The sequence below is a fragment of the Balaenoptera ricei genome, chromosome 12 (genome assembly GCF_028023285.1).
Source record: "Balaenoptera ricei isolate mBalRic1 chromosome 12, mBalRic1.hap2, whole genome shotgun sequence".
Taxonomy (NCBI): Eukaryota; Metazoa; Chordata; class Mammalia; order Artiodactyla; family Balaenopteridae; genus Balaenoptera; species Balaenoptera ricei.
Window position 1 is genome coordinate 19,200,232 of NC_082650.1, and position 72,089 is coordinate 19,272,320.

At 38.1% G+C, this 72,089-nt stretch overlaps 1 protein-coding gene and 1 pseudogene across 1 annotated transcript; both read right to left on the minus strand.

Annotated features, from left to right (window-relative positions):
• Positions 1-657: 657 nt before the first annotated feature.
• RAB32 (RAB32, member RAS oncogene family) lies at positions 658-19,950 on the minus strand. The gene is made up of 3 exons (XM_059941896.1): positions 19,332-19,950; positions 5,479-5,756; positions 658-1,349 (listed from the first exon to the last, which is right to left on the minus strand). The coding sequence occupies exons 1-3, from the start codon at positions 19,579-19,581 to the stop codon at positions 1,203-1,205; spliced, it is 675 nt and encodes a 224-aa protein (XP_059797879.1). The 5' UTR covers positions 19,582-19,950; the 3' UTR covers positions 658-1,202.
• A 44,399-nt stretch (positions 19,951-64,349) lies between these two features.
• On the minus strand, positions 64,350-65,623 carry LOC132376233 (elongation factor 1-alpha 1-like; annotated as a pseudogene).
• Positions 65,624-72,089: the final 6,466 nt, after the last annotated feature.

A 72,089-nucleotide genomic window follows, 5' to 3' on the forward strand; every position in this document is an offset into this window, starting at 1 on the left:
ACAAGACCTCATTTTGCATTGTCTTTGGTATGTCACAAATACTTTTAAATTTCCTTTGAAAGGGATAAGTTGGACCTTTCACATGATATCATTAACCCCCTCAAAAATAAAAGGCAAAAGTGAACAGACACAGACTTTTCTAAGGCAGAAAAGTATGCCCATATTACCTTTCTAGAACTACATGAATTCAAAACAAAAGTTGCAGTCAAAATATTTATTCTTTTCCTTAATTGGGTTAAATGACAATACAAATATTGTGAGCCTGCTTTGTTTCTCATGTACTATACTTTAAATGTTCAAAACTTTGTATAAAACCACACACGACCTAATTTCTTTCACAATGCCTACTATAGAAATCTCGATTTAATTGTATATGTTTTGAAATAAATTCACTCCTTAATGATTATTATTACAGATTTGAAAAGACTAGTTAAAACTGCAACAGTAATATCTATCAGGCTCTTAGTTATAAACAAACACACAGGAAGAAGAAAGGAGAGAATGGACTAGGGAGAGAAAAGAAAAGATGTTCATTTATATTGTTTCCAACTGGTACCAACCAGATCAGAGTACCAGTGTGGTGTGAGTGCTTCCTGAGTCATTAGGAAGGGGATTTTAATGTATTTAAGGGGAATAACCACATGTCACACTAGCCAGGACTAGTTAAATTACAATATTTAAGGATAACAATTTTACATGAAGTACCAAAGTTTTGACTAGAAAAATAAATTGCTAAACAGAAACTTCCAGCTTTCTGTGGCTAAAAGGGTCTAAAAGCCTCCCTTGAACTTGAGGATAGGATATGGGAGACAAAAATACAGACTCATGAAACTACAGTGAGACTGCAGGGAAAGTTTATTACCAGCCCAGTGTTCACACTGAAAGCCACAACTTCCAAGTCTTAACAAATCCTGAAGAACTGTCATTTTAAAAGATGTTAAAAAGGACATAAACATTATCCTGAATATGATGGCAACAACAACAGAAGCCTAAGTGTTCACAGGTGAAGGGACACAGCCACCGGCAGGACTCCTTCACCCGCGTCCCCTTTCGTCACAGGCTCCCAGGGGTGCCATCCTTGTTATTTTAAGGCACAGCCCTGAAGATTCACAGAGCAGCATATCCACCATCCATGATCCACTCTCAGGAATCTGCTTCCAACCGAATCAGGCTGCATCCGCAGGAGAGAAGCAGACGCTGAGTCAGCAACACTGGGATTTGTTCTCTTTCTTCACCGTCTCCTCATCCAGTTTAATTCTGCCGTCGTTTTCTTCATTAGGGAAGCTTTGGTGGTTGGCAAGAATGTTCTCCACTAGGAACCGGGATGCTTCATCTATGTTTATGTTATCCTGTAGTGCAGAAACAACCAGGATCAATTCTCAGGATCAATATTCTTAGAGGAAAGCATTAGAGTATTACCAGGAGCTAGGAAAGTTTGTCAGAGGGGGCATTATAAGTACGCCAGCTCCATCTCCTGCTCCAATACTAAAGTGTTTGCTAAGAGTTCAATGCTGCTGAGTAATGTGACTGAGACACTCTTCTTTTTACAAAGGATCACTCTTTCTGATGTTCTGTTTTTGAGTGTTTTAAACTTCTGCCACTGAGGTTCAGTGAACTGTCTCCTTGGTAAATGAGTCTTCATCCTGCTGTAGGTGGCCAGCCACGTAAGTGAAAGCACAGAGATAAAAACAAAAACAAAAATCTGCCCTTGAACATCTACTTCAAGTATTCAGGATACATTGTGAAAAAAAAATGCTGAAGGGCTCAAACCACATTAAAATATGATAAATGCAACATGTCGCTTCCCCATCTCTGAGTACAAATTATGACTTTTAGTTGACATGTATAAACTGAGCTGAAACAATGTTGTGGGTGTGATGCCCGTTAAGGATGCTCTAAGGAATCACCAGCTATCACAACATTTGTGTGACTGATTCATAAGCTGTCATTAAATACATAATATGTAACATATAGCAAAAACTGTGCTTCTTTTTAAAAGTATTTAACTTTTCATTTTAAAATAATTTCAGATTTACAGAAACATTGTAAAAGTAGTAAAAATTCCTATATATTCTTCACCCATATTCCTCAGACATTAACATCTTAGGTAACCAGAGTATAACTATCAAAATCAAGAAATTAGATGACAGTACTGTGCCAGCATTACTCTATCAACCTTGTTCGCATTTCATCAACTATCTCACTGTCCTGTTTCTGATGCAGGTGAGCAGCTGTGTTTTGCGATCTGTCCCCTTGGCCTCCTTGAATCTGGAACAGGTCCTCAGTCTCCTTGCCTTTCATGACCTTGACACTCTTGGAGAGTACTGGCCAGAGACTATCCCTCAGTTTGGATCTGTCTGATGTTTCCGTATCATTAAATTCAAGTCACGCATTGTTGGCAGGAATAAGACATACAGGATGTGCCCTTTTCAGTGTATGAGGAGGCACACTTGCTTGAAGTCATGTCTGCCAGGCTTCTCCACTGAAAAGTTACTCTTTTTCACTTTGTACTCAGTTAGTACAAATATGTAAATATCCTGTTTTTCACCATACCTTTCCCTATTCATTTTGGCATCAGTTAATTTTTCCCTAGAACAATTATTACTGTTGTGTTTAATGGTGACTTTCTATTTCCATCATTCCTTCTCCATTTATGATTTGGAATTCTCCTGTTAGGAAGAGCTTTCTCTTCTCTCCCATTTATTCATTTGTTTATTCATATCATGGATCATTATTTTATTCTATGTATTAAGTCCATTACAATAATTACTTATTTTGTTGCTCAAACTGTCTTAGGTTTTGGAGCTCCTATAAGCAGGCTCCTGTGTCTTTCTGACGCATCTCCGTCACTTTGTGAGCGTTTCCTTAGCTTCCGGCACCACAAAATATCTCAGGCACATCTTTACTTTCCTTGTCCTACATGAAACAATGACTGAAATGAATCAGTCATTTCTCCAGGGAGACTTGGTTCGTTTTATTGGATAACAGTATTTAAAAACCAAATTCTAAGGACTTGCAAAGCTCATTGGTTCTGTGCTGTCATTGCTTCTAATCCTTTTCAGCAGACACACCTAGTAAACATGTATGTATCCATACACATATTGGTATCTGCTTCTATGTTTATCTGTTTACACATATATGTATGTGTACATGTATGTGCATGTGTGTGTATATGCACACACATATACACATTAATACAGAATTTATATATGTGTGTGTGTATATATATATACATATATATTGACTTTTCCAATTCCAATCCAATACCACGAGGTTCATTCTAGCCTTCTCCCTTAATTGTTATACCTTTCTCAGACAGTGAGAGCTCTGCAAGACCTCTGCTATTTATTCAGGTATCTTTTCTAGCACCAACACAAGCTTTTTTTAACTCCATTCCCAAGATAAGCATTAACTTTAATTAAAGTATTGATCGTTAAATGCCCAAATGTCCCTCAGTCCCCACCATCCCCATTATACCAAATAATTATAATGTTCTCTTACTGTATTTAATTGTAATTGATTAGGAACAGAAAGTCCCATATTGTAGTGTAATTAGTCATACATTCTCATATTGGAAATCCATTATTTTCCATAAAGGTGAAAAGATGAAGTTTGTGAATTCAAACTTGCCTTTTGGCTGTGTTTGTATCAGAATTCAGATCACTGGAATTCTAGCAGAAATCAGATTTGAAGTTAGCTGCTGGCCAGCTCAGAAGCATAGGTATTAGTGACACTTGGGCAGTACTTTAAGCCTTGACTAAAATTTTTAACAAAAATTTTATATTACTGTTACTCTCTTGAAATACTCCTGGTTTACCACTAAGGAAATTTTGCAGAAGGTGTTTCTAATATATTCGTAGGAAGGCACAGAACATATGAATGTTTTTCTTTTCACCTCTGCATGTAACCCTGTCCATAGATATCATGAAGCTGATGACTTATACAGTCTCAGGCGACAGGCCACATGATACTATTGTTTATGAATCTTCCTTCTAGACTCTGGGGAGAAATTTGGATTTATTACCTGAATGATTAATTCAAATAAAACCAGAAGAGGAAATTTTATCTGTAATATATTCATCTTCTCCACCAAATCTCATGCTCTAATAAACACTTACACATACCACTAATTTTTTTCTAACAAAGCTGGGAAGTAAAGCAAATCCCCACAGATGCAGAGAGCAGACAGAGGGCATGGCTTCCAAAACAAGTGCCTCTATAAAAAGCCTTGCCTTCTGCAACCTCTTCCTTCCTGTTTGGCTAAGTGCTCATGCAGCAACTCTGGTCTTCATCTCTCTTCCACTACTACTTTTTATTTATGAAACTAAATTTTAAGATACTAGAATATATTTATTTAAACAAATAGCCTTTAGCTTAGGAGTAAACACTTCTGTCTTCAGCAGACACTATTTTTTCCAATGACCCCACCATCACAATATTTTCAGAGCACTTTTTGTGTAGTCTCCCATAGCTTTGCTTTCATTATTCTGATCATCAGTGGCAGCAAATAATCTTCCACTTTTAGGATGAGTTTCTGGTAAAGCTAAAAGTAACTCGGTAATAAGTAAGTAGGTCATTTGGAGAAACAATGCATTTTTTTTTTGTGATATATACAAGAAATTCACAGAAGGCATACTAAAAGCTGAAACTGTGTTAAGATTATATCAAATTCATGGTTTTGAGTTTGCCATCACAGAATTTTGCTAATAATTCATCATCCTCTCATGTCTGATTGTTATTGGACCTCTAAAGTGAAACTTCCAATGTACATAAACCCCCTCCAGCACAATATTTTGTGCTTGGTATTGTCACCTTTACTTTCGTGTATATTTAGACTGTTAAGATTTTCAACAGCCAACGTGTTTTTTTTCTTCAAAAAACATTTTATCCAGCTTCCCAGAATGGCTGAAAGAAAAAATTCTCACTCTACTATTCATGAAGAAGTATGTCACAAATGTTGATAATTACCTCTTGTTCAAATTTCCCTACACATTTGATCTAAAACTCTTCAAACATCATCTGAATACATCTCCTCTCTGACCTTTTCAATGTCTGTTAGTCTGCACATGACTTACAACTTCACTAGGGACAACTACGTCCCTTAGTTTTATTAAGCGTTCTATAAAAATCAAAAATAGTTGTGCTTGACAATATACCTCATACCCCACAAATTCCAGGTACATGAAAAGTACTTCATTTAAGGACTCAAACTCATAGAAAATGTCATTTGTTCTTTGCTCTAATAATAGTCATTTTTATTTTAATGTAAAATCTGCCCTTCTATTCACCTCTCCACTAGCCAATTCTGAAAGCATTCCTGCTGCTGAGTGAAAGAAGCTATAACATATCCATGCTAAGCTTCACCTTTTACTAGGTTTCCAAAAACCACTCAGGTAAATCCATCTAAATACTTTAAAGTTACAGGTCAGATTTACGAATTAACAGCAGAGCAGATAACAAACGCACAGCAGACCTCACCTTTGCAGAGGTTTCAAACCATCCAGTGAAACCATGTTCTTTGCAAAACTGGTCCATCTGGGGAGTATTCTGGCCACTGTCTTTTTTCTGGTCACATTTGTTAGCTAAGAGGACAGCAGGAATAGGGTTGCCGTTTGGAAGATGGACTTTACTATCCAGATCACTTTTCCATTTTAAAACGGCTTCAAACGTGGAACCTCTCGATATATCAAAGACAACGAAAGCACCAACAGCTTCTTTGTAATATACTCGGGTCATGTTGCCAAACCGTTCCTGTCCTAGAAATAAGTATAATAAGAGATTAAAAACTTATACTTCGGACAGAAGCGATATTTAGTCATAATCCTTTTGACCCTAAGAATAATGTTATAAACACATATCTGTCATTCCATAGCACTGTAAACTGGTAGGACTGAGGACATACACACAGAACCACGAACCACAAAGCAGAAGCGGCTGATCATGTGGTCCGAGTACACAGTTACCCAGTTTTATGTTCTGTGCACGTACCCCACATTCTCCATAAACACCGAGATGACAGTTCGTAAAGCTACAGAGTCCATCATTTCCCCCTCCACTCTTCTTGGTCTAAGAGAAGAGAGGTACTAAAGGAAAAAAGAAAGTTGGGAGTGGAGGGAAGAGACAAGAATAGAAGAAAATAAGACTTGCAGGAAGGAGATAAGTGTGGTGGGTAAAATGCTAGTCAAAAAGATTAGGACTGAACATGAGATAAAGGAACTCATGTTCTTAACTCCTTTTTCCTTCACATCTCCAGCCAAACCCGCTTTCGATTCAAAATGCAAGACTGCTCTCCTGTAAGAAGGCAGACATGCAAACCCACTATTTTATGGTTTTCCCCTTTAATTTAGAATAGAGGGTGGGGTGCCAAACTAGTAAACGTACAGAAATCCAGAAGTTATAAAGAGCTATTAAGCTCTAGTGGCTTTTGTTTTTGTTTTGTTCATAGAATCATCTATAAATCCCTTCAAATATTTCTTTTTACCAACCACGCTAAAGCATATTCAAGTCTGTATTCATATTAACTTTCTTGTTAACGCATAAGAAAACCAGAAATGTATGTGGCAAGGCATTTTTGAGGAGGACCTTGTGGCTTAGAATATCCATTTCCTTAGGTTTCAGAGCCAGGATTCGAAGCTCCCTGACAGTCTCATGCAGCAGAGGGTGTGCTTTCTAACATCACCGTATGTGACAAATCAAAACAGTGCCAATTACACTGTTAAGCAAATGAAAAGTAAAGGCACAAACTGGGAGAAAAAAAAATACAGATCCTGTACCTGATTAAAAAAATTTGTTCTCAGAATATAAAGAGCTCTTAAAACTCCAAAGTAAGAAGATTAAAAAAATTTAATAAAGTAAGCAAAAGATTGGAACAGTTTACCAAAGAATTTATATGATGATAAATAAGCATAAGAAATGATGCTCAAAATTATTAACCATTGGGGAAATGCAAATTTAAACCACAATGAGCTGATCCTTTATACCCACAACAATGGCTATAATTAAAAAGTCTGACTATACCAAGTGTTGGTGAAGATGTGGAACAACTGGAGCTCTCATATACTGCTGGTAAGAATAATACTTTAAAATAGTACAACCATGTTGGGAAACAATTTGATACTTTCTTAAAAATGTAAACATATACCTACCTACCATACAACAAACCCATTCCATTCCTAGGTATTTGCAAACAAAATGAAAACACACATCTATAAAAAGGCATGTTCATGAATGCTCATAGCAGCTTTATTTTTAATAGTCCCAAACTGGAAGCAACTCAAATGTCTATTTACATACCAATGAATAGACTATGGTATATCCATACAATGGAATACAACTTAACAATAGAAAGGAAAGGAACTATGGATACAAGTAACAACATGGATGAATCTCAAAATAATTATGCTGAGTCAAAAAAGCCAGACCAAGGAGAGAACAGGTAATACTATGAGTCCCTTTATATCAAATTCTAAAAAATCAGAAACTATAGTGATACAGTAAGAGAAAGCAGATCAATGATTGCCTTGGGCAAGGCAGGAGGATGGATTACAAAAGAGCTGGAGCAAATGGCTTTCAGGTGATGAAAATATTTGCAATCTTGATTATAGTAATGTTTCACAAGGGTATACTTATGTCAAAACTTATAAAATTGTACAGTGTATTGTATGTTAACTACACAACAATAAAGTTATAAAAAATAATACCTACCTCATATGGTCACTGGAAGGGTTAAATGTAAAATGCCTGCCTGGGATTTTTTTAGGGCTGAGTTTGGCAAACTATAGCTCATGGCCAAATCCAGCTAAATAAAATTCTAGAGAATAGCCATCCTCATCCGTTCATGTATTATATGCCTGTTTTTACTCTATAATGGCAGAGTTGAGTAGTTGCAACAGAGAGTAAGTGGCTCACAAAACCTAGAATAATTGCTATCAGGAAGTTTACAGAAAGAAGTGAATGATTTCTGTTCTAGGGGGTTAGGAACAGTCTATACCTTGAACTGGAAGTGGTATATAAAAATTCATGAAGGTATACACTTAAGGTCTCTGCATGTAGGTTATACTTCAAGTTCAAAGAGTGTAAAAAGCCAGGTCACAGTAAACACTGAATAACTATTAGCTAAGCATTATCATTAAGTGCTCAATAAATGTATTGCACGATGAAAGCCTGAGTATCCTTTTGTAAATGGTGCCAATTACACATGGCAAAGACTTAAACTATTAGCTAGTTATGTGTTGTACCTTGTAGTGGTGAAAACAGCTTGCAGAGGAAAATGAACTTGAGGAAAGCACAACTGTACTAGAGAATCAAATAGCAAGCACCCAACAGTCAAGTTACCCCAGGAAATAACTTTCTCTGCCTAAATCAGCTAATTGTCTTTAGAGATCTTTAGGGGTCATCAAAGTTCCACCCAGCTCTCACTTCTGATGTTTTAGGTTTCTGTATTATAAATTTAATCCTAAAATGATTTTCTAAAGATTCTGCAATCACCAAATCTAGACAGCAATGGGGATCAAATGTAAATGACCCAGCATCACAAGGCCAAGTCCATGCATTTAGCTTATTCTACAAAAGAATAATAAAATATATTTCCTATTCTACTGAGTTCATGATCTCTTTTTTAAAATTCAAAAGTAATCCATTAATGCTTCAGAGATATTCTCGAACTGGTAAAAACAAGTAAAAAACAAAAGTTTCTAAAACATATGAAGTTTAATTAGGGAGTGGAGAAGATAAGACGAATTCATTTAAAATAATCATCTCAACATAAAATTAAAGGTTTTTCTCCAAAAACCTAACAAGGTGAAACCTAGATTTAACTATGCTGTTTTAAAGGTTTAAATGCACCGATTTGCTAAGCTCTTCCAGTTGTTAAACTGGGAAGTAAAGTAAACTTTGCTACTAGAGTATGAGTTGCATCCTGTATCTTTGGGTAATTTTAGCTATTCCTTTATTATTGTCTAAAACAAAGGATTCCAGTGGAAAACAAAACCAATGTTCATGGATATTCCATCCTCCTCCACTTCTAAACACAGGGAGGGGCACAGTGTTCTGCCCCCACTAAATCAGTCGTGTCCGTCGACGAGTCCTGGCCAATGAAATGTGAACGGAAGCGTTGCTTCCCAGCAGAGTCACTTGTCCTGCAGCAGCAAGGCGGAACCCCAATTTGGAGATGATAGTATCAGATGGTAGGGCCTCTGTTAGCCTGGGTCTTCAAGTGGCTCCAATGAAAAATCATCCTCACATTCCTCACCATCCCTCCCACCTCTGTTCCCCACTGTGGACAAGTAAAAAGCACAAGAAATAATCATCTTAATGTTGTTGACCCCCCAACATAACCTAGTCTATCTTGGCTGGTACAACTCCCAAATATCTTTTTATCTCTTCTATCTAGATCTGATCTCAACTAAAAAATATGTATTAGGTTCCTCCTATGTACCAGGCACTGTGCTAGACACTGATGAAAATAACGAAACAGTGAATATGATCTTAAGGATCTCACAGTCTATTTGAGGAAAGAGACAAAATGATACCATGATGTGTCAGGTATAATCAGGGATACAAAGAGCATATTATGGTATCAAACAAGGGGATGTTTTTTATTCATTGAGGTGAGCTAATCTTACCAGTCTTTTTGAAAGATACATTATCAAGAAATGCCATTCAAATGCTAACTCATCATGAAAATATAGTATCTTCATAAACTTTATTTCCATGCTGTGACTTTCAGGTTGCACGCCCATGGGGGTGGCCAGCCAAGTCAAAGCCATGTTAACTGCTCGAGGCAGTTTCCCAGTAGCTCTGAGTCATCCCCAGGAGAAACACAAATTTTCCTACTTCCCCTTTCACAGCACATCAGAAGTCAGCCCTTCCTAGGTTCAAAGAAGGGCTAAGGATCAAACAAATGGGAAAGACTTTCACATCCAAACTACAATTGCATTAGAATTCCATCGACTCTTAGATTTTTTTTGTTTTTTAATTTTAGAAAAGAAAATAAAAAATACTCTGAGGGGGCAGCCAATCAACCATTTTAAGTTTAGCCTAAGAACTCTTTATTATTCTAGGATTCTACTTTCTGCAAATACATATATAAAAGCAGGAGATTTCTGCCATGCTGAGTGCTCCTGGATTTGTGTCCTGTGATGGGAGTGGACTGGGTAGAAGGGAAAGTCTAGAGTTATTAAATGTAAAGACAGCTGCGCGTGTTTTGTTTCATGCCGTGTGTGTATAGAGTTAAAGCGTGTAGCAGTATGGAAACTCAGCAGAACCTGGGAGACCTCCCTCTTACTAGGTCTGTAGAAGTAGTTCAGACAGGGTGGGGAGAATGCTAAGCAACACCACCTTCTGTGACCAGAGCTGTAAGCTTCTCTTACAGGAAGGGGAGGGACCACTTTATGCTTTCCTGACAAAACACTGTAACGGACAATATTGTAACTGGAAGGTGACACTCCAGATCATCTAGGCCAACCTCTCTTATTTTATAGATGAGAAAATAAAATCCCAGGGAGATGACATTACTCAAATTTCTTAGGTTGACTTGTCATCAAATGTACTGTCTGATCTGTTAGCCAAGTATTTTCTGGAGTATATATTGCTCCACATGGCCCTGTGTTTCCAAATAGATCCAAGGTACGATGAGCCTGGGAGTGACCTTCCTTCAGGACAGCACAGCCCTGCTACAAAAGTTACAGCCTTGCTCTATGTCCCCTCGTGCTTTACCACAGCAGCTAAGGAAGTGCCCCACTGCTGACTGCGTTAGTTATGCTGATTCTAGGGACAGGGTTTTTCATCCATATTGCTGTGGACACATTGCCTGAATATTCCAAATGGCTCTGAAATGCGTTATCCTTTAAAAAGATGTGTTACTTCCTTCTCTGGAAGAAGGAGCCCTGATTATAGCTAGATATCTTGGCAATGAGAAAGGGAAAAAAAGAGCACAGTGTTAGTCATCTAGACTCGAAGACATTTAAAAATGCACGACTTTTACATACAGAAATGGATGACCTGTAAGGTACATATGCTGGCAAAAGGATTAAAATGCTTATCTAATATTTGGAGTATCCAACACTAATGGCTTTGAAAAGGAGTTGAGATAATTTAGTATATTTCCAGGAATACATATTCCAATCAAGGAAAAAAACCCCACAAAACAGTGTGCCTTATCTCTTTATAGCGCATGCAAATTTTGAAAAGGGAAGTATTTCCTCTCTGATTTGAAAAGGAAAGCACTGCATTTTGAACTGTTATCAGAAACACATGCCAGAGATGTTTTCTCTTATGATTTTTAATCACTGGTTTTATTTTTTAAACGTTTGTCTCAGTATTTTATGTTCATGCCCCCATTTGATAAATATTCTAAATGTCTCTTAATGTTATTTGAAACTCAAAATATAAATTACACAATGAAAAATAAATCTGAGCAATAGGACAATTAGTGCTTAGCTTTCCAAGTATAAATGCTTATCTTTTCCCACCAAGAATTATTGAGCTACATATTCTTGCTCAAGGTGATTGGGAGAAAATGTATAGTTTCTAGTCAGTGCATATAAAGTCCTTTAAAAACAAATCCTTAAAATTCAGTGTGCATTTCAGAGATGAAGCGCTTCTAACAAGCTTGTGTGGGTGGTGGGTAACAGATCAAGACCCAGTCAAAATTTAATTTAAGTCCAGTCATTGGTTCTAGAAGGATAATTATCTATCCACTAAAAATTTTTATAGCTTGATACAGGTAATAATGTAATGTCATAATGGGTCTTGGGTTTTATATGTAAGAGGTTACAATTTGTAGTCACATAGGTTTTTGTTATTTTTAGGGCATCTAGTTAACGACTCATTATACTACTACTTTATAAAGCCCTTATAAACGTGCCCCAGCATTACACTTAAATATTTAACATGCTAAAACTATAGGTATTGTTAGAAGAAAAAAACACTTTCTTACATTAAAGAACTACCATAATACTGACCAATAAAACAATGTAACTAAAAACAGACCGTATTGCTAGTTGCCCATTTTCCCCCCACTGGCTTATGCAATTTTCCATAAAACAAGTGGCTGTATTCTCCACAGATACAACAAGTCTAAAAGCTAATGCATCAAATTAGCACCATATGAGTTTGGATTTGATATGTACTGTATTTCATATTTTAATATTGTACCATGAAGAAGGTAAAAGGAGTCACATGATTTTACACAATACCATTCATTTGTCTGGTTTTCCTTTTTATCATGTGTAGATGAGAGGGAGATAATATAACATGACAATGAAACCTTTGGAATGAAAAATATCTGGATCCATGCCCTAACTCTGCAAGTTACAGGTGTACAGACCTTAGGAAAATCCCTTAATCTTCCTGAGTCTCAGTTTACTCAACTGTAAACTGAGAATCATTCTCATTTCTCCAGATTATCATAAGTATAAATGAGAATAAAAGTAAATTGAATGACAATGACTATTAAACAGCTTTTAATAAATGTTAACTGTTATTATGTAAGAGGGTCAAATACCAAAATTTCCTAACTCTGGGATTCTATGCTTACATTTGGAAATGTATTTCCACTTGGAAAAATAAGCTTTATAGGGGAAGAGGCAAAGCTGCCATTTAAATCATGTACAAAGCACCATTTTTGCTCATACCACCTTCTGTCAAGCAAAAGAGTAACAAAACTGAATAAAGAAAAATTTTTTAAATACCTAAACTAAAAGGAAAACAAACTCCTTTTGAGATGGTAGCAGTATCACTAAGTAGTCTTCAAAATTACCTATTCCCAAATACATGCCAGTTCAGAGTCTGGATTTTTCTTTTTGCTAATTTGAAATGAGCAGTCTTCTGTGGTATTTAGGTCACAGTGTAAGGTCTGTTTTTATTCAATTATTTACATCTTCTGTGGTGACTATAAAAATAACACCTGACTTTAATCAATTTAAAGGAAGGAAAAAAATCAAAATATCTTTTTGGTTTGTGTTCAAAGTCATAATAGTTTGACTGGACCACAAAGACAAAGAATATGGCCAGGGAATAGGTGAGTGGTGAAATGTCAGCTTTGGTCCAGGAAGAATGAACAGTTCTGCTCACCAGCCGTGGACTGCTCAACTACAGACTTAGTAGGTGAGAGACTTAACTTCTCTCTTGTTAAACCATGATGTTTGGGGATGTTTGACAGATGAAGCCAATTCTGCTTATAGCTGACGTTAAAGAATCTGCCTTTTAAGCACCTCAGATGAGTCTGACGGAGGAGGTCCCATATAATCACACTAAAAACCCCAATATATTTAGCTTAACTTCAAAGCAATCAAAAATCACTACGGAAGATGCTTGAGGAAAATATCTGGGTAGAAGTGAGTGAAAAGAATGGGGAAGAAGAGAATGTAAGATCATCTGTCAATTAGAAAGACCAACAGAGAGCCTTAAACTAAAGCCCTGTTATCCATTTATTTTTATGCGGTTTGTCTCTCAAAATAAGAGTGAAGAAATCACGTTTCTAGCATCGATTGCAAAAAGTGCAAAAAGCTCTTTTGAAAATATAATTGAGTAGAATTCTAAAGCAACTTTTTCTTGATCTTTTGTCTCACCCTTCAGAAATCTCCCCACACGTCAGCACTTTTTTCACCATCCAAGAGAAGATCTCTACAACCATAATACAACTTAAACTTGTCAACTTAGCCCACTCTCTATTACTTAAGTGTTGATTAAATGTGAAATCCTCACTATTTTGAGGATACGCTATTCTTGGCCTCCAAATCAAAGGTCTTCAAAGTTTTCTTGTTTGGAAGAGTACTTTCTCTCAATGTATTTTAATAAGTGCTTAGAAATATGTATTAATCAGGTTTTTTATTTTCTATATTTTATGATGCTTTGACATCTTGGGGCCTTGTGGACCAGGGGAGGGACTGCCCCTTCTAGGGTTAGCTAGTTCTTAGAGAGAGCAAACAACTTGCTGAGAGCATGTCTTCGATATGCAAACCAACCAATCCTGAGTCCTTATCCTCTACCCGCTTTCTTCTTCCAGGCTCCTGCAGCCCAGGACATTATCCTCCTGCCCTGAATCGCCCCATGGCCAGGTACTAGACAACTAGGGACCATCCCTATAGCCCAGAGCAAACTGCAATCCCTCAAACTATCCAATCCTAAACTTGCTCAGCCTGCCTACACTGCCTTGTCCTTTGCTTCCTGCAAAAACCACAGTAAAGGCTCTAGCCCTCGCTTTGCTTTCTCCGAGCTCCTTCTGCCTCCTGAATGACCCTGGTGCTTCCCTACACGGTCCTGCATGGTATGGCATGGTCCCTCCTCTTGGGAACTATGAGTAACAAACTATTTCTTTCAATGGCAATTGTCTCCTGATGCGTTGGTCTCATCACACTTGAATAAAAACAAAATCTTGAGTACAATTTAAAAGGGAAAAAGAATCATTAAAATTTATATATCAAAAGCTTAAGAAAGTTGGAAGGTCAGGATAACATATACATGACGGATCAAATTTCTCCTAAAATATATCTGAAAATAACATTGCAGCCCTGGAATAACGCATGGCATTCAGGCTCAATCCATGAGATCAGAGTAGACCAGACAAATATCTGTAATTGTTACCTTGCTTTTCCAGGGTGTGCTCTGCAACCATATACCAACAAAACAGCTTTGTTAACTTCAGAGAAGTCCACAGTTTGGAAACAGTCTTTCAAAATGTACAAAAAAAGTGATGCAGCCAATCAAAAAGTGTCTGCTTTGGAAGCAGTATGCTTCATAATTAAGTGTAAGAACTGGAAGTTCTGGATTGATGACATAAAGAGATGGTAATTATTTAAATATGAGTCATATGCTCTAAAATAGGGATGACCAGAACAGTTGCAAATTTAGAGAAAAGTTAATGCTACTGTTTTGAATCCAGTGAACCAAAAATACACTGTGCTATTTGACAGAGACACGAGTCCTGTCTCTGTACGGTGCCGTGGATTACCTGTGTTTTCTTGGTCAATTTACCAAACCTCCCTGTATTTACACCATGGGGTCTCTGAAAGGCTATAATCCAGTTCAAACAATAGAATGATTAGGCAAATGGCTGGGAGCCAAGTCAAATTTCAGTACTTGTTATCAGCACTTGGCTGTCTCTACCTTAACCTGAGCACCTTTTAGCTTACTTGGACTCACTGAGGCAACTAAGAATGGTAACATATTCAAAAGGAGGAAAGGCAACAGGCATATCATTATCAGGGGAATTTTCATGTGCGATAACACAAATATGTTGCTAAGCTGAAACTCCTGCTGCCTGGGCAATTGTGAAAGCACAGTCCATACTGGGGCACCCAAAGGTGTGTCAGGACTCACGAACTGAGGAAGATTTGAAGATGTAAAATGGGACAGGCTTTGCTTGTAATTCAGCACAGAAATTGAGCCAGAATAAGGCTGAAGATGGCAAGATTGTATGGGTCAGATGTAATAAAGATTTTCTTTAATTCCTTTAAATGAGTTATTAAGCAATTGGCCCCCAATAAGCCCTAAGACAGTCACTGTAGTGCTAAGACAGAGACTACAAATAACAGAGACTAATTTCTCAAAGCACCGCTTCTTCATATTTAGAAAAAAAAAAACTTGAATATTAATACTCCCTGACTGACAGATATTCTGAAGGTCAAGAAAGCATCAGAGATAATATTCCAGACTCTTGCTCATAAAGAGTTGGAGGGTTATCAAAGAAGACAAGAAGAGATCACTAGATATAGTAATTGGCAATATGCAAGAGAGAACAAGAAAGACAGATCAACATTCTATTTTCAGATGTGAATCAAAAAACAAAAGTGAATCTAACTATGGTTTATATAATTTATAACGTCTTCCAAGCATGCATTTTATGCTTTGGTAAACAGTATTTACATGAATTCAGAATACATTGTTCCTGATTTGTTCTTTGGCCCAAAGGTGTATTACTCAGATTTTTATAAAGAAATTTTGATCCTTAAAAGTGAAGGGTGGCAGAATAGCCCACCCCCCAAAATGCCACTTTGGCATAAGAATTATTTGAACTAAAGGCACTTGAAAAACAGCAAGTGCACGAAGGGTGCTCTAATCTCCCCTTCTTCTTCCTTAAATGGGGAGATAAAACTCCTATGTGAAAGATGTCCTCCCTGTACCAGAAGGAAGGACACATTCTCATCACCAGAGATGGGGAGTCAAGCTGAGAGAATTCTATAGAAACAGATCTTGTTAAAATAACTTTTGTCTTCCTTTAGCCTCCCATAGAGTTTGGTTATTTTTCTACAATTGCCTCTCTTTGTTCAACCTAGTATAAAAGCATTTATACTAGGTTGAACTTTTTGGGGTCTTCCTTTCCTTATTAAGGCTCCTGTGTCACATAAAGCTTATATTAAATAAATTTCTGCTATTAATCTGTCTTACATTAATTCTGAGGCCCAGCTGAAAGCTTTAGGAGGGCAGAGATAAAATTCTGCCTCCTCTACAAAAACAATGAATACATGAAGACTGAATTATATTATATTAGATCTAAATGGACAAACTTAAGAAAAAAAGAGAGATTTAGCCTAGACCAGCCATTCAACCTACCTGGAAAATTCTACAGTTGCTAATAGGCTTATAATAAATAGTGGGCCAAATACTAATTCATCTATAATACACGTTAAAAGGAAGATCAGATGCTGCATCCTAATTCAGTATGCATTAGGTAAACTCTCTTTAAAATCTTATCAAAGACTTCACTATTTTAGTATATTTCAGTATGTATTGAGCAGCAGTCTTAAAGCAGATATTCAGTAAAAGACAGCAATTGCCTAACACAAAAATTATATTAAATTGCATCTATATTTTAAAGCTACATTCATTTGATGTAATAAGGATTTGTAAGGCCTGTAACCAAGAGTCACTATGGTTCTCAATTTGAAGTGTTTAGCTTAAACTGACTGGTCACATTTACAGAAAACATGTGGATAACTCCTGCCTGTCACACTTGCCAAAGCTTTCAAGTATAATTTCTTTAGCACCTTTCCCATCTCTAAAGCAACAACAAAAAAGCTACATAGTAATAACACCACACCTTAAGTTAGTCTTATCAAGTGGCCAGCTCCACCTACTATTTTGCCATCAAGGACTATTTCCCTCCTTTGAGAATTAAATATGATTCAACTTTGTTACTACATAAGGCAAATATGTTTAGCCATGGGGAACTTTTTGGAGTGACCTTCAATTTGCCTTCATTACACCATTACTACTTAATTCAAATGGTATGAGCTAGGATTCACTAGTAGCTCAAATATTCAAACCAAACCTAGTTAATGATGTAGCTCCCTAAACCTTAAGTTAAAGCCACAATATTTTTGCTCTTAGTTTCCTTATATATTAACACTGAAAGCCTTATTTAAAAGATGAGCCTAATAATTTCCAGTTATTGTATAAGTTTACCTCTAATCTTGATAATTGCTGGTGTGTACTTGCTGGATGGAATCCCTTTTGGAGATCTTAAAGGTCTGCTTTCCTTCCTGGAAAAGCTCAAGCTTTGGATTTAGGCAAAAGTGCAAGGATATTCCATCTAGGCCGCTATATACCAGAGTCTGGTAAAGACTATGTCCCCTTTCTGGCAAAATAGATCTCTTCAAGAAAGATGAAAAAAGAGGTGATACCCAGGAAGAAAACTCTTACTCATGCTTTTGCTTTCCCAAGTCTCCAAATATAAGCTTTTTTCCTTGAAGCTTAAAAACACAACTGTGCCATAAAAATCTTTTATTTACCTGCAGAAGGACCCAATCATAATTTAATCGCTAAATACCACATTATTTTACATGAAGAATAAGGCAAAGTCAACAATCCTCCTAGGCAGGGATTTAAAATCATCTTCATGGAAATTCACGGCTACACTGAAGATTCCTGCAGAATGATTATCACATGGTAAGGCAACCTTTAGAATCCATGACTTTGTTGAGAAGCAATACTATTATTCATAAGTGCTCTATGAAAAAGCAGGAAGTGTTTCGAAAGAAGCCTCTGGCTTCAAAAGATGACTTTTCAAACGAACTTTTGGTTTTCTGTAACCAACAAAAAGAACAACAAAAAGCTGAGCCCAAGGCTGATTATCCCCCTTTCTCTGAGGTGACATACATCAATTTATTCTCATATCCGAAGTAGAGAAGCCTGTTCTGAAATAAATGAGTATGTAAGTTATAATTCGTCAATACCTTCTCATATGTAATAAGCTGTTGATGACAAGAGCACTACCCAGCAGACAGACCTGTGTCCCTGACTCTGCTACCAGGTGGGTGGCCACACCTACAGGCTTCTGTTATGCAACTGGAGGATGAAGGACGGTCTCTCCAACCCTGAACATGCATGCTCCCATCCAAACGCTCTAATGCAGACTGACCTTAACATGGATGAGGACTGAACAGGGTAACTCTTGGTACCACTTCCATATTTAAATTTTCCCAAAGCTAACGTCTTTTTCCATGTGCACATCCCACCCATGACACCAGCCAGAGTTCAAGTTTTCATACATTAGAGCAAGGAGAATAGGTACCCCTCAACCAGGGATATTATGCTCCCAAATGACAACTGAAAGCAAATGCCAGGGAAATAATATATTGCGGTTGGGGAGGCAGGAGTGGGGCTAGGTGCCTGTTTCAAGAGAAACTTTCCCAAATCTTCGCCTGGGTGGCCTGCCCCGGGAATGAGAGCACGGTCTATGAAGAATGGGGTTTCGCTCACAAGGAAGTGTCTCAGACCCAAGGTGGGCGATGAGAAACCTTCCGAGAAGGAACCTGCTTTCTAGTCTTGGTTGTGTCACTAACCAGGAGCGTCGCTTTGGGTAAGTCGTGTTCAACCACTCTTAACCTCAGTTCTCACCTGTGAAACGTTAAGGCGAATGAGAGGAGCCAGCCCCCGCCCTTCGCTCTTCCTTGCCAAGATTCAGAGTTAAAACTTCGGGGAAAAGCCCCCATGGCTTTCTCACCTCTGGTCAGGTGAGAGCGCCGGAGCACAGGGCCTCCCCTCCATCTCTTAAAAACAAGACAGCTCTCCACACACTGGGCTGAGGCATCTAACCAGGATTATTCATTTATGCATTTATTTACCTTGTCCTGCTTTTAAATTCTCCGACTACTACTGCCTGTTCCACTGTCCTGATTCCCCTGGAGCCCACGCGACCACATCCCTTTCCATCTTTCTAAGTGGTTTAGTCCCTTTCTTCTAAACTGACACGGGCAGGCGAGTTCGGGCAGAGGACAGAGAAAGAAGAAAGGAGACCGAAAGCAGCCGAGCGGCCCCTGGCTCCCGACGGGGCGCCTCCTGCCCGCCGTGGGGTCCCCGCGCGTCCGCGGCTCGGGCCACCCGCTTACCCGCGATGTCCCACAGCTGCAGGCGCACCAGCGTCCTGCTGTCCCAGTTGAGGACCTTGAGAGCGAAGTCCACCCCAATGGTGGCCCGGTAGTGCTGGGAGAAGAGCTGGTGGACGTAGCGCTTGATGATGCTGGTCTTGCCCACGCCAAGTTCGCCGATGACCAGCACCTTGAAGAGGTGCTCGCGGGTCTCGGGCACCGTGGCGGCGGCCGCCCCCCGGCCCGGGTCCCCGGCTCCGCCGCCCGCCATGAGCGCCCCGGCCGCTCTCGGCAAGCTCGGGCTCCGCGCCGGGGTCCCCGCCCGGACGCGCCCTCCCCGCGGCGCCCTGGGAGCCCCCGCCGGCCGTCGAAACTTCCCCGAGGCCGGCCGCCCTCCCCGCCGCGCTGCCGCAGCGCCTGACCGGTCACAGGACCCGGAACCCGCCGCCGCTCGCAGCCCGCGCGGGGCGGGGAAAGGGCCGGGGGCTGGCCTGGCTAGGGAGGCCGGGGTGAGGAGGCCGGGCTGAGGAGGCCGGGCTGAGGAGGCCTCTGCCCGCCGCCGTCTGCGCTCCCGGCGGGCCGAGCCAGAACGCGGGGCACTTCCTCTCCCCGGGCGTCCCCTCCTCGGGGCGGCGCTGAGCTCGGCCGCCCCCTGGTGGCCGCGGGGGAGCCGAGAACCCGGGGCCGACGGCGAGCGTTCCCAGAGCCGCTGAGCCCAGGCGGTTCAAGGTCAGGCCTCCGAGGCCTGCGGTGAACGCCCCCGGGGCAGAGCGCGGAGGGGCGTGAGGTGGTTGTCCAGGGGGCCGACGCCAGCCTGGAAGGCGCGGGCCTGGGAATCAGCCTCCTTCCCTGGCTCGGCTCTGAGGGAGTTTAACACCTGGAGATCATTGTCGTTGATCTCCAGCGGCCCACTTTAGAAGTAAAAAGAGTGGACGGATGACTCAGAACTCGACAAAGGAGTGAAAACGCTTTTGTATAAACGAAGGAGTGAGTCTGAGGAAGAAGACACAAGGTCTCCAAAACGATCTTGTTTTACTTCCTCAACAAACCACAAAAGCCTTTTTAAGTGTTCCGGTGGTAGAGACTCTGAAACAGATCCTAGGAATGGACTGAAATACAGTATTGAGGACTTTTATTTAAAAGAAGAAAGATAGGAAGCCTTACGTTGCCTGCAGTGTTTATAAAACTGAGGGCTGCCCTGCATAAGGTTTAGAAACACCTGGAGCTGATAGCCTCTGGTAGCTTCCTTAAATAAAGCTGCTGCTCACCCTATCCTCACTCTGACAATCATTGAAAAATGTTTTTCAGAAGTGGAGGCGTTTTAAAATTTAGAAGTCAAAGTGGGAGTAAAACCTTCAATAGAATAGCTACTGAAAAATCGTGGTTATGTCTCTAAGGACGTTTTATGGCCAAATAGCTTATGGCTTTTATGCTCACTCAGCTAGAGCCCGTCCAGTACATCTCCAGCTTGGGGAAAGAGGAAATCTTCCAATTACTGCCATAAGTGCAGCATATGGTTCCATACATACGTATTACCATAAATTTTTATGGCTTTTATTTTTTTTCTTTAACCCTCCTAGGTTTCCACTGGCATTAAAAATAGAATTGTGGTGCTAAAAATCACATGTGGTAAATGATTTAAAATTAGAAATTGTCCCAGCTAAAGGAAGGATAATGGCTTGGATCTGGTGGTTCTCAAACTTGAGTGTTAAGGGTTTGTTACAACAGATTGCACAGTAGGCCCATATCCAGAGAGGTTCTGATTCAGTAGATCTGGGGTGGAGCCAGATAATTTGCATTTCAAACAAGTTCCTAGGTGATGCTAATGCTGCAGGTTAAGGTGCACAGTGGTTTGGACCAGTGCTTACTTCTCAAACTTAAAAGTTCATATGAATCATCTAGGATCTTGTAAAAGTGCAGATTAAGTGTATGAGGGGTGGAGCCTGAGATTTAGAATTTCAGATAAATTCCCAGGTGATGTGAATGCTGTGAGTGGACCACACTTTGATCAGTAAGGGTTTAGATTAGAATTCAGTAGTTCCCACATTTGCTTTGTATCTGACTCACTTGATGTTATGGACTGAATGTTTCTGTCTCCCAAATTTGAATGTTTAAGTCCCAGCCCCCAATATGACGGGATTAAGAAGTGGGCCTTTCAGAGGTCATGAAGGTAGAGCTCTCATGAATGAGATTAGTGCCCTTGGAAAAGAGGACACAACAAGAAGACAGTGGCCTATGGACCAGGAAGTGGGTCTCACCAGACACTGAAGCTGTCTCCTTGATCCTGGACTTCTCCAATTTCAGAACTGTGAGAAATAAATTGTTGTTTAAGCCGCTCAGTTGATGGTACTTTGTTATATCAGCTGGAGCTAAGACACCTGGGGAGCTAGCTAGCTAACTTACCCAGACATTCTCTTTTAATCTTTTATCAAAAGGAGAGCCCAGAAAGCTGTATTAGACAACAACAACCAAAAACAAAAACAAACAAACAAACAAACAAAAAACCTAGGTGAGCATGGCACACACACTTGACGTCAAGAACTACTGATTTAAATAACGCCAAGTAATGTAAGTAAGCAGAACAGCGTCTGCTTGTGCAGCCCTAAATTGGAAAAAGTTGAGAGTTGGGTGGGTAGAATGAATAAGTCTTAGGATCCTGAGCTATTTTCGTGGCGAAACAAGTTTTTTTTCATACATAAAATGAAGAGAAAATAATACAAGTAATCTGAGACTTGTGACTGAATAAATAAAACTGTTTTAAACAAACATTTCCATTTACTGCCTGTAGGGATGGCCCATTTAGAAAGTCACCCTGTGATACCCTCTCACATTTATTCACATTCTGTGCATGCTATACTCTCCATCTGGAATATATTCCAACCCTTTACCCCACCCCAGGGTCTCCCAGCTAAACTCCTCCTCTTCATTCAAGTGCCAGATCAAGGGATTACCTGCTCTTTTCACTCTGAATTACCCTGGCAGATTTACACATTCATTTATTTATTAAAAAGCTTCTAATGGTGCCAGGAAATGTTCTAGATACTCCAAGTACAATGATAGGAGCAGAATAGAGAAGATTCTTCCTCTCAAGGGCCTTATACTACACTGGAAACAAGATAGGTAATTAAAGAGCAATTAAATAAATAAAATAATTTAGGATAGTTATAAATTTTATGAGAAAAATAGGAAAATGCCATTTAATGAGTAATCATTGAATGAAGAATAAAAGCTACACTAATCGGCAGGCCTACCCTAAAGGAAATATTGAAAGTAGGTGCCAAGTTGCATTTGTTTACCACGTGGATAACCAATGGTCCCAGGACTGTTTATTGAAAAGACCACCTTTTCTCATTCCTCTGCAGTGCCACCTTAGTCTTAATTTGAGTGCTTATATAAGATTGGGTTTGTTTCTACACTCTCTTCTCTTCCATTAATCTATGTGTCTGTCTGTGCTTGCACCAATTCTTAACTGCCTTAATTACTGTAGCTTTATTATAAGCCTTCTTTTCTGGCAAATCAAACCTCTCATTCTGTAATTCTTTTTCAAGTTTGTTATAGCCATTCTTGTTTCTTTGCATTTCCATATACATCTTAGAATCAGCATCTCAATGTTCACAAACGCACCTGCTGGTACTTGTGTTGGGGTTGCATTGAGTCTGTAGATCAAGTCGAGGAAAATTGAAAACATCGAGCCTTCAAAAACATTGACATGGTATATCTAACATTTATGTAAGTCTTAACACCTTTCCGTCATATGAAGAGGTCTTGAATTGTGCGTAGTTGGTTTAAAAATAAAAATAAAAATAAAATTGATTTGTGTAGAATGAGTTTAGATTCAATGACCCTGATAATTCTAAAATTTTATAGAATTGCATTTTCTATGTGTAGAAACATACTGTTTTTTTTACTTGTCAATCCTTATACATCTTGTTTTTCGTATTTTATTTCACTGGCTAGGACTGCCAATAAAATTTTGAATAAAACTGGAGAGAGTAGGCAACCCAGCTTTTGAGAGGAAGTTTTCAAGATATCCCCATTAAGTTTTGTGTGTGTGTGTGTGTGTGTGTGTGTGTGTGTTTGCTGCGTTGGGTCTTCGTTGCGGTGCGCGGGCTTCTCATTGCAGTGGCTTCTCTTGTGGAGCATGGGCTCTAGGTGCGTGGGCTTCAGTATTTGCAGCACATGGGCTGAGCAGTTGTGGCGCATGCGCTTAGTTGCTCCGCAGCATGTGGGATCTTCCCAGACCAGGGATGGAACCCTTATCCCCTGCATTGGCAGGAGGATTCTTAACCACTGCGCCACCAGGGAAGTCCCCCCATTAAGTTTTTTTAATAAACTTTTCATTTCAGGATAGTATTAGATTTATAGAAAAGTTCAAAGACAGTACAGAGAGTTCCTATGTACCTCACCTGCTTTCCCCTGTTGCTAATATCTTACATTATTATGGTACATTTGTCACAATTAATGAACTGATATTGATACAATTAACTAAAGTCTATATTTTATTCAGATCCCCTTCGTTTTGACTTAATGCCCTTTTTCTGTTCCAGGATCTCATTCAGGATACCACATTACCTTCAGTGAACATGTCTCCGTAGGCTCCTTTTGGCTGTGACAGCTTCTTAGACTTTCCGTGTTTCTGATGGCCTTAACGATTTTGAGGAGTACTGGCTGGGTACAGCTGACCTTCGAACAACAGGGCTTTGAACTGTGCAGGTCCACTTATACGCAGATTTCTTTTCAGTGGTAAATACTGCAGCACTACATGATTTGCAGTTAATTGGAATGGTGGATACAGAAGGCCGACCATAAGTTATACTTGGACTTTCCACTGTGAGGAGGGTTGGCGGCCCAGCCCCACTGATGTTTAAGTGTCAGCTCTATTTTGTAGAATGTGCCTTAACTGGGATTGTCTGATGTGTTCTTCATGACTAAATTTTGAGTTATGCGTTTTGGGGAGAGGAAGACCACAAAGGTCCAGTGCCACTCTCATAGGTCAAGGGTACATACTATCATGACTTACCACTCTTGATGTTAATCTTGATACTTGGCTGAGGTAATGTTTTTCAGATTTCTTCCCTGCAAAGGCTTGCCCCCAACCTCTCACCTCCCTTTCCATATTGTTCTCTTTGGAATGAAATTGCTGTGAATAACCAACACTTAAGGAGTGGGGAGATGTGCTTCACCTCCCTGAGGGCAGAATCACTACATAAATTATTTGGAATTCTTCTGCATGGTAGATTTGTCTTTTCTCCCATTTATTTACCTGTTCAGTTATTTATATCAGTTTATCAGGAATTGATATTAGGATAATTCTAGACTTATAGAATGGGATAGAAACTATCCCTCTGCTTCTATTTTCTGTAAGAGATTATGGAGATTTGGTATTATTTCTTCCTTAAATATTTAGTAGAATTTACCAGTGAAACTATGGATCTTGTGCTTTACCTTTTGGAAGTTTATTAACTATCGATTCATTTCCTTAATAGATACGTGGATAGTCAGGTTATCTAATTCACCTTATGTGAGTTTTGCTAGTTTGAGTCTTTTAAGGAACATTTCACCTAAATTATCAAGTCCGTGGCCATAGAATTGTTCATAGTGTTCCTTTATTATTCTTTTTATGGGTTCTGTAGCAATGATTCCTCTTTCATTTACTGTGTCAGTCATTTGTTTATTTTTCCCTTGGTAGTGAGGATAGGTGTATGGATTTTATTGATTTTTTTCCCCAAGGAACTAGCTTTTGGTTTTATTCATTTTTCTCTATTGACTTCCTATTTTTAATTTCATTGATTTCTGCTCTAGTTTTTATTATTTTTCTTCTAGCTTTAGGCTTAATTTACTGTATCTAGTTTGCTAAGGTAGATTAGGTTTTAGATCTTCCTTCTATTCAAACATATGAATTTAATCCTGTACATTTACCTCTAAGCACTGCTTTCACTGCATCCTACAGTTTGATAAATTGTGTTTTCTTTTATTTAGTTCAAAATATTTAAAAATGTATCTTGATATTTCTACCTTGACCCACGTATTATTTAGAAGTATATTAACTTCCAAATATTTTGGGATTTCCCAACTATTTTTCTGTTACTGAGTTCTAGTTTAATCCTATTATAGTCTGAGAACATAACTGAATGATTTCTATCCAGTATGGCAGCCACTGGTCACATGCAAATTTCAATTTAAATTAATTAAAATTAAATAAAAAATTAAAAGTATTTCCTTAGTCTCACCAGCTATGTTTTAAGTGCTTAATAGCCACATGTGGCCTAGTGGCTACTGTATTGGTTAACACACATAAAGAACTTTTCTATCATTGCAGAAATTTCTTTATTTTCTCCCAGCTCTACTGAGATAAAATTGACATATAACATTGTGTAAGTTTAAGGTGTATACTGCGCTGATTTGATACCCTTATATACCCTGCATAATGATTACCACCATTGCTTTAACTAACACCTCCATCACATCCCTTTATTACCATTTCTTTTTTGTAGTGAGAACATCTGATTTACTCTTTCAGCAACTTTCAAATATATAATACTGTATTGTTAATTATAGTCACCATGCTGTACATTAGATCCCCAGAACTTGTCCATCTTGACATCTCCCCATTTCCTCCACCCTCAGCCCCTGGTAACCATCATTATATTCTGTTTTTATGAGTTTGGCCTTTTTAGATTCCACATATAGGTAACACCATGCAGTCTTTCTCTGTCTCTGACTCATTTCACTTAGCATAATGCCCTCAATGTCCATCCATGTTGTCACAAATGATAGGATTTCCTTCTTTCTCATGGCTGAATAATGTTCTGTTGTATATATATGCCACATCTTCTTTATCCATTCAGCCACTGATGGACACTTAGGTTGTTTTCACATTGTGGCTATTGTGAATAACACTGCACTAAATATGGGAATGCAGGTATCTCTGAGATATCCTGTTTTCATTTCCTTTGGAAATATACCCAGAAGTGGGATTGCTGGATCATATGGAAGTTCTATTTCAGACAGCACTGTTATAGAACATGACATAGGAAAATATCTTTATGATTTTAGAATAAGTTAAGATTTTTAAGCAGTCACAAAAACTGTCATGACAAAGGAAAATATGTTAAAACTACATAAAACTTAAAAAATTTTCCTTAAAAAAGCCAATAGGAGGGCTTCCCTGGTGGCACAGTGGTTAAGAATCTGCCTGCCAATGCAGGGGACAAGGGTTCAAGCTCTGGTCTGGGAAGATCCCACACGCCGCGGAGCAACTAAGCCCGTGGGCCACAATTGCTGAGCCCGAGTGCCACAGCTACTGAAGCCTGCGTGCATAGAGCCCATGCTCTGCAACAAGAGAAGCCACCCAATGAGAAGCCCACGCACCACAACAAAGAGTAGCCCCTGCTCGCTGCAACTAGAGAAAAGCCTGCATGCAGCAACAAAGACCCAACGCAGCCAAAAATAAAAATAAATAAATAAATTTATTAAAAAAAAAAAGCCAATAGGAGAGTACAAGGTAAGTTAACAGAATAGGGAAATATATGTGCTATAAAATTTTTTAAAGCTCAATTTTGAAACATGTAATTTATAAAACTTATTATGAAAACACATATGACAAAACAGAAGAAAGAGAGAAAAAGACTTGAAAAGATATTTCACAAAAGAGGATTCAAATAGCCAACAAACATATGCAAATATGACCAGCCTCATTAGTCACCAGGGAAATGATAATTTAAACCATAAATCAATGTGAAATCTTTTCACACTTTCTAGATTGACTAAAATTAAAACGTGCTTACAATACCAATTGTTGGCAAAGATGTGGAGCAATTATGGCTCATATACACTATAAATATAAAGAGAGAGAGAGAAGGATTCTTTAATTTTAAGAAATTGCCTTACTTCGTGTTTATAGAGGTTGGCAAGTCCAAAATGTGTAAGGAAGGCTGGCGGGATGGAGACCTAGGGAAGAGTTGACGTTGCAGCTTAAATCTGAAGGCAGTCTGCTGATGGAATTCCCTCTTCCTCAGGGGAGGTAAGTCTTTTTCTTAAGGCTTTTAACTGTTTAAATGAGACCCAACTACATTATGGAGGGTAATACGCTTTACTCAAAGTCTACTGATTTAAATGCTTATCTCATCTAAAAAATACCTTCAAAGCAGCATCCAGACATGTTTGACGAATATCTGGGTACTGTAGCCTAGGCAAGTTGACTCATAAAATTAACCATCACACCTAATAATCCAATATCTATGCTAAAAACAAAAACGGAAAACAAAACAAAACTCCACCTTTTATAAATGTTCACAAGAAGTCATGTACAATGCATCATTGACTATAATATGGAAAAAATAGAAACAACAAAAGGAATAAATAAATAAGCTGTGATTCATATATTTATACAGTGGGATAACTCACAAGAGATAAAATAAATGAAACATGAATACATGGAGAAATCTTCAAAAGTATAATGTTGAGTGAAAAAAGTAGGTTTTAAAGTTATTTTGATGGTATGAAGCCTTATGGGGTGCAGAAGACAGTTTGCAGTTACTTTTTGGTTTCCCTTGTTTTGTGAGCTTCTTTCCTTTCCTCTCACCTCCCCTTTCCCTTGCCAGTGTCTCCTTTACTTTCCAAATAAACTACTCACACTTGAAACATTATCTTTAAGTTAGCTTTGAAGAAATTCAAACTAATTCATGTGTTATGCATAATTCAAATATGAAGTAAAAAATATTATGTATGCAAATATACTCAAGGAAACCCCAGTCCTTTCAAAAGGATCTTGTTTTCTTTCTGTGACTTATTATGTCTCATTTTATTTTTTTTCTTTATGTTCTATGTCCTTATTTTGATATCTCCTCCAAACTCTCAAAAAGACCTGTAAAATCTCTCATACAATAGTATCAGGTAAACTATTAGCTCCATGATTTTCCATGAAGATATTCATCCTGGAGCTTTTCTCTAATTTGGACTGAGAGTTTTTAGACTGGCTGCACAGCTGTTCTGGAACTTTCCTTTGCTGTTATTCTGGATTTTTTCTTCATTTCTCCTATATGTTGGAGCTCTGACGTCTTGGATCTCAAGTCTACCTCATCTTAACTGGAGCATATTCTTTAATAACTTTCTGAGAAAAGGTGCTTTGAAAGTAAATATTTAAGTCCTTACATGCCTAAAAATACTATTACTCTACCCTTACATTTGATTTAATGTTTGAATAGTTATATGATTCTATATTAGAATTTTTACCCTCTCAATTTTAATTTCAAAGGCATTTGTTTATTGAATTCTTAATTTCGGCATTGCTTTATCAAGTCCAATGCCATTCTGATCAACATTTTGTCATATGTAACCTATTTATTTTGTATGGCAGCTTTTATTCTCCTCTTTATTCTTGATATTCTGAAATTTCATAAGATTTACCTCAGTGTAGATCTTTTTGTGATCATTGGACCCTTTCAATATGCAAATTTTTGTCACTCAGTTCTGGGAAATTTTCTTGTATTATTTCTTTTCTAAATTCTCCCTCTTAATGTTCTTTTTTCTCTCATTGTGAAACTTCTATTATCTGGTCATTTAAACTCTGGGATGGAATGTTTTTTGTTTCTTTTTATTTTTTATTTTTATTTTACATTAGTTATTACTACAATAATGCTGCATAACAAACTTCTCTAGAGCTCAGTGTTATGCAAAAACAAGTATTCATTTTCTTGCTCATTAGTCCGTAGTTGGCTGGGGCTCCATAAATTTTGACCAGAGTCAGCTGGACTTGGCAGATCAGGGTCATCTGCTCCATGTACTTCTTATCTTCCTTAGACCAGTGACTTCTCAAATGGCAGATGTTCAATAAAGCAAATAGAAACTCATGTGCCTCTTAAGACTGTGGTTTGGAAACAACACACTCACTTCTATACACACTCTTTTGGTCTTGTAGTCCTAGCCCAACATCAATGGAGTGGGAAAATATGCTCTACTCTATGGGGGAAAAGGAAGAAATATTTTCTGAAAACATAATCTAATTTATCACACTTACGCTATATTTCATTTTTGGGGAAGTTTCTTCTTTCTGAATGATTTTCTCTTGATTTCTCTATTTTTTGCAATCATATATTTTATTTCCAAGAACTCTTCTTTGTTTTTTGTTCCATTTTATAAAAGTATTGTTTTCTTTTTAAACAAACAGAAAAAATTCTCATAACTACCTGAAAAATTGATTGGCTTTTAAAAAAATTTTTATTGGAGTATAGTCGTTTTACAGTATTGTGTTAGTTTCTACTGTACAGCAAAGTGAATCAGCAATATGTATACATATATCCCCTTTTTGACTGGCTTTTTTTCTTTCTCTTTCTCTCTCTCTCTTTTAAAAATTTTTGTTCTGCTTTCTAAATTTCTCTTGGAGTTCTTTTTCTTCTTTATTATGTCTCTGTCTTACATATTGGAGGCAATATTTAAATGTCTAATAACACTTTATTGATTTAAGAGTGAGACACTGTCATTAAATGGAATTCTGTGAATGTGGGTAGGGATTATTGACTCGTGGGGTTCACTGTAGGATTATTGGATGGGAGGCCCAGCTATTTTATTGCCTCTTTCCATGTCAGTATCTGTAGAGCCTGTCTCTTTGTCTGCTCAAGCTTTCCAGAGGTTAATTTTCCAGTCTCCTTTCTGGGAAATATAAGCCTGGTTGCTAGTTAGAGAGAATGGAAGTCTCCATGTTCAGCCTGGAGATATGCACCCACTCTCCCTCTTTTCAGGATGACATCCCTCATTTATTACATCATGCATGGTATCCTTTCCAGTATAATTTCTCCTGATTATAAGCCTTATGCATTCTATAGGCATGGGGATGGGTAATAACCTGCTGTACAGGATTGCAGAGATCATCCCATTAAAGATGCTATTAGAGAAATAGCATCCTGTACTAAAGAACTGAACTTAAGTGACATTAAACTAACTTTAAACTGTTCAGAGTCTACCTTAGAGTTCTACCATTGTCCTCAAGGGAATCTTTTTCTCCAGTTCCTGAGTTTTTCCAGGTTTGCACTATGAATTATGTTGTTTCTTATAGGCTCTTCCCTTGCAAGTGCCTAGATTTCTGCATTCTCATCTGTGTTATGTCAGTTACCACTCTTTGTATGCTTTCCACCTCCAAAATATTTGTAGTCATTTCATTTCCTGTTGTCTCCTTTCTCCATCTATTTGATCTTTTGGGTTTTTAAACTTTTAAAATTCATCTGTTGTCATGTTACTGGAATTTTAGGATCAAATAGAGAGAAACACATGTGTTTAATTTGCCATGTTTAATCAGAACAGAATGATACTTCTAAAATTCAAATCAAGTCAGTCATATCTCAACCCTGTTTAAAAACCATCAATGGCTCCACATAAAACTCAATTTGAAGTCTAAACTTTGTAAGATGGCACTTCTTGCTTGTCAACAACCCTACTCCCACTCATACTATCACTATCACTCATTACTGAAATTCATTGTTTCCTACGATGCCATGCTTTCTTTTATCTTGGGGCATTTGCTCTGAATTTCCTCTTTCCCCTCTATTCCTTTTCTAGAACCTAAAAGTCTTCAGTTCTCAGCTTATCATCTGCTCTTTCCACTTCTTAGGATGGATGCTCATTTTTTCCTTGCTATAGCACCCTGTACTATGCTAGTCTGCATTATATGTACATTAAGAACTCTGTGTCCCACTCTGCATTATGAAGGCTAAGCAGGGTCTCGTTCTTCTTCACTATAAGAGCATCAACACTCAGTATCTATGTAGCAGGTACTCATTAAAAAATTGATGAGTGATATGGGTCAATGGAACAGAATAGAGTGCCCAGAAATAAACCCACACACCTATGGTCAATTAATCTTCAATAAAGGAGGCAGGAATATACAATAGAGAAAAGACAGTCTCTTCTGCAAGTGTTGTTGGGAAAGCTGAACAGCCACATGTAAATCAATGAAGTTAAACACTCCCTCACATCATACACAAAAATAAACTCAAAACAGACTTAAAGAGTTAAATATAAGACATAAGGTAAAACTCCTAGAAGAAAATGTAAGCAAACATTCTCTGACATAAATCATAGAAATGTTTTCTTTGGGTCCATCTCCCAAGGCAATAGAAATAAAGGCAAAAATAAACAAATAGGACCTAATCCGACTTACAAGATTTTGCACAGCAAAGGAAACCACAAGCAAAACGAAAAGACAACCTACGGAATAGGAGAAAATATTTGCAAATGATGTGACCCACAAGGGCTTAATTTCCAATATATACAAACAGCTCATACAACTCAATAATAACAACAACAAAAACAATCCAATCAAGAAATGGGCAGAAAACCTAAATGGACATTTCTCCAAAGAAGACATACAGATGGCCAATAGGCATGTGAAAAGATGTTCAATATTGATAATTATGAGAGAAATGCAGATCAAAACTACAATGAGGTATCACCTCACACCAGTCAGAATGGCCATCATCAAAAAGTCTACAAATAATAAACACTGGAGAGGGTGTGGAGAAAAGGGAACCCTCCTGCACTGTTGGTGGGAATGTAAATTGGTCCAACCACTATGGAAAACAGTTCCTTAAAAAACTAAACATAGAATTGCCATATGATTCAGCAATCCCTGTCCTGGGCATATATCTGGAGGAAACTCTAATTTGAAAAGATACATGCAACCCAATGTTCATAGCATCACAATTTACAATAGCCAAGACAAGGAAGCAACCTAAGTGTCCATTGACAGATGAATGGATAAACAAGATGTGGTATATATATATATATATATATATATATATATATATATATATATATATATATATATATATATATATACAATGGAATACTACTCAGCCATAAAAAAGAATGAAATAATGCCATTTGCAGCAACATGAATGGACCTTGAGATTATCATACAAAGTAAAGTAAGTCAGAAAGAGAAAGACAAGCACCATATGATATCAGTTATATGTGGAATCTAAAATATGGTACAAATGAACTTATTTACAAAGCAGAAACAGACTCATAAACATAGAGAACAAAGTTATGGTTTCCAAAGGGGAAAGAGGGTAGAGGAGGGATAAATTAAGAGTTTGGAATAAACAGAATCAAACTACTATATATAAAATAGGTAAACAACAAGGTCCCACTGTACAGCACAGGGAACTATATTCAATATCCTGTGACAAACCATAATGGAAAAGAATATGAAAAGGAATATATTTATATAACTGAATATATTTGTTGTACACAAGAAACAGAACATTGTAAATCAACTATACTTCAATAAAAAAAATTTGATGAGTGAATATTGAGTGACCACTAGACCCTATTCCAAGACCTGAGTTCACATTCTAGCTTTATCCATTGACAAAATTTGTGATCTTTTAATAAATAAAGAGCATAGGATTTAGAGGAATTTCTGGCTCCACTATTTCTTATGTGATCTCAAAAGATCACAACCTCTCAGTCTCCATTTTCTCAGCTTTAAATGGAGTTAAAAATATACGTCCTGCTTTCTGCACAAAGTGAAATATAGATAATATTCATAAATATGCAGTGCATTTTATAAATGTACAAAATATGCTAAAAATAGATCTTACTTTAAGAAGCTATTGAATACCTAGTACTGTGTTCCCTGCTTGCCAAGTTCTTTGCTGTGCATGTGTAAGTGTGTTTTTCGTGTGCACTTCTGTTTAAATTAGCAACCTCTCATTTTTCTTAAATGTCTATAGTAATATAATATGATTAAGAACAAAAGCACAAAGTGCCTTTATTATTAATATAGTTTTAAGTAATTATAAATGTGTTAAATACTTTAGGTATATCAGGCAATAAAATTTTGCAATATTTTTCCATAGGTTATGTATTACTATGTAACAATTATAATTTTAATTCCATGTTCATTTCATATAATTTTCAATGGCTAATGTAGAACAGCTTGGCAAAATATAAATGAAATTCTAGCCAGTTTGGACAATTCTCTTTATTGCCTTCTGTTTCTACATTGTGCAGGATAATCTAATATTCATGAGATCATAGAGCCAAATGCAATTATAATCTCTTCTCAGTTTGTAGGAGATGGTATTTTATATTCCAGACTCTTTGGGAGCCCTACAGTTGTTTGGGGGCAGGATGCACTTTTAACTATTTCTTCAGAAAGTTAGTTGACATGATCTGCCAGGAAATGCACAGTCATCAACTTTATGACTGATTCTTATATTGAATTGAATATCCTCTTGGAATCCACCAAAGGCCATTTTGAACCAATTTATCTGCTTTTTTAAATCTGCAATATGATTTTCATGTCCAAATTAGTCATTCCAATGTTTATTCAATTGCCTGGAAATTTTAAAAGGAAATGGAAAAGATAGGAGAAAAAATATTTAACAAATGCCTCTTTTCTCTGAACAATTCATTTGAGAAGATGTGAATATACAAATCTTGCATTCTCATGTCTTCATGGGAATGTCTTCATGGTTTGATAGAGAATTTTATAACAAAGATATGGCTTGAAAGGCACATTTCAACACAGATTATGTCATGTTTGTAAACTATTTTATCTGTTTCGAATACATTTTGAAATATTCAGTTGGTAAAGCATGGTGCCCCTTTGCAATTGCACTAGATAGCAATTGCTTGTCTAGTTAATGTACGTAGCACTTTGAGGAAACTGCATATACTAGTTCAAAGTCACTGTAGATAACGTAAGTTCACTTTACTTGAACATTTGCTCTCTGGCAAATATTATTTTAAAACCTGTAACACCTGTTTAGCTGGATAGCTCTGTAATATTCGTACTTTTACTGTCCACGTTTTACAGATGAGAGTATGGGTCCTAAACGACACAGGTAAGAGGTGGTAGGTCCCAGACATCTGATTCCAGAGTCCCTTCTCCTCACTATGCAGTACTGCAGACTCCTGCCCTCATCAGTTAGCAGCTTAAAGGGGCAAGTAAACAATCCTCTGTCATCCATAACAATTGGAACTGCTTGGCCGCAAGAGGGCAAGCTTTGCAAATTCAGTCCTGCTGAACAGTGACAGAAAAACGTCCTGGCGCTCATAACTAATTAAACTAAGAGTTTCCTTGTAGCAAAAGACCATGAAGTCTCAGCAGTGTGTTGTCCAGTGTCTGCATTTATGGCATTTTGAGTCAGTGAGGATATCAAGGGGATTTCAAGATTTGCTACACATTATTCAAATATGTGTTAGTGGTTGAAGGATTACATATCACAAAGTACCTTAGCCAAAATTTCTGGACTCTGACCTTTGAAAACAAAACCATGAGTCCAGAACCAGCGTAGTTGTCATAATTGGACAAAGGTACTCTGAAAAGCAAGATACTGGGTCAATGATTTTCTTTTCCTTTCTTCCAACAATTATGCATTAAAATATTTATTGAGGTCAAGTTCTCTTCCAGTAATTGTTCAAGTTGAGTATAAAGTGCTCGATGCAACCAATATTGTTCTCATTTTCATTAGTGTAGTGGTCAGGTGACTCTAAGTTAAATTTCTTTAACAAACAAGCCTCACATGGTGGTGGCTTAACATAGAAAAGGTTTATTTTTGCTCATATAAAATCTGATATGGATCTGGGTGAGTTTCTAGGCAGCTGTCTACCATGTGAGGCTCTGGAATCCAGACTGCTTCCATCTTCATCAAATCAGAGCAGAAGAGAACAGGGCAGTCTTGCATCAGCTATTAAATGCTTCGGCTCTGAAGGGACACATGTAACTTCTATTCACAAGGCTTTGTTTAAAACTAGTCAGGAAGGCCTGTGTACATATAAGGGGGTTAGGAAAGTATAAGCCCATTGTGTGCCTAAAAAAGAGGAAATCAGAAGTTTCTCCCATGTGTAGATTACTGTTTCTAGAAGACTAAACAGAGAGTAAGCAAACACATTTATATTATAAAAGATAGGGAGTTATACCAATAGTTATAAATGCATTAATATGATGAGCCCTATTTATGTATACAAAAGCTAAAACTCAGACAATTGTCTAGCGACCGATATATTAAGAAAAGTGTTTTACCTATGATATGTTTTCAAGTTTGAACCAGGGTTTCTCAAATTTGGCCCTATTGACAATTTGTACCTGATAATTCTTTATTGTGAGGCTTTTCAGTGCATTATATGATATTTAGCAGCAACCCTGGTCTCTAATCACTAGATGCCAGTAGGCAATACCCCTCCCTCACCCAGATGTGAGAACCAAATATCCCTCCAGACGTTGCCAGTGTCCCCGTGAAGGCAAATTCACCCTGGGTTGAGAACCACTGGTTTGCACTATTCCCTGTACTTTTTCAATACCAAACCTAGAGTTAACACAGTAACATGCATGCATACATACTTTACAGTTATGTAAAGCACTTTACATGGCTTCATCTCAATTAAAATAACTACAAGACACTGTGAGGAAACAAGTTGAAAAAGGCAAAATGATTCGTCCATATCACAAGGGGAGTAAATGTCAGGGAGACAACTCAATCGAAGTCCTTTCACTCCAGATTCATAAATATTAATTAGTGTTTATTGAACACCTCTTATATGACAGCTATCATTCTAGTTATAGAGTATATAAAAATAAAAGATCGGTTCCTGCTCTCAGGAGACTCACAGTCTAGTGAATCAAAGAGACAATTCAATATAAAATTACATAGGAGGTAATTAAACCAAGTACTCTGATAGAAGGGCTTGTAGTTCTTCAGAGGGAGGTACTTCACCCACAGAACTCTCAGAAAAGTGATAGAAATCCTGCAATAGAAAGGAAGGAATGATAGGAACCCATGGAACAGAGAGTGTCGAATATTATTTCTGAGTCACCACGGGAAAAAAATGAACTAAAATATAGAGAACTACAGAGCAGATCAAGAGGAAAGAAAAGATAATATTCTTTGTGTGAGGGAAAACTTGTGAAAAATGCTGCTAAGCCTTCAACATGCAGGCAAATGTTGTCTGAATGGCTGCAAGATACAGAAACACCCTCACTCTATGGGTTTTCTGCAATGTTGATTCAAGTGAATCCTATCGAACTCAAAGAAGAAATCCTACTACAGAAAAATCATTAAAAATTAAAAAAGAAATAAGCACAAACTGTTTCTGAAGCAGAAACAAAGTGAATGATAAAGAATAGGTTTAAAGAAGGGCATCTTTCATATAAATGACAAGCAATAGGATTTCTGAAAATGTAGCCGGCTGGAAGGTCACTGGGCAGCTCATTTATTCAAGGTTTGAGCTGTGGTCTCTTGGAATGAACTTGTTCTACACTTCTGATTTGACTGTGTCTTAATATTTACTTTACTTGCTTTTATTTCCCTTTTAGAATTTCATCCCTAGTTTTTGTACCTCTCTTGGTAATATCTGGATATTGAAGAAACTTTAAATTTCAAAACAGTGATCATTAATTGTTCCTCGAATGTCTTAGAAGTATCTCTCCCTTCTCTTTTTTTCCAAATAGTGTGTGTTTCTTTTCCTTTTTTCCTTTTTTTTTTTCAACAATGACCGGATTTGGCTTTGTATTATTATTATTATTATTACTAGCTTTTCAACTCTTACATGTGTACCTGGCCTCATTTTTAGACGTTTATGACTGTCATCCCAGCAGAGAGTGCTTTAAGGACAAAGACTGTCGTTCATTTTTTGTAAACCTCTAATCCTAGAAGGTGCTTCACTCTTGTAAGCTGCCTGTGTGAGACGTTCTTAGGTTCTTTAGGATCTCGGATCTCAATGAGACAGGAATGGCAGGACATTAAAAGAAAAACCAAAGGCCTGTACATTCTCTTTATTCCCCACTAACTACGATGCTAAATACTCCACAGCAGGCCCTGGCAATGCCGTCAGCCCCCTGCCACGGGGGAGATTCTTCAAAGCTCACATGTGCTTCCACACCTCAGGGTGGGTGGAGCTGCCTTGGATAAAGCTGTTGCTATGTTCCCAGTCTGTAGCCAAACCCCACAGGGAAGCCCACTAGTAGTTCCAGCAGGGAGAAGGTGTTCTCATCACTTCTATTTATAGCCCCCGCGGTAGGATCTGGGCTTCCATGGTAGCATGCAAGTATAATTTCCGATTGCCTTATTTGAGCTACAAAGGGACAAGCTTTTCCCTCATATCTGTAGAAGTATAAAACACCAGCAAGCATGATTTCTCAACAAAAAAATCTTTCTACAGCTTTGCAGACACTCCTTTTTCTTCCCTCACTGCAGATAGGAAGGACACAAGGACAGGACCTGTTAACCTCCTGTGTTCCTATGAGAAGGGAAATCATTTCATACCCAGGGGGCTCAGGTCACAAGTAGAGTATTTATCCCAGCATCTCCCTAAGAAGGCACTTGATATATATTGATAGAATTAAATTATTATTTCATGCCCTCTCTCCCTCTGCTTCTCTGACTAACTGTAGAATTGATTTTACCACAGTACACAAGTCAGGTGCTTAAAGATGTTTGTTAAGTAAAATAAATTTGTTAGCCACTTCTAAAGAGCTGCTGAAATTAGAGACTGGAATTTCCATTTCTCTCCACCTGATTTTTTTTTTTTTTTTTGGCCTGATCCATTTTGGCACAATGGATCATAGATTCTGACTTCATTGTGATTTGCAAAAAATAACCTATTCTTTCCCCTGCAGATCCAATTCTCTAAGAAGCCAATGGCATGTCTCAGGGCTCCTACTCCCTGAGATCTCCCCTGGAGATCCACATTTTCTTGCCAGAATATCTGGATATATTTTGATAAACTCTTGACCTTTTAACTTTGTCCTTGTCTCCCACCACAGATCTAACTCTGCTTGGAACCAGTCTCTAAATCTCAATGTGGTCTGGAGATTGGGTGAAACAAGACAACTTTTATCTCATGGGCTATAATCTAGGGAAAGCTGGTTTATTTTGGGGGGGGAAATTCTCACTGATTCACCATTAAACAGGATTTAATATCATTGCTTTGGACAAGTGTACTAGATAGGGTCAGAGTTAACCCCTTCCCTCTCTATTTACCAGAATTCCTGAGAAGGTCAATGTGGGCTGGGTAGAAAATAGTCATTTCCCCAAACTTATCTTTTTACATAATGCTTCCTGAACCTATTTGTGACCCTAATTCTACTGTTGAAATGAGGCTGTAAAGGTGACTAGACTTGGATGAGGTTATCAAATTCTGTCAGTGACGTATTATTCTGTGATGTTCTTTGAAACCCTCACTTGATGTTTTGAGAAAAGAGCATCCCATCCATCCCTTACCAGTAGATCATTGATTTAAAAATCAATCTTTAGTGTTTGGGTAAATCTGCGTCTTTCCCTGTCTATAAATAGTAATAACAACAATGTTGGACAGGTTTTTCATGTAGTATCATTTGAAGTGGAGGGCAGAGAAAAGTTCCTACAATTTTATCAAATTTAAATCTTAATACAATTTAAAGATAAATAATAAATCCTTGCAGGATGTTCTGGGATGGCTGCCACAATCATTGGAGTAGATTTTTTGTTGGACGGCGTTAAGGATAGATCTCAATGGATTTATGGAGTGAGGGCTGGAGGTATTTTTCTGTTTTAAAATCCAAAGACAACTGCCCTCAAGGTAAACGTTATTCACTTTGATGAAAATGGCTGTTTTTTTTTTCTGAACTATCAAAATTAAATTAGCTTTATGAGAATTAACTTTATGAGTTTAATTTGCAAAATCATCTGATGTACATTAACTCCAAAAATCATTTGACACAGTATCATCTGAATTAGTTCCCCTAGAAGATTTTACTAGTTGACACCAAAGCACCGCCAGCTTCAGCATCTTAATAAATCATGCCAACTGCCAAAATAATCCCATCTATTTTAATTGATTTGGGTTATGCCTGATTAGTGATGGTTAGCGTTCTTTATTTAGAGCTTAATTTAGAATTACCCACAATGAATATAAGGGAGATACGATAGTTTTTCAACTGTCCCAATGTGATGAAAAGCTGAGGGTTTTGTTTCATGGCTTTGTGCTCAGAAGAACCTAGGCTGGGGAATATTTAGACTGTTCCTGCTTCTCAGAAGGTGTGAAACGAAGTTCCAGGGCAAACTTTTTTCTTTGTTTGTTACGGTACTGACATCATCAAACTGTTCAAATGGGAACTAAACCTTTTTCAATTAACATGTTTTTCCTGTTTACAAGATCAGCTGTGGTTTAATCTATGTGGTCTTGTACAATTCCCCTGGATATTATTCTTCTATTTTAAGAATCATTTCATATGACTCTTTCTTAATTTTAAGCCATCCAAGGGCAACTCTCAGAGAATCTCTTCAATATCTTCAAATGTTTCTGAAGCTTGTTCATTTTGTCGGTGGGAATAGACAAAATGGGAGACAGTTGGACAGCAGAGTGTCTCTTACATCGGCTCTGAAGTCGTTTGTGTTCTCTAACCCTCACGGATTCTTCTTCAGATCTCAGCTGCAAACATTCTTCTCCCTCTCCCATAGCTCTGTGCAGAGTATTACTCATTATTTGTCTTAGGAGTCATGTTATTTTTAGTAGCTTAGTCAGGGGTTTAGGGATACAGTTTGAACAAATGCTACAATTCAAATAACGAAAACCCCAAGTATTTCAGGCTCCCTGGCTTCTGACAGCAGAGAGGCAGGTAAGAAGGAAGACAATTTAAATCTCACCATCATTTGTGACAAATGGCACAGGGGACTCCAGTACCTTCTATCTTACTGGCCTCTGAATGTCTCTCCTCATGAGTGTTCTGGCGTGGGCCCTCATTTTTGTCTTACAGGAGAGTGACCACTCTTCACATGAGGTATCTCTAGAAGAGAAAAAGCTTCAGTACAGAGGATTTTCTTCCACAACAGTCTCCCAGAAATGCTTGGAGGTGGCAATAGATTTGTCTTCTAAACAGCAGCTTGGCGGAAGGCATATAATGGAGCCAGCAGAATCTTCCTTTTCTTGCTTTTTCTTTCAAAATAGAAGCATTATTTCCTCTGGCAACGTATTTTAACCTACTCCAGGGATTCCCTTCAAATCTGCTATTTAGGAAAATGGATAGCAAGTGGAGAAGAGGTGATGTGAGGGTGATGGAGAGGGGAAGACCACTGCTTACTTCCTTAGGGAAGATAAACACGTGATCTGCAGTTAGAACACAGGGAATCCCAACATTCTGACACACAGTGGCTGTCATGGTGTTTGTTGGGGAAAAAACTGTTATGAGCTGAATATTTGTGCCCCTCACCACAATTCATATGTTGAAATCCTTGCCCCCCAATGTGATATATTGGAAGGAGAGGGCTTTGGGAAGCGATTAGGTAATGAGGGCAGAACCTCCATGGATGGAGTAAGTGCCCTCATAAAAGAGACCCCAGAGAACTCTCTCATCCATGTCTACTGCGTGAGGACACATGGAAAAGACGGACATCTCAGAACCAGGAAGAAGGCTCTCACCAGACACTGAATCTGCCAAACCCTTGGTCTTGGACTTCCCAGCCTCCAGAACTAAACTGTGAGAAATCGATTTCTGTTGTTTATAAGCCACCCAGTCTATGGCACTTTGTTATAGCAGCCTGGACAGACAAAAACAAAAACAATTTTATGTACTGCAGAATCTCAGTATTACTCTGAGCTATCATGTGGGTTGAAACCAACATGGTAGCTTATACAACCTCCCTCTCCTTCTCTCTTTCTGTATAAATACACACACACACACGCATACACACACATGTATATATACTTTCTAAAACAAGACCCAGAAGCTCTTGTTTTTAATGGAGAACCCCTTGATTAAGGACAAGATGCAACCAACTTTCTTCAGCACTTTTCCCTGTTTTAATGTTTAAGACACACCTCCTTTAGGGAATGTTGCTGAGAGGAATCCCCTTTATTTCCCATCCATTTAATTACGTGCAGTCTTTCCGCAGCAACTAATCTAGCCATGATTTGGAAGTGTGGCCACGTGCAAATTTTAATGTAGAATAAGATTCTTCCAACTCCTACCCCACTCATAGTGCTTAGACCATAGAGATGACAGGCTATTACACAACCTAAGTCAAATGTAAATAGAGAAAGTAGAGTCAAAATGCCATCTTAGAAACTAGCACAGGGTCTAAATAAAAAGCAGGTTAAGTTGCACGTATTTGTGCACAAGTTGCAATAGTTCTGATTTTAAAAATACAGTTTAATAATAAAAAAAATCTTAGTTTTTCTCCTTGCTTAAAATGATCAAATGTAGCTTTCAGTTTAGTAGGCAACTGAAGGAAGATATGCATTTTGAAGAAACGTTGAAAATTACGCCCCTTTTAATAACATAATTAAGGTGGAACTAGTACCTAGATATGGCCCTTACCATTTTCTACTATGATTTTTCTTCTAGATTGAATCATTGGTTTCTCCTCCTTTATTTTGTTTTCTATAGATCTCTTTGCAATGGATGGAACAATCATTCCCTTTGCTAATTATTGCAATAAAAATGGAAAAATGTGTTTCATTGAAAAAATACTGGATTACTCTAGCCTATAACATATTAAAAGTTGATGCCAATTATATCTAGACAATTTATGTAAGCATAGGAATTGACAAGTAATAAGATTGGAGAATTGTTGAGGGGTTTTACAAAATATAGTACAAAAACTAGAGTACTGTATTTCAAAATTTAAAAATCTCAAATTATGGGCATACTTGGCCATATGTACACACACATACATTTTCAAAAGATCTAGGCAATATATATTCTGTTAAGTCCCCTTTTCACTGAAAGGTTGGCATAGTATTACTTTTTAGGGGATACAATGATCACTTTGACCATAATTTTTTTTAATGTAAACCCAATAGTATTGTTTATGTCATGTAAAGCTATATCTAACATTAAATTCTCATATCATCAGTATCTGCCCTTGTAAATTAAATATGGATAAATTCTTAACAAACAAACATTCACCATGTGCTTTTTCTATGCCAGGTACACTGCTTCTCAAATGAAAAATGATTTAAGAAACTGAGATTGCCTAGTCTATAACAGACAAGATTGATGTAGACCTCTATAACACTGTTCACATATTTGAAAAACTGACTGTAGATAAGAGATTCACTTTACACAATGTAGCTCCAAAAGCAATAATATTCATTTTTATTCAGCAGACATTTATGAGACACTTCTATGTGCCAGTCACTGTCATAGATGCTGGAGATACCAAAGTGAATAAGACATTTTCTACACTCAAGAAGCAAACTTCTACTGAAACTCAAATAGGTGAAAGCTTCAAGGAAGACAGTTTCAGTTCAACACAAAGACTGATTCCCTAACAATTAGAACTATCCACAAATGTAACAAGGAGTCTTGTGAGCTCTCATCTCTAAGTTTAGCCGTAATTCTCCAGGATGGGTATAGTAGAAGCAGAGTCTAGGGCAATGGACTTAATAACTGTTTAATACTAGACACAAGTGAATGACCAAACATCATGAGGGTGCAGACATCAGGCCATGGCCAGTAGTGGAAAAGCAAGTGAGCCCTGTGAGCTAAGAGGAAACCCAGAAGTTGGGTCAGTAATAAAGGTAAAGATGAGTCAGGGGAAGAACCTCAGCAGTACAGGAAGTTCATGATGAAGTTTATTGACAGACACAGGTACCTTTGAAGCCTGTAAGAAATGCCTTATTAGTATGAAATAAAAAGACCTTCAAAGCCCCTAACAAAGGACCAAACAGATGTCAAAGTTAATGGGGTAGCCATATTTAGCAAATATAAGTACTGGTCACCCAGTTAACTTTGAATTTCAAATAAAAAACCAAATATTTTTTAGTATAAGCATGTCCCAAATATTGCATAGGACACATTTATACTAAAGTTTTTTATTGTTTACCTGAAATTCAATGTTAACTGGGTAAACTGTATTTTATCTGGCAACCCTAACCAGATGAGCATCCGTCAGGATGGTGTAAAGGGGATCCATTCACAGGGTCAGGTTAGATTTATTCATTCAACAGGATTAATGGGGTACCTAATATTTGCCAGATACTATGTTAGCATTGGGAATACAAGAATGACCACGATAGACATAGCTTTGCTGCTGAATGATGTTACTGCCTAGTGGGAGAATAAGACGATTATATAAGTGCTATGATGGAGGAAGCACAGGGTATTATGTGAGCACACAATAGAAACATCCAACTCATTCCAGAGGGGCCAGAAAATCTTCCTTGAACGTATGACTAAAGCCCAGATCTGAAGCATTTGTAGGAGTTAGTCAGAGGAAAGAGCAGTGTAAGTGTTACTGGTGGAGGAAACAGCAAATGTATGAGATTGAGCATAGATCATTCAAGAAAATGCAAATACTTCACTGAGAATGGAGTTTAAATTGCAATTTGGAGAGTTACATAAGATAAGTCTGGAGCAAGAACTATATTATGAAGGACCTTGGAAGCAGAAAATTTGGATGCTATCCTATGGGAAATGGTAATCTCCAGAAGGCTCATCAGGCCAAGGATAGATATGGGGGAGATCATGTGATCAAATTTGAATAAGAGATATAAGTAAGTCATTAGAATGGTGACATAGGCACCTCTGACCGCAGTTCCCTTTCACAAGAAGACCAACTAGCAACTATTCATAGAGCAAGACACCATGTAAAAATCCCAGAACATGGGAGTGTGGCTGAAGTAACCCCCTGGATCACAGAGACTTAGAAGGACTGCATTAGAAGGGTAAGAGGAATGGCTACGCTCTAACCAGATTGCCGCTCCCTCCAGGCCAGCAAGAGCTGTACCAAGAGGGCCCCCTTGGGCCTAAAATTTCTCCAGTGGGAAAACGAGAGCCCGAGGTGTACATCCAGATCCCCCAGTATTGAAGAACACTACATGGGAGGTCCACTGGAGTCTTGTCTCACAGGGATCACAGGAGGAATTGGTGGGACTTGACCACTGGTGATTAGATTCAGCTGGAGAAGTGGGGGAGTGGGTTACAGCAACCAACACTCAGATCTTGGCAGGCTACATTCCTCCTCTCAGCTGTGCCCTAGTAGAGGTCCCAGCCAGTGGCTCTGCAGAACCAAGCTTGTGGCCCTGTCTGACCAAGGAGTCCAGTGGGTGGTTCTGCCTGATTCTGAGCTGTACAGACTTGTAGAGCCTGTTCTTTGGCTCTGTGTTTGGCAGGGAAGCAAATTTGAAGTCTTGTCTACTGTTGAGCACAGCCACCAGTCCAGCTTAATGAGGTAGCTTTACCAGAGCACCCAGGGAGCTGCATAGCCCAAACACAAAAGTGACAAACCTTTAGCTAGACTCACCAAGAAAAAGAAAGGGAAAGAACCTAAATAAATATAATTTTAAATGAAAGAAGAGACATTATAACTGATACCACAGAAATTTGAAGGATTAGAAGAGACTACTATGAAGAATTATACAGCAACCAATTGGACAACCTAGAAAAAAATGGGTAAATAACTAGAAACACACAGCCTACCAAGACAGAATCATGAAGAAGTAGAAAGTCTGAACAGACTAATAATGGATAAGAAGATTTAATGAGTAATCGAAAGTTCCCAACAAAGGAAAGCCCAGGACCAAATGGTTTCACTGATGAATTTTACCAAACATTTAAAGATTAATTAATGCTTTTCTTTCTCAAACTCTTCCAAAAAATTGAAGAAGAGGAAATACCCCCCAAATACATTTTACAAGGCCAGCATTATCCTGATACGAAAGCCACAAAAAAAGCACTACAAGGAAAGAAAGCTATAGACCAATATCCTTGAAGAATATAGATGCAAAAATTCTCAACAAAATACTAGTAAACCAAATAAACAGCACATTAAAAGGATCTTACATCATGATCAAGTGGGATTTATCCCTGGGATTCAATGATGTTTCGACATAAGCAAATCAATAAATGTGATGTATCACATTACTAGAATGAGAGATAAAAATCTTATTATCACCTCAATAGATGCAGAAATGGCATTTGACAAAATTCAACATCATTCATGATACATATTGTCAACAAATTGGATATAAGAAGGAATGTACTTCAACATAATTAAGGCCGTATATGGCAACACACAGCTAACATCGTACTTGGTGGTGAAAGGCTGAAAGATTTTCTTTCAGATCAGAAACAAGACAAGGGGGCATACCCTCACCAGTCCTACTCAACATAGTAGTGGAAATTCTAGTCAGAGCAGTTAGGCAAGAAAAAAATTAAAGGCATTCTGTCTCTATTTTCAGATGACGTGATCTTATATATGGAAACCCCAAAAGACTCCACCAAAACACTGTTGGATGTAATCAACTAGTTCAGTAAAGTCGCAGGATACAAAAATCAATATACAAAAATTAGTAGTGTTTCTATACACTAACAAAGAACTATCTGGAAAAGAAATAATGACCCCATTTACGAGAGCATCAAAAACAATAAAATACTTAGCAATAAATTTAACCAAGGAGGTGAAAGAACTGTATGCTGAAAACTATAAGAAATTAAAGAAAGAAATTAAAGAAGACACAAATAAGTGAAAAGAAATACTATGTTCATAGATCAGAAAAATTAATATTGTTAAAATGTCCATACTACCCAAAGCCATCTACATTACTTGATAGTAATCCCTATCAAGATTCCAATGGCACTTTTACAGAACTAGAAAAAACATTTAGGAAGCCAGACAAACAGGATAAGTGTATGGATTGTGTGTTAAGATACAATAAGGAATCAAAGGTAGTTCTAATTTTAATGGTTCTATTGTTTAGTTCTATTTTAAATTTTTCTGTCTGTGCCATTAGATAGTTGATAATGATGATTCCAGATGCTTTGAAAGGGAAGATTAGAGGAAAATCATCTCATTATGAATGAAAATCAGACAGACTTTGAGGTTCTCTGACAAGAGAAGAAGTCTCATATGCAGTTGTATTCACTGGCCTGGAGCTTCAGAGGAAGTTGTATCCTCAACATATAGACTTGGTAAGTATCAATATACCCATAGCAATTGAAATCAGAGGAAGAGAATGCTCAAAGAAGTTGGGAAATCAGACAGGCTTTAGGGAAAAGCCCTGTGGGACATCAACAATTACAATGGAGACTAAATGGAGAATCTGGAGAATCAACCAGTTGTGTGACATTTGACATAGCTTATGTTTTCTTTTTTTTTTCCTTTTTATTTATCTCACACCTTACTTTTATCATTTACAAATTGAGGAATAAATATAGGATTGTAATAGCACCTGACATAGGTAGACAGTTAATAAATTTAGCATTATAGTCTGTGCATAGCCATCGGCTTACCTTCTCCCCTGCTCTGTGTACAAAGTTCAATTTGTTTTACACCGCAGTGGTTCTTAACATTTTTGTTTTGATTGAGCTTTGCGAAAAACTGATGCAAGCATGCTCTCTCTTTTTAGAAAAATGCATATGAAGAACGCAAAGCAAAAATTTGCATGCAATTTAAAGAGGCTCATGGATTCCCAGAGCCCATCCCTGACTCTATCTCTGCAGCATTACCTGAAGGAGGGAGACATTCAGATTGCATATGCGTTATTTTCCGCTTGGGTTCTGGGGCCCCAAGCCTAAATCCATTCCAGCTTTGCAGGTCTCAGCACAGCCCCAGGAGTTCTTAGCTCTTACACTTAAGACGCGTAGGTGCTCTTGTTCTCTGTGGACATATGCTGGATGGGAATGAGAATAGGCAAGGTGTGAAAAAGTTCTGTCATTTATTTTCCAATTGCCCCATTTGGTAACCAGGCAAAGGGCATACTGTGTTTTGATATTCCAGCACCATCTATGATACGACTTCAGCTTCTTCGGTGTCCAATAGCAGTCCATTATTCATCCACATGTGAAAATCTACTGTCTTTTCTCTTCCCTGTTTTTCTTTCTCTCCCCAGCTTTCTTTTCTCTTTTTCCCTTTTATTCTAGAATTCTCTGGTTCTTTCTTTTAACTGAACACAATATGGAAGAAAAATGTAATTTGGGTTTACTGATATCTTTACTGAATATGTTTTATATTCCCTATTTGGAATTTTACATACTCACGCCTTTATATGCTTCACTTTGACCCCTCTTCCCCATCTAACACCCCTGCCAAAAGAGTGCTTCCAATTTATAGGCAGACTTGGATTAACTTTTTTCCATCATAGTTTCAGTCTTATTAATTAAAAAAAAAGTTCTTACTTCAGTTTTACACCTGGATTTCCCTCTAAATACTTTCAAAATCTTCTATTGAATTATTTCTTTAAAGAAATCAGGCACTTACTCTGCAAGCTATCTTGTGCTATATGCTTTTTTGGTTTTGTTTTCTAATTTTTTAAACTGTATTTTATTTTATTTTTCTGTTTTAGTCATTCCAAATTGAAAGGAGTTTGCTGGGGCTGATTCATTCTAATGGTAACCGGAATATATTTTTAAAGATAAATGTCCCTCAGTACTTCCTTCTTTCATGCATCTATTTTAGAAGTCGGTGGCTGATGTCTCATAGCTCTTTCCAGATTGTATTTTTCATCTATCAGTAAAGCCAGTATCTTTATGACATATGGTAAGGAATGACCTTGAGTTTTTTCTAATAGATGAAGTGCAATCTCCATTTATAAAATTATATTAACACGTCTGCATATTTTTAAGCCTGTTGACTTTGCTTCTGTCATCAGAAGCCATGTTCAGGGGAAAATAAAGACTGTCATTTTAAACTGTGTGTACACAAATCATTGGTAGCATGCATCAAGCCATCTGCTCTGCCCCCCAATTTTTTTCTTTTTCTTTTTTTATGCGCAACTGTGAAAAGGCTTTAAAATGGTAATGTTTCATGCTTCCCATTTTCTCTGCTACAATTTTCATTACCTTGTCTTATGAAAATGTTACTTCTGATGAATTAGGTGCAAAATTCCAGTGTTAGATTGATTCTTTCCCTTCCACATTTCGCCTGTCATTTAAACCAGTAGCTCTTCTTCAAATGTTATACAATCTCTGCTGGAACATAATTATAATTTCAATAAATCTGATTGCTATTTGAAATCTATATGTACTAATGCATGCAGAGCCTGATTATTTCAAGAAGATGGGCTATTCTATTGCTGCTTTATGTAGTGTGAAGAAATGACACGGTAGTAACTTTAACCATTTTGATTCTGAATGGAAGTGAATACCTAGTTTCATTATATGGACTTCCCTTGGTCCCCACATTCTTCTTCTTCTCCTCTCCTAATCCTGATTATTGAACAAAATTAAACAATTTATGCTGCAAAATTACAATCACTAACCTTTGTATAGTAAGTTCACATATGTTCTTAACGTAACATCAGCATTCTTTAATAGTAAAAAGCAAGAGTTTTCTTCTCTCAAATTCTTGGGGCGTAGTTTTGTTTACAACGGATTCATCTTTTGAAATTCCTTTCTTTTGACATCCCAGAGGGAAAGAAATGTATCAGATGTGACCTAACTTTCTGTAGTGCTCAGCCAACTCATCTGTATGCGTTCAAATCGGTTTCCAAAGAAGATGGAGGTAGGGCTGCCATCTCAGCATCAGGGCAAAGTCAAAAAGATCTATTCTTTTGTTACAAGCCTTTGAAGAAAATCCCACCTCTATCAGCCAGATATTAAAACAAAAGCAATAGTTTTATTTCAAATGATGAATATCAGAAAACTTAAGTTATAACAGAATCCATGTTTTCCATATGAAGCAGATGTATCAAGGCAGCAGCCTTCAGAATTCATGGTCAAGAATTCTGAAGAAATTTCCAAAGATGCAGACTCCTCCCACACCTATAATAAAGATGTGTGGAGGACTTTGGGGATGTAACATCTGGGGTCCCCAGAGACTGAGGAGCCTGACCTCTGCTGGTGTCCTCAAATGCCCTAAATTCTCTCCTTCCCCTACTTCCTGCATCTGTCAAAACCACTTCCTTATGGTGGGTAGTGATATATTGACACGGTTGTACTAATATGTAACTAATCAAAAATTTAACCTTGCCTAGGACAGTTTGCATCATAGAAAATTTAACTTTGCCTAGGACCGTTGCATCATACTTATAGGGGAGCTCCTATAACCTAAAGGAGTTTTCAGGGATAACCCTGGAAAGAAGCACACCTGAAGGGATTTCCAATAAACAGAATGAAGGCCAAGGAGACTAATGTATCTAAATGGGGTATTTCTGCTAGTGCTTTATTTTGACTCTGGATACTGTAGAAGGCCCTTGGTGTATAAATTAATGAGCCACTTGTAGACCTGTGGTTCCTGAAGACTGCAGCACTGAACTTCCTATGGTTTTATTATGACAAATTTTTTTAGAGAAATTTCTACCAGTTTGGATCTTGTTTTGATGAAGTCATAGGGTGAGGAGGATTAGAAGAGATCTGTCTTCTGACTACTCCATGTATAAAGATGATGGACAAAAGGAAACTAGCATGTTAGCCATTTTATATGTACTTGCTTTCATTCTTACAACAACCAAGTAAAGTAGGTCCTATGGTTGCCTCATGTTATAGACAAACAAACTGAGCTAAGATAAATTCAACAATTTGTTCAAAATTCTTTAGGGACAAAGACCAAGTCTCTAAGTAGCCTGAGCTGATCTTGCCTGAAAGTGCCCAAAACAAGAGAATTGCATTTCATCTTATCATTGGCTACCAAAGGTAATAGTTGGATGTGACTTTTTTCACAAACTAGTCCATTCCTCTCACTTGACAGGTAAGGCCAGAGGCAGGAATCACACAGCAGAATGTCAGGCTCAAACTAGACCCCAGACTGCTTTAAATGTCAGATACCATGGCCAAGGGCTCATTTTTCTCCATTTCTTTATAGGGGCCCAAGAATTCTGAAGCTCTGAATGATGAGAACTGAAATCTCAGAGACTCATTAAGAAATTTAAGATGATTTGAACGAACAGATTTTGGTCTGTATTCACTTCCATGGAGCCGGACTGCCTGGGTTCATGTCACGGCTCCGTCACTTATTGTTGTTGCCTTTGGGCAAGTTACTTGATCTCCCTATGCCCTGTTTCTTTGTCTGTGAAAAATGGGAATAATAATAATAGTAACCTGTTTCATAGGGTAATGTAGGCAGTTAACAAATTAATAAACATCTACCAAGAGCTGAAACATATGGTAGAATTAGCAGAAAAGGGCACTAAAATAAATTACTACAAATATATTCTATGTATTAAAAAAATTAAGTAGAGACAGGATGACTAAAGGTAACATAGTATCCTGGAACAGAAAAAGGACATTAGGTAAAAAATAAGGAAATCTGAATACAGTATGGACTTTAGTTAATAATTATGTGTGAATATTGGTTCATTAATTGTAACAAATGTTCCATACTAATGTAAGATGTTAAAAATAGAGAAAACTGGGTATGAGGCACATGAGAAGTTTGTGTACAATCTGCCCAATTTTTCAGCAAGTCTAAAACTGTTCTAAAAATAAAGTCTATTTTTTTTAACATCTTTATTGGAGTATAATTGCTTTACAATGGTGTGTTAGTTTCTGCTGTATAACAAAGTGAATCAGCTATACATATACATATATCTCCATATCCCCTCCCTCTTGCGTCTCCCTCCCACCCTCCCTATCCCACCCCTCTAGGTGGTCACAAAGCACCGAGCTGATCTCCCTGTGCTATGCGGCTGCTTCGCACTAGCTCTCTATTGTACATTTGGTAGTGTATATAAGTCTCTCACTTCGTCTCAGCTTACCCTTCCCCCTCCCTGTGTCCTCAAGTCCATTCTCTACATCTGCATCTTTATTACTGTCCTTCCCCTAGGTTCTTCAGAACCTTTTTTTTTTTTTTTTAGATTCCATATATATGTGTTAGCATACAGTATTTGTTTTTCTCTTTCTGACTTATTTCACTCTGTATGACAGAATCTAGGTCCATCCACCTCACTACAGATAATTCAATTTCATTTCTTTTTACGGCTGAGTAATATTCCATTATATATAAGTGCCACATCTTCTTTATCCATTCATCTGTTGATGGACACTTAGGTTGCTTCCATGTCCTGGCTATTGTAAATAGAACTGCAATGAACATTGTGGTACATGACTCTTTTTGAATGACGGTTTTCTCAGGGTATATGCCCATTAGTGGGATTGCTGGGTCATAAGGTAGTTCTATTTTTAGTTTTTTAAGGCACCTCCATACTGTTCTCCATAGTGGCTGTATCAATTTACCTTCCCACCAACAGGGCAAGAGGGTACCCTTTTCTCCACACCCTCTCCAGCATTTATTGTTTGTAGATTTTTTGATGACGACCATTCTTACTGGTGTGAGGTGATACCTCATTGCAGTTTTGATTTACATTTCTCTAATGATTAGTGATGTTGAGCATCCTTTCATGTATGTGTTGGCAATCTGTATGTCTTCTTTGGAGAAATGTCTATTTAGGTCTTCTGCCCATTTTTGGATTGGGTTGTTTGTTTTTTTCATATTGAGCTGCATGAACTGCTTGTAAATTTTGGAGATTAATCCTTTGTCAGTTGCTTCATTTGCAAATATTTTCTCCCATTCTGAGGGTTGTCTTTTCATCTTGTTTATGGTTTCCTTTGCTGTGCAAAAGCTTTTATGTTTCATTAGGTCCCATTTGTTTATTTTTGTTTTTATTTCCATTTCTCTAGGAGGTAGGTCAAAAAGGATCTTGCTGCGATTTATGTCATAGACTATTCTGCCTATGTTTTCCTCTAAGAGTTTGATAGTGTCTGGCTTTACATTTAGGTCTTTAATCCACTTTGAGTTTATTTTTGTGTATGGTGTTAGGGAGTGTTCTAACTTCATTCTTTTACATGTAGCTGTCCAGTTTTCCCAGCACCACTTATTGAAGGGGTTGTCTTTTCTCCCTTGTATATTCTTGCCTCCTTTATCAAAGAAAAGGTGATATGTGCATGGGCTTACCTCTTGGCTTTCTCTCCTGTTCTATTGATCTATATTTCTGTTTTTGTGCCAGTACCATACTGCCTTGATTACTGTAGTTTTGTAGTATAGTCTGAAGTCCAGGAGCCTGATTCCTCCAGCTCCATATTTCGTTCTCAAGATTGCTTTGGCTATTCGGGGTCTTTTGTGTTTCCATACAAATTGTGAAATTTTTTGTTCTAGTCCTGTGAAAAATGCCATTGGTAGTTTGATAGGGATTGCATTGAATCTGTAGATTGCTTTGGGTAGTATAGTCATTTTCACAATATTGATTCTTTCAATCCAAGAACATGGTATATTTCTCCATCTGTTTGTATCATCTTTAATTTATTTCATCAGTGTCTTATAGTTTTCTGCATACAGGTCTTTTGTCTCCTTAGGTAGGTTCATTCCTAGGTATTGTATTCTTTTTGTTGCAATGGTAAATGGGAGTGTTTCCTTAATTTCTCTTTCAGATTTTTCATCATTAGTATATAGGAATGCAAGAGATTTCTGTGCATTAATTTTGTATCCTGCTACTTTACCAAATGCACTGATTAGCTCTAGTAGTTTTCTGGTAGCATCTTAAAGATTCTCTGTGTATATTATCATGTCATCTTCAAACAGTGACAGTTTTACTTCTTCTTTTCTGACTTGGATTCCTTTTATTTCTTTTTCTTCTCTGATTACTGTGGCTAAATCTTCCAAAACTATGTTGAATAATAGTAGTGAGAGTAGGCAACCTTGTCTTATTCCTGATCTTAGTGGAAATGGTTTCAGTTTTTCACCATAGAGAATGATGTTGGCTGTGGGTTTGTCATATATGGCCTTTATTATGTTGAGATAAGTTCCCTCTCTGCATACTTTCTGGAGGGTTTTTATCATAAATGGGTGTTGAATTTTGTCCAAAGCTTTCTCTGCATCTATTGAAATGATCATATGATTTTTCTCCTTCAATCTGTTAATATGGTGTATCACAATGATTGATTTGCATATATTGAAGAATCCTTGAATTCCTGGGATAAACCCCACTTGATCATGGTGTACAATCCTTTTAATGTGCTGCTGGATTCTGTTTGCTAGCATTTTGTGGAAGATTTTTGCGTCTATGTTCATCAGTGATATTGGCCTGTAGTTTTCTTTCTTTGTGACATCTTTGTCTGGTTTTGGTGTCAGGGTGATGGTAGCCTCATAGAATGAGTTTGGGAGTGTTCCTCCCTCTGTTATATTTTGGAAGAGTTTGAAAAGGATAAGTATTAGCTATTCTCTAAATGTTTGATAGAATTGGCCTGTGAAGGCATCTGGTCCTGGGCTTTTGTTTGTTGGAAGATTTTTAATCAGTGTCAATTTCAGTGCTTGTGATTGGTCTGTTCATATTTTCTATTTCTTCCTGGTTCAGTCTTGAAAGGTTGTGCTTTTCTAAGAATTTGTCCATTTCTTCCAGGTTGTCCCATTTTATTGGCATATAGTTACTTGTAATAATCTCTCATGATCCTTCATATTTCTGCCGTGTCAGTTGTTACTACACCTTTTTCATTTCTAATTCTCTTGATTTGAGTCTTCTCCCTTTTTTTCTTGATGACTCTGGCTAATGGTTTATCAATTTTAATTATCTTCTCAAAGAACCAGCTTTTAGCTTTATTGATCTTTGCTATCGTATCCTTCATTTCTTTTTCATTTATTTCTGATTTGATCTTTATGATTACTTTCCTTCTGCTAACCATGGGGTGTTTTTGTTCTTCTTTCTCTAATTGCTTTAGGTGTAAGGTTAGGTTGTTTATTTCAGATGTTTCTTGTTTCCTGAGGTAGAATTGTATTGCTATAAACTTCCTTCTTAGAACGGGTTTTGCTGTATCCCAGAGGTTTTGGGTCGTCGTGCTTTCATTGTCATTTCTTTCTAGGTATTTTTTGATTTCCTCTTTGATTTCTTCAGTGATCTCTTGGTTATTAAGTAGTGTATTGTTTAGCCTCCATATGTTTGTATTTTTTACAGATTTTTTCCTGTAATTCATATCTAGTCTCATAGCATTGCAGTTGAAAAAGATACTTGATACGATTTCAATTTTCTTAAATTTACCAAGGCTTGATTTGTGACCCAAGATATGATCTATCCTGGAGAATGTTCCATGAGCACTTGAGAAGAAAGTGTATTCTGTTGTTTTTGGATGGAATGTTTTATAAATATCAATTAAGTCCATCTTGTTTAATGTATCATTTAAAGCTTGTGTTTCCTTATGTATTTTCATTTTTGTTGATGTGTCCATTGGTGAAAGTGGGGTGTTAAATTCCCCTACTGTGATTGTGTTACTGTCAATTTCCCCTTTTATGGCTGTTAGCATTGGCTTATATATTGAGGTGCTCCTATGTTGGGTGCATAAATATTTACAATTGTTACATCTTCTTCTTGGATTGATCCCTTGATCATTACGTAGTGTCCTTCTTTGTCTCTTGTAATAGTCTTTATTTTAAAGTCCATTATGTCTGATATGAGTATTGCTACTCCAGCTTTCTTTGATTTCCATTTGCATGGAATATGTTTTTCCATCCCCTCACTTTCAGTCTGTATGTGTTTGTAAGTCTGAAGTGGGTCTCTTGTAGACAGCATATATAGTGGTCTTGTTTTTGTATCCATTCAGCCAGGCTGTGTCTTTTGGTGGGAGCATTTAATCCATTTACATTTAAGGTAATTATCGATATGTATGTTCCTATTATCATTTTCTTAATTGTTTTGGGTTTGTTATTGTAGGTGTTTTCCTTCTCTTGTATATCCTGCCTAGAAAAGTTCCTTTAGCATTTGTTGTAAAGCTGGTTTGGTGGTGCTGAATTCTCTTAGCTTTTGCTTGTCTGTAAAGTTTTTAATTTCTCTGTTGAATCTGAATGAGGTCCTTGCTGGGCAGAGTAATCTTGGTTGTAGGTTTTTCTTTTTCATCACTTTAAATATGTCCTGCCACTCCCTTCTGGCTTGCGGAGTTTCTGCTGAAAGATCAGCTGTTAACCTTATGGGGATTCCCTTGTATGTTATTTGTTGTTTTTCTCTTGCTGCTTTTAATATTTTTTCTTTGTATTTAATTTTTGATAGTTTGATTAATATGTGTCTTGGCATGTTTCTCCTTGGATTTATCCTGTATGGGAATCTCTGTGCTTCCTGGACTTAATTGACTATTTCCTTTCCCATATTAGGGAAGTTTTCAACTATAATCTCTTCAAATATTTTCTCAGTCCCTTTCTTTTTCTCTTCTTCTTCTGGGACCCCTATAATTAGAATGTTGGTGTGTTTAATGTTGTCCCAGAGGTCTCTAAGACTGTCCTCAATTCTTTTTATTCTTTTTTCTTTATTCTGCTCTGCAGTAGTTATTTCCACTATTTTATCTTCCAGGTCACTTATCTGTTCTTTTGCCTCAGTTATTCTGCTATTGATTCCTTGTAGAGAATTTTAAATTTCATTTATTGTGTTGTTCATCATTGTTTGTTTGTTCTTTAGTTCTTCTAAGTCCTTGTTAAGCATTTCTTGTATTTTCTCCATTATATTTCCAAGATTTTGGATCATCTTTACTACCATTACTCTGAATTCTTTTTCAGCTAGACTGCCTATTCCTTCTTCATTTCTTTGGTCTGGTGAGTTTTTACCTTGCTCATTCATCTGCTGTGTGTTTCTGTGTCTTCTAATTTTGCTTAAGTTACTGTGTTTGGGGGTCTCTTTTTCACCGGCTGCAGGTTTATAGTTCCCGTTGTTTTTGGTGTCTGCCCCCAGTGGCTAAGGTTGCTTCAGTGGGTTGTGTAGCTTCCTGGTAGAGGGGACTAGTGCCTGTGTTCTGGTGGATGAGGCTGGATCTTGTCCTTCTGGTGGGCAGGACCGTGTCTGGTGGTATGTTTTGGGGTGTCTGTGACTTTATTATGATTTTAGGCAGCCTCTCTCCTAATGGGTGGGGGTGTGTTCCTGTCTTGGTAGTTGTTTGGCATAGGGTGTCCAGCACTGTAGCTTCCTGGTCATTGAGTGGAAGTGGGTCTTAGCATTGAGATGGAGATCTCTGGGAGAGCTTTTGCCATTTGATATTATGTGGAGCTGGGAGGTCTCTGGTGGACCCATGTCCTGAACTTGCCTCTCCCACCTCAGAGGCACAGGCCTCACAGCCAGCTGGAGCACCAAGACGCTGTCAGTCACACGTCTGAGAAGAAAAGGGAGAAAAAAAGAAAGAAAGAAAGAAAGAAAGTAAGAAAGAAAGAAGAAAGAAAGAAAGAAAGAAAGAAAGAAGAAAGAAAGAAAAATAGAAAGAAAGAGAGAGAGAAAGAAAGCAAGCAAGAAAGAAAAAATAAATATATAAAATAAAAGTTATTAAAATAAAAAGTATAAAAATTATTAAAGTAAAAAATTAAAAAGTAATAATAAGAGAAAGAAAGAAAGAAGGGAGCAACCGAACCAAAAAACAAATCCACCAATGATAACAACCGCTAAAAACTATACTTAAAAAAAACAAAAAACACAAAAACGGACAGACCTAACCCTAAGACAAATGGTAAAAACAAAGCTATACAGACAAAATCACACAAAGAAGTGTACACATACACACTCACAAAAAGAGGAAAAGGAAAAAATATATATATATATCTATATATAAAAAAAAAGGAGGAAGAGAGCAACCAAATCAATAAACAAATCTACCAATGATAATAAACTCTAAATACTAAACTAAGATAAACATAAAAGCAGAAACAAATTCTTACAGAAATCCAACCCCAAGTCTACAGTTGCTCCCAAAGTCCACTGCCTCAATTTTGGGATGATTTGTTGTCTATTCAGATAATCCACAGATGCAGGTACATCAAGTTGATTGTGGAGATTTAACCTGCTGCTCCTGAGGCTGCATGGAGTAATTTCCCTTTCTCTTCTTTGTTCACACAGCTCCTGTGGCTCAGCTTTGGATTTCTCTGCCTTTGTGTGTAGGTTGCCTGAGGGCGTCTGTTCTTCACCTAGACAGGACAGGGTTAAAGGAGCAGCTGCTTCGGGGGCTCTGGCTCACTCAGGCCGGGGGGAGGGAGGGGTACGGATGCGGGGCGAGCCTGCGGCGGCAGAGGCCAGTGTGATGTTGCACCAGCCTGAGGCGTGCCGTGCATTCTCCCGGGGGAGTTGTCCCCGGGTGACGGGACCCTGGCAGTGGCGGGCTGCACAGGCTCCCGGGAGGGGCGGTGTGGAGAGTGACCTGTGCTCGCACACAGGCTTCTTGGTGGTGGCAGCAGCAGCCTTAGCGTCTCATTCCCGTCTCTGGGGCCCGTGCTGATCGCCACGGCTCGTGCCCGTCTCTGGAGCTCGTTTAGGTGGCGCTCTGAATCCCCTCTCCTCGCGCACCTAAAACAATGGTCTCTTGCCTCTTCAGCAGGTCCAGACATTTTCCCGGACTCCCTCCTGGCCAGCTGTGGCGCACTAGCCCCCTTCAGGCTGTGTTCACACCACCAACCTCAGTCCTCTCCCTGGGATCCGACCTCTGAAGCCCGAGCCTCAGCTCCCAGCCCCGCCCACCCCGGCGGGGGAGCAGACAAGCCTCTCGGGCTGGTGAGTGCTGCTCGGCGCCGAGCCTCTGTGCGGGAATCTCTCCGCTTTGCCCTCCGCACCCCTGTGGCTGCGCTCTCCTGCGTGGCTCCGAAGCTTCCCTCCCCCACCCATCCCCCTTTCTCCGCCAGTGAAGTGTCTTCCTAGTGTATGGTAACTTTTCCTCCAGATCCCTCCCAGAGGTGCAGGTCCCATCCCTATTCTTTTGTCTCTGTTTTTTCTTTTTTCTTCTGCCCTACCTGGGTACGTGGGGAGTTTCTTGCCTTTTGGGAAATCAAGGTCTTCTGCCAGCATTCAGTAGATGTTCTATAGGAGTTGTTCCACATGTAGATGTATTTTTTTTGTGGGGAGGAAGGTGATCTCCATGTCTTACTCCTCCGCCATCTTGAAGGTCTCCCCCAAGTCTATTTTTTTAAATGAGACTAACGAAAAATAATCCATCAAAAATTTAAATTTCCTACCCTCTTCCTCCCCCAAATCCCCCCAAGGCACCAGGAAAAGGAGGTTCTATTTCCTCAAGGTGTTACAGGAGGGGCTGATCTTTACGCTGCTGTGTCTGCAGTTCTCTGGAGCCTCCTGTTAAGCTAGAGTAACTGAGTCTTCTATCACGCTCTCTTTCCGTGCTCCTCCTATAACTGAAGGTCTCTGAGTGAAGGGTATGTATGTGGCTGGCTTTTAAAGGCGCCCCTAAACATACCATGTCATCAGTTCTACTCTGCATGGTCACCCCAGAACACTGAAACTGTAAATAAGATATCCAGTCTTTTCCTCTTTTTTGGCTTTTTCTTTAGTCTATGTTGCTTTTTTTCTTTTTCTTTTTTAATTTACACGGAACCCATTTGTTCTAACATCAGCCCTGCTGAGAAGGAGTGTGGGGTGGTTGGGGAGAAAAGGAAACCATGAGTTTTCACATCCTAGTCTCACCCCTTCCAAATTCCTCTCTTGCCCTGCACAAATCCCTAGCTCCACTTTCTTCCTGGAGGAGTGTGAATTCCCATACATTTTTTTTTCTACTTATGAATTATGGTAAAACTTTATGTTGAGAATGAAACTATTTCCACTTGTTGTGTAAGGGAAACTATTAAAATTTGCAGAATCTTTTGACAAACTCTGGTTTTAAAGACTATTGTCAAATAAGGACTCAAACGTAGTAGGCTGAACAATAACCGCCTGGCTTTAGACTGGACCTTCACTGTTCTTTCCTGAAAATTTTAAGTTGCACAGTTTAGTCTTGATGTTTAAGACACTATAGAAAAGGGGGAAAAACGTAGTACATTACTAAAAGAAAAAATATATCAGGAAGAAATTCTAAAATGCTTTCTGTGTCACACTGATAAAAGGAAGTGCTGTTTTATTATTAAAAGTTATAGCTGAAACTTAACATTCCAGTACTTTGGAGGACTAAATAATGCATATGCTATTGGAAAATTTTATAAGTGCTTGCAATTTTATTATATATACTTATGTTATAATGAATCACTTGATTTATTTAGATAAAGCCCTATTTTATATAAGGCTGTATTCAAGCTCTCTTATTAAAAAAGATGTGGACAAAGGAGTTCTCTAGATGGGCCTTAAATACTTTAATTTTATACTTGCAACACTCATTGCCTTAACAAAGTTGATAATGACAGAAATGATTTTTACCTGTTTGCAGAATCAACCTAAGCAGGTGAACGCTACTACTGGCAAATTTGTACTTTTAAGATTAGTCTATTTGTCTTCTCATCACTTAAGAAATTGTATAGATTATACATTTAAGTGGTATACTGCTAGAGTACTTCTGAGATGATTGATTTTGTGCTAGAAGGCTCTGTTTTTCATGATCTTCAGTCTGCATCTTTCTTCTGAGCTGCAGCCCCTTTTTCGGGATGCCTGCATGGATATCTTTACTTGGCTGTCTCCTAAATGACACACACACACAAACACACTTTCTGTTCCCAGCAACCTCAAGTTACTAGCTATGTCCAGAACATGTCATGGTCTTTGACAACAAGGGGACTTTCTTACCTCATTGTCTCTCTCTGAATTCCCTTGCTAGAATCCCACTTACCTATTAATGATTTACTTTAACAATTCCTTTAAGACTTACTTTTGTAAACTTTTCTTATCTCCCTATTCTCTCCTCCTCCAAAGAAATGTAATAACTTTTTTACATATTTCTCCCAAAGTGTGTGAGATCCTGGAAAGTAGAAGCCCTGATTTATTTGCCTACAAATAAATTGTTATACTAGATTGTCAAGCATATGTGTGTGTGTGTGTGTGTGTGTGTGTGTGTGTGTGTGTGTGTCTTGCAGAGGTTGATGTGTTTGGAGTCACCTGTTGGCCAGGACTGGTCAAGATGAGTAGGAATAAGAAGACATAGAGATTCATTTCTCTGTATGATAGAGTAACTAGTATTTGGGGATTGTGTTCTGGCTGTTAGAAAAGGTTTGGAAGATTATAGAGTGGTCTTGGGAGAAAGAAGGTGACCAACAACACAGCAGGAAATCAGGCCTAAGGAGAAGGACTAGAGACACCAAGTTACTCTTCTGAACAGTGATGTCTAAATTCTTATTTGTAAATAATTTTCTGTGCAATACTACTACCAAATCTTCAGTGAAATTTAAGTTGGCAGTGCCTTGGGAAATGAGGGGAAGGCTGGATGATTGGTTTGGAGTAAAGCTGTGCAGACAGAGGACACAGCAAGAGAGTGAAGTGCCAAAGCAGGCTTACCAAAGACTCAGTCAAGACAGTAATAAAAGCCTGAGGTGTCCAAGAGAATGGAAAGACTTTCTGAATATCTGGAAATTTTACAAAGCATGCTAGAGCTTTCAAGAAAGTTGAGATGAAATATCAAATAATTTTATTGGCTATTAAAGGAAAAGCCCCCAGAATGTTAGAGGATTTGAGAAGATTCTACTCCTACAAAGTTTAAGAAAGTTTAGCATTGAAATTAGAAAGTAATATATTAAATTCCATTTTTTTTTAAAGATTTTTTAAAATTAATTTATTTATTTATTTTTGGCTGTGTTGGGTCTTCGTTTCTGTGCGAGGGCTTTCTCCAGCTGTGGCAAGTGGGGGCCACTCCTCATCGCAGTGCGCGGGCCTCTCACCATCGCAGCCTCTCTTGTTGCGGAGCACAGGCTCCAGACGCGCAGGCTCAGTAGTTGTGGCTCACGGGCCTAAATGCTCCACAGCATGTGGGATCCTCCCAGACCAGGGCTGGAACCCGTGTCCCCTGCATTAGCAGGCAGATTCTCAACCACTGCGCCACAAGGGAAGCCCGTAAATTCCATTTTTTATGGTGCCAAAATAACATGCTTTCCCAACAACAAGTTTCTCTTCACTTAAGAGATATGAGACCATTTCCATGTTTTTGAGATTGACATCTCTAAAATACCCACAATTCTAGAGAGGGATTCAAGCACCTACTCTAAGGTGTGTGGCTTTTCTGGTCCACATATTTGGGGCACCCAAATCTCATAAGTTTATTTAGCAATAAATATTGAGGGAATTGTTTACCCTGGGATTTATGATGACAAGGTGATCATTATTTGATAATGAATGTATCCGCCATATGACAAGAACTAAATGTCACTAAATATTTATTTTAAATATATATTATATTAAAATATATATTAAAATTGGTGAAAACCAAAGTCAAAGAGAAAAATCTTAGAAGAAGGCAGAGGGCAGCAAAAGACACATTTACATTTAAATAGGAACAATGCTTGACTTTTCCAGAAAAACTATGGAGACCATAAAACAATGAATCATAAATTTTAAATGCAGAAAGGAATTAGCTATTAACTTAGGGAGAACATCCTTCAAATTAAGGCATACCAAAGATACTTTTAAGCAAGAAAAATCTGGGAGAATAATTAGCAATAATCACACACACACACACACACAAAAACACACACACACAATTACAGGAAGTTCTTCACGTAGAAGAGAAATTATTACATTTGGAAGAACAGAAATACATGATTTACCCTTCTTGGAGTTCACAGAACTTCTCCAATCTGTGGATTGTTATTTTCTTACGTTTTGAAAACATTGTTAGCTATTATCTCATCAGTTATTGTCTCTGCCTTTTTGCATTCTCCCCTCTTTCTGAGATTCCAGTTGTACATATATATTTGTAACTTTCTCCTTTGGATGGCTTAAGATATTTTCTATATTTTCATCTTTTTTTGCCATGCTTTAATCTGTATATTTTCTAGTGACTTGATTTCTAGTTCATAATTCTCAATTCTGCTACATCTAATTTACTATTAAACTCTTACCCTCTTAAGGAGTTTATTATGTCATTTGCTGTATCTTAAAATATTTTGTTTTCCTAGAGCATTTTCATACAGCTCAATTTTCTATTGAATTTTTTCCATCTTGACACCCTCCATCTTGTCATTGTCTTCTCATCTTGTATTGAATACGTTAACCAGTTATTTTAATGTTTGTAAATGATAACTCATATATATGTCACTTATAGGTCTGTTTTTATTGTCTGTCTTTTCCTCTTGGTTTTTGGTCAGTTACTCTTGTGGTATGCTTGACCATTTTTTGATTTAATTACAGATAATTTGTATAAAATATATAATATGTATATTGAAGCTCTTATTGACATTATCTTTTCTCATAGAGAATGTAATTTTGCTTTCAGGAAATCTATTAGAGTAGGGAAAGGTCATATAGGATTCAAAGCTGGATTTCACCCTTTTGTGAGGGTGAGTCTCTTTCTAGTTGGAACTGATCCTTAGAGTATATATCTTTCAGGCTCCATACTGGAAACTAAGATATCCTTGCCTAGCCCTGAACTGTAATTTCTGTCTCTATGGTCTCACAAGATTGCCAGAATCTCTATTCATCTTGCTAATTTTTTACCCACCACACTCTGTTTGTCCTCTTAGCCTCTCTAGCTCAAAGTGCTTAAAAATGCCTTAAGGGGTTAAGTAGTTGTAACGTGGGGCTCGGGCTTCCCTGGTGGCGCAGTGGTTGAGAGTCTGCCTGCCAATGCAGGGGACATGGGTTCGAGCCCTGGTCTGGGAGGATCCCGCATGCCGCGGAGCGACTAGGTCCGTGAGCCACAGCTACTGAGCCTGCGTGTCTGGAGCCTGTGCTCCGCAACGGGAGAGACCGCGATGGTGGGAGGCCCATGCACCGCAGTGAGGAGTGGCCCCCGCTTGCCACAGCTGGAGAAAGCCCTCACACAGAAACGAAGACCCAACACAGCCATAAATAAATAAATTTTAAAAAAAAGAAAAAACAAACGTAATGTGGTGCTCACTCCAGTTTGTTTTCCTTTATTCCAGGATCCTAACTGTTGAAGCCTTGGCTTCCTTGGTATCTCTTCAATGGTATCAAGCAGATTTTTTTTTTTCCCAACTTCTCTGTTTCTTCACCAGCCACTTATGGTGGAGGTATTGCTCTGTAATGAGTTACTCCAACATTACAAGTTAAGCAACTCTGAAACAGTTTTCATTTTCAACTTTCAGTATCTTTATTTCCCTAGAACTGGACACAATTAACTCTTCGAAGCAGGCCACTCCTCAATATCTTAAACCTTATAATTCAGACTCTTGTTTTAACAAACTCTAACGTGTGATTTTTAAATGTAAGAATGCATTCAAGAACAGGGAAACTAAATTTAAGGGATTATACCAACACATTTCCTCAATATTAATAGAACTACATGAAGTTAAATACCCTGTGTATAACATATGAGTTTTAATATTGCAGAACTTTGACTCTCTTATAAGAGAGTAACTCACATAACAAGTTACTCTTTACTTTTCTATCCCAAGCAATATGAGATATTACAAATGATAGATCACATCTGTAACATTTCACTGTGTATTTAAATCAATTTAAGAGACAATCCTCTCTATTGTATATAGGCGAAAAAAAACAAAAAAACAAAAAACAAAACAACACTTCCATCCCTGCCCTGAAAATAATCAGTTAACTCTGAAATAAATTAATCAAGTTTCAGCAAATGGAACACCAGATATAGGTCACAGGCAACTTTTCCCCTTAAGCCTCTTTCCTAAGCAATTTTATGGAAAGTTTTGGTGTTGGCCAAAAGAAGACACCGGTTTATTATTCAACTTTGTTTTAATGGGTTTCAACATTCTCTGACAGATTTTGGTTAAGATATTTCCATTAAAAGTACTGATTTAAAAATCTAACAACTTAAAACTACCACATCAAAAAATGGTTGGGCTTCCCTGGTGGCGCAGTGGTTGAGAATCTGCCTGCCAATGCAGGGGACACGGGTTCGAGCCCTGGTCTGGGAAGATCCCACATGCCGCGGAGCGGCTGGGCCCGTGAGCCACAACTACTGAGCCTGCGCGTCTGGAGCCTGTGCTCTGCAACAAGAGAGGCCGCGATGGTGAGAGGCCCACGCACCGCAATGAAGAGAGGCCCCCACTTGCCACAACTAGAGAAAGCCCTCGCACAGAAACGAAGACCCAACACAGCCATAAATAAATAAATAAATAAAATTAAAAATAAAAACCAAAAAAAAACCAGCAACAACATACATTTAAAAAAAAAATGGTCGACAAAACGTTCCTTTCTTTCTGAAGGTTTCACAGTGCATTTATATCATTAACCAGCCTTTTACTATTAAACTTAAATGGCCAAATGAGACAAACAGTTCTGAGCTATTCTTCCACAGCCAATTAAGACAGCTCAGTGTTCTATTCATTTAGTCATCTGATTTTTCTGAGCAGATTTGTTGACCTAGCCAGCTCCAGAAGCCTTCTTGCCCACTGTCATTATTACATCCACAGCAACTGTCTGCCTCATATCATGAGCAGCAAAATGACCCAGAGGAGGAGAGTCAGAGAGACTCTCAACACACATAATTCTGTCACAAACACCCTCAGTGATGGCAGCATCAATAGATTTCAAAAAGTTGGGCCATCTTCCAGCTTCTTACCAGAAAAGCAATCAATCTTCTTCTGCCTGGCAAACTTACAAGCAATATAAGCAGTGTGACAATCCAGCTCAATTATACAGCCAGCAATGATTTGGCCTGGATGGTTCAGGATAATTACCTGAGCAATGAAGCCAGCTGCTTCCATAGTAAGTCATTTTTGCTGTCACTAGCCATGTTGTCACAATAAATATCTTTGATAGACATGTTCATGACATTGAAGACCATGTTGTTCCCAGGCAGAGCTACACTCAAAGTTTCAAAATGCATTTCAGCAAACCTTACTTCAGTTGTAGTGTTGACTTGGGCAAAGGTGGTCACCACGCCCAGTCTAGTCTCAACTCAACTCACAGGGATTGTACCAATAACACCAATTTTGTAGGCAACCTGGAGGGACAGACAAAAGGGCTTGGCAGTTGCATGAGTTGTTTGCAGGATGCAATACAGAGCTTTAAGCAGTGTGGCTCCACTGGCATTGTCATCCTTATGGTAAATTACCATCTCTTGAACCAAGCTACTTTAGCACTTAGCTCCAGCACATTGCCACCATTCCAACCAGAAATTGGAACAAATGCTACTGTGTTGAGGTTATAACCACTTTTCTTAATATAGATGCTGACTTCCTCATATCTCTTCTAGCTGTAGAGTGACTGGGTAGAATCTATTGTGTTAACATCAAAAATTAGTTGATTCAAACCTAGCATGTAAGCCAGTAGGGCATGATAATGGGTCCACACATTCTTATTGATACCTTCTTCAAATTTAGAAATATCAGCAGCAACACTGTCAGCCTGAGATGTGTCTGTGACCACGTTTTTGATAAAATCTCTGTGTACTAAGGCATCATGATAGTCATATAATACTTGTTGATCTCAAATTTCCACAAGGAGAGATCAATGGTGATACCATATTCTCATTCAGCGTTAAGTTTTTCCAAGACCCAAGTATACTCAAAGAAGGCTTTTCTCATCTCAGCAGGCTCATTCTAAAATTTTCTGATGGTTGTTTTGTTGATTCCACCACATTTGTAGATCAAATGGCCAGTGATAGCAATACTGATATGAGTCTTACCCCATTTTGGCTCATACTTAGTATTGTTTTCATGACACGTGTGTTCTGGTGGCAAACTCATCACAAAAAGGAAGTAATTCATTTTTAGTTGAGTCATTATACAATATTTTGGTAGCCTACTCAACTTTATGTATCAGAATAAGGACATGGCCCTTTTCCATGAAATAATACTGCCTGTTCTCTGAACATATGGATTTCATAAACTGCTTTTAGGAAAGCACAGTACAGTAAGTCTTACTATATGCTATTTCTTATATACATAAATTATAAAAATGGAAAGAACAAAATAAAAGAAGTTTTACAGTCTCTCTATTTTTTACCATAATTGTGTTTTTGCCCACTTGCTACAAACAAACAAAAGGAAGTGGTGTCTGAAAGTCATCACCGTCAGTCATTTTAGGTAATAAAGACAGAGGCAGTCTGCCCTTAAGTGCTGTATTAAAAGGGAGTTTCTAAAATAGAGTCAGAGGGGATGAGATTTCCAGTTCTTCTTCAAAGAGAGCTCATCAATAGAGTGCTGATGATTTCTCAATCAGTGTTGGTGAGAACTATTGATACTTATTTCCTAATATTACCATGACTAGAATATAAAGGACTTTTGTTTAAAAACAACTTTCTGAGTATCGTTGGTTCTAAAATTGTCACTCATTGCTTACGAAAGTAAGTTCTTGTTAATGTGGGGCTCCACAAACAATTTTCCCTGAAACACACATATTCTAGATGAGTAAGCAAGTGCTTATTTTAATGGCAGGGAAAGTGTCCCTTGAAGTTTATATTTATTAAATCCAATTTCTATAAATACTATATTTTTAGTAAACTAATGTAAGTAAGGCAGTGAAAAAATCAAATACCTAAAAATGTTTAAAACTGCTGTGGAGCATATTACATAATCAATGAAAAAGGATTATACAGTGTGTGGTTCTTTAAACTGTTGGTTAAGAAATCCTAGAAGTCTGTAGAGTTGCTGCAAGAAGGCAAGATGTGGACTAATCTACATATGATAATTTATAAGCTGAATAAAAATAAACAACCCACTTTCATTTTAATTTTGTTCCAATTGTAACTTATATGCTACGCATTTATTCTCAATTATTTTCTCAGTCAACAAATACAATACTTACAACTATTTTTATGAGGTGATCTGTGACATTTTTATATCTTTGAAAAGTTTAGACAATCATCAATATATTAAAAATGTTATCTTACCTCCCTGAGTCTAGGTTTTTTTCTCTATGAATGAAAATTTTACCATCTACCATGTAGACATGTAGTGGTTGTTGAGGGCATTCAATAAATGTTAATTTCCTCAGTTGTCCTTCCACACATGTACCAGAAGCCTGGCTTTGCTCTATAAGGTGAATTGTCAAGTTAAAATCAAATTTATCAACTCACAATTCTGATTTCCTAAACAAATCAGCAGAAAGAGGACTAATTTAAAAAAAGTCGAACTGCTAGCAGAAATTACTGTTGAAGAGGAGCAAAAGAATGACAATTATAGTTCAGTAATATAATTGATAGCTATAATACTAAGCCAAAACAGGTCATTAAGACAAGTTAATTTATGTTTATTTCTACTAAACAATATCAGCCAAAAAAGTAAGAGCCTGAGTGAGACTCTAAGCTTCATGCACATTCTTTCCTTTAATTCTTACAACAAACTTTTATGTTGTAACTGAATACTAGTATTATTCCCATTTTACAGATGAGGAATGTTGTGAAATTTGCCCAAGGTTACAGAACAAGTATGTGGTGAGGCTGGCTTTAACTACACTTCCTTTCATTAAGGAAATCTTGTCCAAATCTACTATGAGACATTGTCCCTGAGTTGATTCAGATGCATTCTGGACAATAGCACAATCTGGGATCTGAACTGGGAGGAGGTAAGGAACTGACACCTCTACTCCCTTTCCCCAAGAAAACATGCCTGTCTTTCCTTCCTTGTTCATAGAATTCGAGCTTTAAGACTTTCCTCTCCTCTCTTTCACGGTGAGCAGCTTCCTATAAATTTCTCCCAGCCCCATTGTTCTGTGAATGTTTCCATTTCTAAAGACATCAATTTAAGGGCATCTAGACAGCTCTGGCTTTTCTGATGTTTTCAAACAGCCTGAGTCTATCTTTCCTATGAAATATTTATTTTAAGATAGCAGAGAGAAACTTCCTAGATGTGTAGAGAGAAATAAGACTCCAAAGGCACATTTCCCAGCATAATTCTCTAAAGTAAAAATTGATCTATGATAGAGCCCTGTAATTAAGTGGCAATTACATTGCTAATTCCTCTGAGGAATGCCAGTGGCATAGCCCAGGCTGTGAAAAACAAGTTAGCAGAGTTAAGACTCTTGTAGCCTAGACTCTTTCTCTTTTCTTCGTTGACTACCAGCTTAGCTGGTTGTCATGGTTGAATAGGTGGACTCAAGTCTGAAAGAGTACTTGGCCTGCATTGATCTTAATGAACTGTCTTAAGAGCACATTCCTCTCTTGGGAACATTACTGCTACTTGGAGCCAAATTCTGCTACTTTTGTGAGCATTGATTAAACACACTCACTCAGTAATCATGTGTACATGTAACCGAGCAGGACCCTATGAGGCCTTCCCAGAATAGACCCCCCCCCATGTCCTCCACCTGCCTTTTGTCTCTAGAAAAGCTGTAGTCAAAGACTAAATTTAATCAGAGAAGTGAGAACATGCAGAAAGAGAGGAAAACAGACAAGCAAGGCCAAGTCATAATACTTTAGTCATTAAACAAAGTCAAGGACCTTTAGCTCTTCCTCAAGGACTGTAGATAATATTCTGAGCCATGTCCTTTGAGCTGTTCTGCAGATCCTGAAACCCCCTCCAGGTGGAAGAAGTTAACTGCATGCTGCCCACAAGCATGTAGACCCCAGACCGGTTGGAACCAGAAGGTTGGTGAAGCTGACTCCCGATCACCTCACAACCAACCAATCAGAAGAATGTCCACGAGCTGATCACGCGCTGCTCCTTGAACACTATAAGACTCTTCACTTCCCCCTTCCAGCCTGGGTCACACAGTCTTGAGGGCATTAGCCTACTGTGGCCCCCTTTGCCTGGCAAAGCAATAAAAGCTTCTCTTCTCTACTTCACCCAAAACTCTATCTCCACATTTCTATTTAGCACCGGTGAACAGAGGCCGAGTTTCAGCAACATATACAACACTTTACTGATAAACCTATGATGGAGGATAAACATGTATTTGCACAGGCAGAGAATTTCAGGAATAATTGGACTCCGAAACCATACCTACTAATGCAGAGAAGTCTTTGGGAGAATGGACCATCCGGAGGGTAATCTTTGTTGAATAATAGCTGCTTACCTCTGAATTTCACTCTGCACTGGTGTTGCTTGACATTAAAAATCCTATCAATATTGTGCAAGTAGTCAATATTTTTGTTATTGTTCGGGAAATGATATAGATATACCAACTCTTTTGGAGCAGCTGTTACTGGGGTATAAATGGTTCATTTCCACTTTTTCTATTGGGATATACTTAAGAAAAATTCTTCCTCTCACTATATTGGTCTCCCTCACCCCACCCCCCTTTTTTTCTTTCAAAGTAGGAAGGAGAGAGAGAGATTGATTCACAGATTTCATCTGTGACAGTGTCCTTTCTTTCATTTCTGTAAGTCAGTGTAGGAGAAGTGTGGTTCAGAGTCCTCTTACCAAATGCGCATCATACTTTAAAAGTATGGCCCATTTATTCAGAGCCCTGGGGGGGTTCTATTATAAACTTCAATGTGCAAATGCCAGAATGCAGGAAAGAGGAGGCTCAAGAAAAGACTAGAGGATGTTACGTATAATGACAAAATACAAAGGCCTAGAAGTTAAGTAGAGCAGACAACTGCTGGCATCAGATGTGAAAGAAATGTGATGGATTCAGTGAGTCTGGCTATGTGTGAAGGAGAGAAATTGGGTTTTGAAGTCGTGGGCTAAACCCTTGACCTCACCTACGTCAGCCACTTAAGTAGCATGGCAGTAATCTGAGTGCCTGGCTGATCAGGCCCAGGGTGGACCATGTGACTGAAGACCCTACTCTCCATCCAAAGTGAGGACACCCCCCGCCCCTCCTCCCCGGGAGGGAGTTCAGATTTCACATCCTCTCAGCTGATGCGCTCATACTTGTAGAGATCACAGACAATAAACAGGTCATTTTGTTTTCTTATTATTTCTCTTCAGATGCAACCACTGTACATCTTCATGGACAAAAAGAATCTGGAATTTATATGCAACGTTCACAACTCTGTCAGTTTTTAATTCAACAAATGATCTGAGAAATGGAAAGAATTCTTTACTTTCTTTATAGGATTATTCAGTTACAGAGGATATAAAGAAATCCAGCTGTGCAGAAAAGAATATAATCTATTCATATGACTCTGAGTACTTGGAAAAGAAAAATGTGCCATGATAGCAAGAACATGTTTGCCATTTTTCTAGTCCTGTACATAGCATATGAGCGTAGGTTATTTATAATTGTTTTCTCGGTATCAATACTTGTAGAGCCCATTGGATTTGTGGTCAGGCTTTAACAATCCTGCAGTCCTAGAAGGTTGCCTATTACTTCTTATAAATCAAGAGTATCAGTATGTTCATATTTCTTAGAGACAGGAAGTTTCATTTTAGATTCAGATGTGAAGTGCATAGACAATAATGTGCTCTCTGGGAGAATGCAAAAAAGTATTTAAGTGGCATACATTATAGAGTAAAAAAAAAAAAAAAATGCTGTGTTAATTTGCATCCCAGGAAGGTGAATAGGTAATTAAGATTGCGTCTCAGCTCCTTTTAAAACACATAAATCATTTAGTGTTTCTAACGCTCAAAAAAGTACTTTAACAGTGACATTGGAGAATGAAATTCTCTCTTTAAACTTGAAATCAAGGACATGGAAACATATATCAGTTTTTCTTAAAGTGTGACCTGAATAAAATCACTTGGGACTCTTGTTAAAAGTACAGACTCCTGAACCTTGCCCCGAAATAATCAATGGTAGAAACTCACTTGTAAAAGAAAAAAATGACAATACCTAACACCAGCTTCCTTAGATTGGTCTCATGTATTCCTGAAGGAGCTCCCATTGTCCAAATTTGGGAAAATTTGAGCATCAAAATAAATAACCATATTGATGGGTAATAAACTGTTGAATGAATATAAATGAATGTATACATAAATAGGGATAAGAAAAACTATTCTTTACAAGGAATACCAAATAATAAATATAGAAAAAGGTGATATAACTTGAAAAACCACCACTTGTACCTATTATAGAAATAATTAATTCAATAAATGCTGAATCTATTGTGGGCTAAATGCTAAACTGGGCTGAAGAATGAGATATTTGCATGGCCCAAAGTATCTCCATACAAAATATTTATTAATGCCAGAGACACTAGATCATCAGGCAGGATAGCTGGGCAGTGTACAGAGTAGACCTCAAGGCAATAGCTTGGACCCAGACCCTGGACCAGAGGCAAAGACAGGACCACTGCATTCTTCCCAGGAGTCCAGATCTTTGCTTTGATTGAGAGGCAGCCATAGAAACTCAGGAAGACATGGGACTTCAACAACTGTGTCAGGACCTCAGAGCTCAACATTGAAGACTGACTCAATTTCTCATCCCAGTAAACAGGGACCATGGGAGTTCCTGCTCATGCCCTTCCTCTTCTAGGACTGGCCCAGGAATCAGGAGGCCTGAGGCTGGGTCTAGATGCAAGGAGCTGTGGAAAACAGGGACCAGGGTAGCTGAGCCTGAATCACAAAATAGCTTATAGTTATCTTATTACCATATCTACTTCCCAAGTGAGGGCAGCTGGGATCCCCAATTTTCCTCAAATATACAGCTCTTTTTCCGCTTGGTCCTTCTGAAGCCCTCCTGCTCTTAGGACCCTCTGGAGACATAGCAATGAAAATGTAGAGCATTTTGGTTATTTAGGATTTTGCATCACAATCATCAACTCTCCTTAGAATGCGTCATTATTTTTTTAATCCCCAGAAAGAATAATTTGCGCAGTTAGACAGTATTAAGAACTCTGTATTCAAGGTTCTTATTTCTGCAAATATTCAATGTTTTTCCATTGAGATAAATGAACTAATCCTAACTGACGTCATCATTGGCCCCTATAACAGCCACTTCCCCACGCTGTTTCCCACACCATCCACATGACTCCCCTCTTTCTAGCTTCCAGATTCAAAATCAAAACAAAACGTCAAATCTACAATCTCCGGATGGGTGAACTCACCGGAGCTCAGTAGCATATATATTGTACTTGTTCCTGTTTAAAAGTTCTCCTAGGGAAGATGAAATAAAAGAAGTGCACAAGACAAAGGTATAAATCTAAATAAAAGGGCTAATCTTTGCAGATATCTGCAGCCAATATAAAATCTAGACAGACAAGTTTTGTTGAGAATAACAATGGTGTCTGCAAAG

Coding starts and splice junctions, on each gene's coding strand:
- RAB32 (XM_059941896.1), bottom strand. CDS start 19,581: ATGGCGGGCGGCGGAGCCGGGGACCCGGGCCGGGGGGCGGCCGCCGCC. Junction 5,757..19,331: donor GCAGCTGTGGGACATCGCGG/GTAAGCGGGTGG, acceptor ACTTATTTCTAG/GACAGGAACGGTTTGGCAAC. Junction 1,350..5,478: donor GGTTTGAAACCTCTGCAAAG/GTGAGGTCTGCT, acceptor TCTGCACTACAG/GATAACATAAACATAGATGA.